Genomic DNA, 72089 nt, shown 5'->3' on the forward strand with positions numbered 1-72089 from the left:
GAATTGGGCTAAAAATCCATCCCTGAAAATAAATATTCTCTGAGTAGTGTGGAAATGCTGATCCTTACCCTGCCTGGGTTGTCCACTGAGCATTTCCCTGAACTCTACCTGAAGTTCTCTGGGCATGGGATTTTGACATGTTCCCCAAACCAAAAGGAATGAGTGGGAAACAATCAAGACAACAGATAGAAGCACTTGCATTTGAATGAGTTTCAAGCATGCTTGGGTACTCGTGTGATCTGAGTGACTCAGTTTTGGAATACAACTGTCGCGTGGTGCATCATGACCTCAAGGCACCCCGGAGTTTCTGAAAAAAAATTTTCTGCAATTTTCACGAAACCACTTTTCTTCAACTTGAATTGGGCTAAAAATCCATCCCTGAAAATAAATATTCTCTCAGTAGTGTGGAAATGCTGATCCTTACCCTACCTGGGGTGTCCACTGAGCATTTCCGCGAACTCTACCTGAAGTTCTCTGGGCATGGGATTTTGACATGTTCCCCAAACCAAAAGGAATGAGTGGGAAACAATCAAGACAACAGATAGAAGCACCTGCATTTGAATGAGTTTCAAGCATGCTTGGGTACTCGTGTGATCTGAGTGACTCAGTTTTGGAATACAACTGTCGCGTGGTGCACCGCGACCTCCAGGCACCCCGGAGTTTCTGAAAAAAAATTTTCTGCGATTTTCACGAAACCACTTTTCTTCAACTTGAATTGGGCTAAAAATCCATCCCTGAAAATAAATATTCTCTCAGTAGTGTGGAAATGCTGATCCTTACCCTACCTGGGGTGTCCACTGAGCATTTCCCCGAACTCTACCTGAAGTTCTCTGGGCATGGGATTTTGACATGTTCCCCAAACCAAAAGGAATGAGTGGGAAACAATCAAGACAACAGATAGAAGCACTTGCATTTGAATGAGTTTCAAGCATGCTTGGGTACTCGTGTGATCTGAGTGACTCAGTTTTGGAATACCACTGTCGCGTGGTGCATCATGACCTCAAGGCACCCCGGAGTTTCTGAAAAAAAAATTTCTGCAATTTTCACGAAACCACTTTTCTTCAACTTGAATTGGGCTAAAAATCCATCCCTGAAAATAAATATTCTCTGAGTAGTGTGGAAATGCTGATCCTTACCCTACCTGGGGTGTCCACTGAGCATTTCCGCGAACTCTACTTGAAGTTCTCTGGGCATGGGATTTTGACCTGTTACCCAAACCAAAAGGAATGAGTGGGAAAAAATCAAGACAACAGATAGAAGCACTTGCATTTGAATGAGTTTCAACCATGCTTGGGTACTCGTGTGATCTGAGTGACTCAGTTTTGGAATACAACTGTCGCGTGGTGCACCGCGACCTCAAGGCACCCCGGAGTTTCTGAAAAAAAATTTTCTGCGATTTTCACGAAACCACTTTTCATCAACTTGAATTGGGCTAAAATTCCATCCCTGAAAATAAATATTCTCTGAGTAGTGTGGAAATGCTAATCCTTACCCTACCTGGGGTGTCCACTGAGTATTTCCGCGAACTCTGCTTGAAGTTCTCTGGGCATGGGATTTTGACATGTTCCCCAAACCAAAAGGAATGAGTGGGAAACAATCAAGACAACAGATAGAAGCACTTGCATTTGAATGAGTTTCAAGCATGCTTGGGTACTCGTGTGATTTGAGTGACTCAGTTTTGGAATACAACTGTCGCGTGGTGCATCGCGACCTCAAGGCACCCCGGAGTTTCTGAAAAAAAATTTTCTGCAATTTTCACGAAACCACTTTTCATCAACTTGAATTGGGCTAAAAATCCATCCCTGAAAATAAATATTCTCTCAGTAGTGTGGAAATGCTGATCCTTACCCTACCTGGGGTGTCCACTGAGCATTTCCGCGAACTCTACCTGAAGTTCTCTGGGCATGGGATTTTGACATGTTCCCCAAACCAAAAGGAATGAGTGGGAAACAATCAAGAAAAGAGATAGAGGCACTTGCATTTGAATGAGTTTCAAGCATGCTTGGGTACTCGTGTGATCTGAGTGATTCAGTTTTGGAATACAACTGTCGCGTGGTGCATCGCGACCTCAAGGCACCCCGGAGTTTCTGAAAATAAATTTTCTGCGATTTTCACGAAACCACTTTTCATCAACTTGAATTGGGCTAAAAATCCATCCCTGAAAATAAATATTCTCTGAGTAGTGTGGAAATGCTGATCCTTACCCTACCTGGGGTGTCCACTGAGCATTTCCGCGAACTCTACTTGAAGTTCTCTGGGCATGGGATTTTGACCTGTTACCCAAACCAAAAGGAATGAGTGGGAAACAATCAAGACAACAGATAGAAGCACTTGCATTTGAATAAGTTTCAACCATGCTTGGGTACTCGTGTGATCTGAGTGACTCAGTTTTGGAATACAACTGTCGCGTGGTGCACCGCGACCTCCAGGCACCCCGGAGTTTCTGAAAAAAAATTTTCTGCGATTTTCACGAAACCACTTTTCATCAACTTGAATTGGGCTAAAAATCCATCCCTGAAAATAAATATTCTCTGAGTAGTGTGGAAATGCTAATCCTTACCCTACCTGGGGTGTCCACTGAGTATTTCCGCGAACTCTACTTGAAGTTCTCTGGGCATGGGATTTTGACATGTTCCCCAAACCAAAAGGAATGAGTGGGAAACAATCAAGACAACAGATAGAAGCACTTGCATTTGAATGAGTTTCAAGCATGCTTGGGTACTCGTGTGATCTGAGTGACTCAGTTTTGGAATACAACTGTCGCGTGGTGCATCATGACTTCAAGGCACCCCGGAGTTTCTGAAAAAAAATTTTCTGCAATTTTCACGAAACCACTTTTCTTCAACTTGAATTGGGCTAAAAATCCATCCCTGAAAATAAATATTCTCTGAGTAGTGTGGAAATGCTGATCCTTACCCTGCCTGGGTTGTCCACTGAGCATTTCCGCGAACTCTACCTGAAGTTCTCTGGGCATGGGATTTTGACATGTTCCCCAAACCAAAAGGAATGAGTGGGAAACAATCAAGAAAAGAGATAGAGGCACTTGCATTTGAATGAGTTTCAAGCATGCTTGGGTACTCGTGTGATCTGAGTGACTCAGTTTTGGAATACAACTGTCGCGTGGTGCATCGTGACCTCAAGGCACCCTGGAGTTTCTGAAAAAACATTTTCTGCAATTTTCACGAAACCATTTTTCATCAACTTGAATTGGGCTAAAAATCCATCCCTGAAAATAAATATTCTCTGAGTAGTGTGGAAATGCTGATCCTTACCCTGCCTGGGTTGTCCACTGAGCATTTCCGCGAGCTCTACCTGAAGATCTCTGGGCATGGGATTTTGACATGTTCCCCAAACCAAAAGGAATGAGTGGGAAACAATCAAGAAAAGAGATAGAGGCACTTGCATTTGAATGAGTTTCAAGCATGCTTGGGTACTCGTGTGATCTGAGTGACTCAGTTTTGGAATACAACTGTAGCGTGGTGCACCGCGACTTCCAGGCACCCCGGAGTTTCTGAAAAAAAATTTTCTGCGATTTTCACGAAACCACTTTTCTTCAACTTGAATTGGGCTAAAAATCCATCCCTGAAAATAAAAATTCTCTGAGTAGTGGGTAAATGCTGATCCTTACCCTGCCTGGGTTGTCCACTGAGCATTTCCCCGAACTCTACCTAAAGTTCTCTGGGCATGGGATTTTGACATGTTCCCCAAACCAAAAGGAATGAGTGGGAAACAATCAAGACAACAGATAGAAGCACCTGCATTTGAATGAGTTTCAAGCATGCTTGGGTACTCGTGTGATCTGAGTGACTCAGTTTTCGAATACTACTGTCGCGTGGTGCACCGCGACCTCCAGGCACCCCGGAGTTTCTGAAAAAAAATTTTCTGCGATTTTCACTAAACCACTTTTCTTCAACTTGAATTGGGCTAAAAATCCATCACTGAAAATAAAAATTCTCTGAGTAGTGTGGAAATACTGATCCTTACCCTGCCTGGGTTGTCCACTGAGCATTTCCGCGAGCTCTACCTGAAGTTCTCTGGGCATGGGATTTTGACATGTTCCCCAAACCAAAAGGAATGAGTGGGAAACAATCAAGACAACAGATAGAAGCACTTGCATTTGAATGAGTTTCAAGCATGCTTGGGTAATCGTGTGATCTGAGTGACTCAGTTTTCGAATACAACTGTCGCGCGGTGCACCGCGACCTCCAGGCACCCCGGAGTTTCTGAAAAAAAATTTTCTGCGATTTTCACGAAACCACTTTTCTTCAACTTGAATTGGGCTAAAAAACCATTGTGAAAATAAAAATTCACTGAGTAGGGTGTAAATGCTGATCCTTACCCTGCCTGGGTTGTCCACTGAGCATTTCCCCGAACTCTACCTGAAGTTCTCTGGGCATGGGATTTTGACATGTTCCCCAAACCAAAAGGAATGAGTGGGAAACAATCAAGACAACAGATAGAAGCACTTGCATTTGAATGAGTTTCAAGCATGCTTGGGTACTCGTGTGATCTGAGTGACTCAGTTTTGGAATACAACTGTCGCGTGGTGCATCATGACCTCAAGGCACCCCGGAGTTTCTGAAAAAAAATTTTCTGCAATTTTCACGAAACCACTTTTCTTCAACTTGAATTGGGCTAAAAATCCATCCCTGAAAATAAATATTCTCTGAGTAGTGTGGAAATGCTGATCCTTACCCTGCCTGGGTTGTCCACTGAGCATTTCCCCGAACTCTACCTGAAGTTCTCTGGGCATGGGATTTTGACATGTTCCCCAAACCAAAAGGAATGAGTGGGAAACAATCAAGACAACAGATAGAAGCACTTGCATTTGAATGAGTTTCAAGCATGCTTGGGTACTCGTGTGATCTGAGTGACTCAGTTTTGGAATACAACTGTCGCGTGGTGCATCATGACCTCAAGGCACCCCGGAGTTTCTGAAAAAAAATTTTCTGCAATTTTCACGAAACCACTTTTCTTCAACTTGAATTGGGCTAAAAATCCATCCCTGAAAATAAATATTCTCTCAGTAGTGTGGAAATGCTGATCCTTACCCTACCTGGGGTGTCCACTGAGCATTTCCGCGAACTCTACCTGAAGTTCTCTGGGCATGGGATTTTGACATGTTCCCCAAACCAAAAGGAATGAGTGGGAAACAATCAAGACAACAGATAGAAGCACCTGCATTTGAATGAGTTTCAAGCATGCTTGGGTACTCGTGTGATCTGAGTGACTCAGTTTTGGAATACAACTGTCGCGTGGTGCACCGCGACCTCCAGGCACCCCGGAGTTTCTGAAAAAAAATTTTCTGCGATTTTCACGAAACCACTTTTCTTCAACTTGAATTGGGCTAAAAATCCATCCCTGAAAATAAATATTCTCTCAGTAGTGTGGAAATGCTGATCCTTACCCTACCTGGGGTGTCCACTGAGCATTTCCCCGAACTCTACCTGAAGTTCTCTGGGCATGGGATTTTGACATGTTCCCCAAACCAAAAGGAATGAGTGGGAAACAATCAAGACAACAGATAGAAGCACTTGCATTTGAATGAGTTTCAAGCATGCTTGGGTACTCGTGTGATCTGAGTGACTCAGTTTTGGAATACCACTGTCGCGTGGTGCATCATGACCTCAAGGCACCCCGGAGTTTCTGAAAAAAAAATTTCTGCAATTTTCACGAAACCACTTTTCTTCAACTTGAATTGGGCTAAAAATCCATCCCTGAAAATAAATATTCTCTGAGTAGTGTGGAAATGCTGATCCTTACCCTACCTGGGGTGTCCACTGAGCATTTCCGCGAACTCTACTTGAAGTTCTCTGGGCATGGGATTTTGACCTGTTACCCAAACCAAAAGGAATGAGTGGGAAAAAATCAAGACAACAGATAGAAGCACTTGCATTTGAATGAGTTTCAACCATGCTTGGGTACTCGTGTGATCTGAGTGACTCAGTTTTGGAATACAACTGTCGCGTGGTGCACCGCGACCTCAAGGCACCCCGGAGTTTCTGAAAAAAAATTTTCTGCGATTTTCACGAAACCACTTTTCATCAACTTGAATTGGGCTAAAATTCCATCCCTGAAAATAAATATTCTCTGAGTAGTGTGGAAATGCTAATCCTTACCCTACCTGGGGTGTCCACTGAGTATTTCCGCGAACTCTGCTTGAAGTTCTCTGGGCATGGGATTTTGACATGTTCCCCAAACCAAAAGGAATGAGTGGGAAACAATCAAGACAACAGATAGAAGCACTTGCATTTGAATGAGTTTCAAGCATGCTTGGGTACTCGTGTGATTTGAGTGACTCAGTTTTGGAATACAACTGTCGCGTGGTGCATCGCGACCTCAAGGCACCCCGGAGTTTCTGAAAAAAAATTTTCTGCAATTTTCACGAAACCACTTTTCATCAACTTGAATTGGGCTAAAAATCCATCCCTGAAAATAAATATTCTCTCAGTAGTGTGGAAATGCTGATCCTTACCCTACCTGGGGTGTCCACTGAGCATTTCCGCGAACTCTACCTGAAGTTCTCTGGGCATGGGATTTTGACATGTTCCCCAAACCAAAAGGAATGAGTGGGAAACAATCAAGAAAAGAGATAGAGGCACTTGCATTTGAATGAGTTTCAAGCATGCTTGGGTACTCGTGTGATCTGAGTGATTCAGTTTTGGAATACAACTGTCGCGTGGTGCATCGCGACCTCAAGGCACCCCGGAGTTTCTGAAAATAAATTTTCTGCGATTTTCACGAAACCACTTTTCATCAACTTGAATTGGGCTAAAAATCCATCCCTGAAAATAAATATTCTCTGAGTAGTGTGGAAATGCTGATCCTTACCCTACCTGGGGTGTCCACTGAGCATTTCCGCGAACTCTACTTGAAGTTCTCTGGGCATGGGATTTTGACCTGTTACCCAAACCAAAAGGAATGAGTGGGAAACAATCAAGACAACAGATAGAAGCACTTGCATTTGAATAAGTTTCAACCATGCTTGGGTACTCGTGTGATCTGAGTGACTCAGTTTTGGAATACAACTGTCGCGTGGTGCACCGCGACCTCCAGGCACCCCGGAGTTTCTGAAAAAAAATTTTCTGCGATTTTCACGAAACCACTTTTCATCAACTTGAATTGGGCTAAAAATCCATCCCTGAAAATAAATATTCTCTGAGTAGTGTGGAAATGCTAATCCTTACCCTACCTGGGGTGTCCACTGAGTATTTCCGCGAACTCTACTTGAAGTTCTCTGGGCATGGGATTTTGACATGTTCCCCAAACCAAAAGGAATGAGTGGGAAACAATCAAGACAACAGATAGAAGCACTTGCATTTGAATGAGTTTCAAGCATGCTTGGGTACTCGTGTGATCTGAGTGACTCAGTTTTGGAATACAACTGTCGCGTGGTGCATCATGACTTCAAGGCACCCCGGAGTTTCTGAAAAAAAATTTTCTGCAATTTTCACGAAACCACTTTTCTTCAACTTGAATTGGGCTAAAAATCCATCCCTGAAAATAAATATTCTCTGAGTAGTGTGGAAATGCTGATCCTTACCCTGCCTGGGTTGTCCACTGAGCATTTCCGCGAACTCTACCTGAAGTTCTCTGGGCATGGGATTTTGACATGTTCCCCAAACCAAAAGGAATGAGTGGGAAACAATCAAGAAAAGAGATAGAGGCACTTGCATTTGAATGAGTTTCAAGCATGCTTGGGTACTCGTGTGATCTGAGTGACTCAGTTTTGGAATACAACTGTCGCGTGGTGCATCGTGACCTCAAGGCACCCTGGAGTTTCTGAAAAAACATTTTCTGCAATTTTCACGAAACCATTTTTCATCAACTTGAATTGGGCTAAAAATCCATCCCTGAAAATAAATATTCTCTGAGTAGTGTGGAAATGCTGATCCTTACCCTGCCTGGGTTGTCCACTGAGCATTTCCGCGAGCTCTACCTGAAGATCTCTGGGCATGGGATTTTGACATGTTCCCCAAACCAAAAGGAATGAGTGGGAAACAATCAAGAAAAGAGATAGAGGCACTTGCATTTGAATGAGTTTCAAGCATGCTTGGGTACTCGTGTGATCTGAGTGACTCAGTTTTGGAATACAACTGTAGCGTGGTGCACCGCGACTTCCAGGCACCCCGGAGTTTCTGAAAAAAAATTTTCTGCGATTTTCACGAAACCACTTTTCTTCAACTTGAATTGGGCTAAAAATCCATCCCTGAAAATAAAAATTCTCTGAGTAGTGGGTAAATGCTGATCCTTACCCTGCCTGGGTTGTCCACTGAGCATTTCCCCGAACTCTACCTAAAGTTCTCTGGGCATGGGATTTTGACATGTTCCCCAAACCAAAAGGAATGAGTGGGAAACAATCAAGACAACAGATAGAAGCACCTGCATTTGAATGAGTTTCAAGCATGCTTGGGTACTCGTGTGATCTGAGTGACTCAGTTTTCGAATACTACTGTCGCGTGGTGCACCGCGACCTCCAGGCACCCCGGAGTTTCTGAAAAAAAATTTTCTGCGATTTTCACTAAACCACTTTTCTTCAACTTGAATTGGGCTAAAAATCCATCACTGAAAATAAAAATTCTCTGAGTAGTGTGGAAATACTGATCCTTACCCTGCCTGGGTTGTCCACTGAGCATTTCCGCGAGCTCTACCTGAAGTTCTCTGGGCATGGGATTTTGACATGTTCCCCAAACCAAAAGGAATGAGTGGGAAACAATCAAGACAACAGATAGAAGCACTTGCATTTGAATGAGTTTCAAGCATGCTTGGGTAATCGTGTGATCTGAGTGACTCAGTTTTCGAATACAACTGTCGCGCGGTGCACCGCGACCTTCAAGGCACCCCGGAGTTTCTGAAAAAAAATTTTCTGCGATTTTCACGAAACCACTTTTCTTCAACTTGAATAGGGCTAAAAAACCATTGTGAAAATAAAAATTCACTGAGTAGGGTGTAAATGCTGATCCTTACCCTGCCTGGGTTGTCCACTGAGCATTTCCCCGAACTCTACCTGAAGTTCTCTGGGCATGGGATTTTGACATGTTCCCCAAACCAAAAGGAATGAGTGGGAAACAATCAAGACAACAGATAGAAGCACTTGCATTTGAATGAGTTTCAAGCATGCTTGGGTACTCGTGTGATCTGAGTGACTCAGTTTTGGAATACAACTGTCGCGTGGTGCATCATGACCTCAAGGCACCCCGGAGTTTCTGAAAAAAAATTTTCTGCAATTTTCACGAAACCACTTTTCTTCAACTTGAATTGGGCTAAAAATCCATCCCTGAAAATAAATATTCTCTGAGTAGTGTGGAAATGCTGATCCTTACCCTGCCTGGGTTGTCCACTGAGCATTTCCCCGAACTCTACCTGAAGTTCTCTGGGCATGGGATTTTGACATGTTCCCCAAACCAAAAGGAATGAGTGGGAAACAATCAAGACAACAGATAGAAGCACTTGCATTTGAATGAGTTTCAAGCATGCTTGGGTACTCGTGTGATCTGAGTGACTCAGTTTTGGAATACAACTGTCGCGTGGTGCATCATGACCTCAAGGCACCCCGGAGTTTCTGAAAAAAAATTTTCTGCAATTTTCACGAAACCACTTTTCTTCAACTTGAATTGGGCTAAAAATCCATCCCTGAAAATAAATATTCTCTCAGTAGTGTGGAAATGCTGATCCTTACCCTACCTGGGGTGTCCACTGAGCATTTCCGCGAACTCTACCTGAAGTTCTCTGGGCATGGGATTTTGACATGTTCCCCAAACCAAAAGGAATGAGTGGGAAACAATCAAGACAACAGATAGAAGCACCTGCATTTGAATGAGTTTCAAGCATGCTTGGGTACTCGTGTGATCTGAGTGACTCAGTTTTCGAATACTACTGTCGCGTGGTGCACCGCGACCTCCAGGCACCCCGGAGTTTCTGAAAAAAAATTTTCTGCGATTTTCACTAAACCACTTTTCTTCAACTTGAATTGGGCTAAAAATCCATCACTGAAAATAAAAATTCTCTGAGTAGTGTGGAAATACTGATCCTCACCCTGCCTGGGTTGTCCACTGAGCATTTCCGCGAGCTCTACCTGAAGTTCTCTGGGCATGGGATTTTGACATGTTCCCCAAACCAAAAGGAATGAGTGGGAAACAATCAAGACAACAGATAGAAGCACTTGCATTTGAATGAGTTTCAAGCATGCTTGGGTAATCGTGTGATCTGAGTGACTCAGTTTTCGAATACAACTGTCGCGCGGTGCACCGCGACCTCCAGGCACCCCGGAGTTTCTGAAAAAAAATTTTCTGCGATTTTCACGAAACCACTTTTCTTCAACTTGAATTGGGCTAAAAAACCATTGTGAAAATAAAAATTCACTGAGTAGGGTGTAAATGCTGATCCTTACCCTGCCTGGGTTGTCCACTGAGCATTTCCCCGAACTCTACCTGAAGTTCTCTGGGCATGGGATTTTGACATGTTCCCCAAACCAAAAGGAATGAGTGGGAAACAATCAAGACAACAGATAGAAGCACTTGCATTTGAATGAGTTTCAAGCATGCTTGGGTACTCGTGTGATCTGAGTGACTCAGTTTTGGAATACAACTGTCGCGTGGTGCATCATGACCTCAAGGCACCCCGGAGTTTCTGAAAAAAAATTTTCTGCAATTTTCACGAAACCACTTTTCTTCAACTTGAATTGGGCTAAAAATCCATCCCTGAAAATAAATATTCTCTCAGTAGTGTGGAAATGCTGATCCTTACCCTACCTGGGGTGTCCACTGAGCATTTCCGCGAACTCTACCTGAAGTTCTCTGGGCATGGGATTTTGACATGTTCCCCAAACCAAAAGGAATGAGTGGGAAACAATCAAGAAAAGAGATAGAGGCACTTGCATTTGAATGAGTTTCAAGCATGCTTGGGTACTCGTGTGATCTGAGTGACTCAGTTTTGGAATACAACTGTCGCGTGGTGCATCGCGACCTCAAGGCACCCCGGAGTTTCTGAAAAAAAATTTTCTGCAATTTTCACGAAACCACTTTTCATCAACTTGAATTGGGCTAAAAATCCATCCCTGAAAATAAAAATTTTCTGAGTAGTGTGGAAATACTGATCCTTACCCTGCCTGGGTTGTCCACTGAGCATTTCCGCGAGCTCTACCTGAAGTTCTCTGGGCATGGGATTTTGACATGTTCACCAAACCAAAAGGAATGAGTGGGAAACAATCAAGACAACAGATAGAAGCACTTGCATTTGAATGAGTTTCAAGCATACTTGGGTACTCGTGTGATCTGAGTGACTCAGTTTTGGAATACAACTGTCGCGTGGTGCATCATGACCTCAAGGCACCCCGGATTTTAGAAAAAAAATTTTCTGCAATTTTCACGAAACCACTTTTCTTCAACTTGAATTGGGCTAAAAATCCATCCCTGAAAATAAATATTCTCTCAGTAGTGTGGAAATGCTGATCCTTACCCTACCTGGTGTGTCCACTGAGCATTTCCGCGAACTCTACCTGAAGTTCTCTGGGCATGGGATTTTGACATGTTCCCCAAACCAAAAGGAATGAGTGGGAATCAATCAAGACAACAGATAGAAGCACTTGGATTTGAATGAGTTTCAAGCATGCTTGGGTATTTGTGTGATCTGAGTGACTCAGTTTTCGAATACAACTGTCGCGTGGTGCACCGCGACCTCCAGGCACCCCGGAGTTTCTGAAAAAAAATTTTCTGCGATTTTCACGAAACCACTTTTCTTCAACTTGAATTGGGCTAAAAATCCATCCCTGAAAATAAAAATTCTCTGAGTAGTGTGGAAATGCTAATCCTTACCCTACCTGGGGTGTCCACTGAGTATTTTGGCGAACTCTACTTGAAGTTCTCTGGGCATGGGATTTTGACATGTTCCCCAAACCAAAAGGAATGAGTGGGAAACAATCAAGACAACAGATAGAAGCACTTGCATTTGAATGAGTTTCAAGCATGCTTGGGTATTTGTGTGATCTGAGTGACTCAGTTTTCGAATACAACTGTCGCGTGGTGCACCGTGACCTCCAGGCACCCCGGAGTTTCTGAAAAAAAATTTTCTGCGATTTTCACGAAACCACTTTTCTTCAACTTGAATTGGGCTAAAAATCCATCCCTGAAAATAAATATTCTCTGAGTAGTGTGGAAATGCTGATTCTTACCCTACCTGGGATGTCCACTGAGCATTTCCGCGAACTCTACCTGAAGTTCTCTGGGCATGGGATTTTGACATGTTCCCCAAACCAAAAGGAATGAGTGGGAAACAATCAAGACAACAGATAGAAGCACTTGCATTTGAATGAGTTTCAAGCATGCTTGGGTACTCGTGTGATCTGAGTGACTCAGTTTTGGAATACAACTGTCGCGTGGTGCATCGCGACCTCAAGGCACCCCGGAGTTTCAAAAAAAAATTTTCTTCAATTTTCACGAAACCACTTTTCATCAACTTGAATTGGGCTAAAAATCCATCCCTGAAAATAAATATTCTCTGAGTAGTGTGGAAATGCTGATCCTTACCCTACCTGGGGTGTCCACTGAGCATTTCCGCGAACTCTACCTGAAGTTCTCTGGGCATGGGATTTTGACATGTTCCCCAAATCAAAAGGAATGAGTGGGAAACAATCAAGAAAAGAGATAGAGGCACTTGCATTTGAATGAGTTTCAAGAATGCTTGGGTACTCGTGTGATCTGAGTGACTCAGTTTTGGAATACAACTGTCGCGTGGTGCATCGCGACCTCAAGGCACCCTGGAGTTTCTGAAAAAAAATTTTCTGCAATTTTCACGAAACCACTTTTCATCAACTTGAATTTGGCTAAAAATCCATCCCTGAAAATAAATATTCTCTGAGTAGTGTGGAAATGCTAATCCTTACCCTACCTGGGGTGTCCACTGAGTATTTTTGCGAACTCTACTTGAAGTTCTCTGGGCATGGGATTTTGACATGTTCCCCAAACCAAAAGGAATGAGTGGGAAACAATCAAGAAAAGAGATAGAGGCACTTGCATTTGAATGAGTTTCAAGCATGCTTGGGTACTCGTGTGATCTGAGTGACTCAGTTTTGGAATACAACTGTCGCGTGGTGCACCGCGACCTCCAGGCACCCCGGAGTTTCTGAAAAAAAATTTTCTGCGATTTTCACGAAACCACTTTTCTTCAACTTGAATTGGGCTAAAAATCCATCCCTGAAAATAAAAATTCTCTGAGTAGTGTGTAAATGCTGATCCTTACCCTGCCTGGGTTGTCCACTGAGCATTTCCCCGAACTCTACCTGAAGTTCTCTGGGCATGGGATTTTGACATGTTCCCCAAACCAAAAGGAATGAGTGGGAAACAATCAAGACAACAGATAGAAGCACTTGCATTTGAATGAGTTTCAAGCATGCTTGGGTACTCGTGTGATCTGAGTGACTCAGTTTTGGAATACAAATGTCGCGTGGTGCATCATGACCTCAAGGCACCCCGGAGTTTCTGAAAAAAAATTTTCTGCAATTTTCACGAAACCACTTTTCTTCAACTTGAATTAGGCTAAAAATCCATCCCTGAAAATAAATATTCTCTCAGTAGTGTGGAAATGCTGATCCTTACCCTACCTGGGGTGTCCACTGAGCATTTCCGCGAACTCTACCTGAAGTTCTCTGGGCATGGGATTTTGACATGTTCCCCAAACCAAAAGGAATGAGTGGGAAACAATCAAGACAACAGATAGAAGCACCTGCATTTGAATGAGTTTCAAGCATGCTTGGGTACTCGTGTGATCTGAGTGACTCAGTTTTGGAATACAACTGTCGCGTGGTGCACCGCGACCTCCAGGCACCCCGGAGTTTCTGAAAAAAAATTTTCTGCGATTTTCACGAAACCACTTTTCTTCAACTTGAATTGGGCTAAAAATCCATCCCTGAAAATAAATATTCTCTCAGTAGTGTGGAAATGCTGATCCTTACCCTACCTGGGGTGTCCACTGAGCATTTCCGCGAACTCTACCTGAAGTTCTCTGGGCATGGGATTTTGACATGTTCCCCAAACCAAAAGGAATGAGTGGGAAACAATCAAGAAAAGAGATAGAGGCACTTGCATTTGAATGAGTTTCAAGCATGCTTGGGTACTCGTGTGATCTGAGTGACTCAGTTTTGGAATACAACTGTCGCGTGGTGCATCGCGACCTCAAGGCACCCCGGAGTTTCTGAAAAAAAATTTTCTGCAATTTTCACGAAACCACTTTTCATCAACTTGAATTGGGCTAAAAATCCATCCCTGAAAATAAAAATTTTCTGAGTAGTGTGGAAATACTGATCCTTACCCTGCCTGGGTTGTCCACTGAGCATTTCCGCGAGCTCTACCTGAAGTTCTCTGGGCATGGGATTTTGACATGTTCACCAAACCAAAAGGAATGAGTGGGAAACAATCAAGACAACAGATAGAAGCACTTGCATTTGAATGAGTTTCAAGCATACTTGGGTACTCGTGTGATCTGAGTGACTCAGTTTTGGAATACAACTGTCGCGTGGTGCATCATGACCTCAAGGCACCCCGGAGTTTTGAAAAAAAATTTTCTGCAATTTTCACGAAACCACTTTTCTTCAACTTGAATTGGGCTAAAAATCCATCCCTGAAAATAAATATTCTCTCAGTAGTGTGGAAATGCTGATCCTTACCCTACCTGGTGTGTCCACTGAGCATTTCCGCGAACTCTACCTGAAGTTCTCTGGGCATGGGATTTTGACATGTTCCCCAAACCAAAAGGAATGAGTGGGAAACAATCAAGACAACAGATAGAAGCACTTGCATTTGAATGAGTTTCAAGCATGCTTGGGTACTCGTGTGATCTGAGTGACTCAGTTTTGGAATACAACTGTCGCGTGGTGCATCGCGACCTCAAGGCACCCCGGAGTTTCAAAAAAAAATTTTCTTCAATTTTCACGAAACCACTTTTCATCAACTTGAATTGGGCTAAAAATCCATCCCTGAAAATAAATATTCTCTGAGTAGTGTGGAAATGCTGATCCTTACCCTACCTGGGGTGTCCACTGAGCATTTCCGCGAACTCTACCTGAAGTTCTCTGGGCATGGGATTTTGACATGTTCCCCAAATCAAAAGGAATGAGTGGGAAACAATCAAGAAAAGAGATAGAGGCACTTGCATTTGAATGAGTTTCAAGAATGCTTGGGTACTCGTGTGATCTGAGTGACTCAGTTTTGGAATACAACTGTCGCGTGGTGCATCGCGACCTCAAGGCACCCTGGAGTTTCTGAAAAAAAATTTTCTGCAATTTTCACGAAACCACTTTTCATCAACTTGAATTTGGCTAAAAATCCATCCCTGAAAATAAATATTCTCTGAGTAGTGTGGAAATGCTGATCCTTACCCTACCTGGGGTGTCCACTTAGCATTTCCGCGAACTCTACTTGAAGTTCTCTGGGCATGGGATTTTGACCTGTTACCCAAACCAAAAGGAATGAGTGGGAAACAATCAAGACAACAGATAGAAGCACTTGCATTTGAATGAGTTTCAAGAATGCTTGGGTACTCGTGTGATCTGAGTGACACAGATTTGGAATACAACTGTCGCGTGGTGCACCGCGACCTCCAGGCACCCCGGAGTTTCTGAAAAAAAATTTTCTGCGATTTTCACGAAACCACTTTTCTTCAACTTGAATTGGGCTAAAAATCCATCCGTGAAAATAATTATTCTCTGAGTAGTGTGTAAATGCTGATCCTTACCCTGCCTGGGTTGTCCACTGAGCATTTCCCCGAACTCTACCTGAAGTTCTCTGGGCATGGGATTTTGACATGTTCCCCAAACCAAAAGGAATGAGTGGGAAACAATCAAGACAACAGATAGAAGCACTTGCATTTGAATGAGTTTCAAGCATGCTTGGGTACTCGTGTGATCTGAGTGACTCAGTTTTGGAATACAACTGTCCCGTGGTGCATCATGACCTCAAGGCACCCCGGAGTTTCTGAAAAAAAATTTTCTTCAATTTTCACGAAACCACTTTTCTTCAACTTGAATTGGGCTAAAAATCCATCCCTGAAAGTAAAAATTCTCTGAGTAGTGTGGAAATGCTAATCCTTACCCTACCTGGGGTGTCCACTGAGTATTTTTGCGAACTCTACTTGAAGTTCTCTGGGCATGGGATTTTGACATGTTCCCCAAACCAAAAGGAATGAGTGGGAAACAATCAAGAAAAGAGATAGAGGCACTTGCATTTGAATGAGTTTCAAGCATGCTTGGGTACTCGTGTGATCTGAGTGACTCAGTTTTGGAATACAACTGTCGCGTGGTGCACCGCGACCTCCAGGCACCCCGGAGTTTCTGAAAAAAAATTTTCTGCGATTTTCACGAAACCACTTTTCTTCAACTTGAATTGGGCTAAAAATCCATCCCTGAAAATAAAAATTCTCTGAGTAGTGTGTAAATGCTGATCCTTACCCTGCCTGGGTTGTCCACTGAGCATTTCCCCGAACTCTACCTGAAGTTCTCTGGGCATGGGATTTTGACATGTTCCCCAAACCAAAAGGAATGAGTGGGAAACAATCAAGACAACAGATAGAAGCACTTGCATTTGAATGAGTTTCAAGCATGCTTGGGTACTCGTGTGATCTGAGTGACTCAGTTTTGGAATACAAATGTCGCGTGGTGCATCATGACCTCAAGGCACCCCGGAGTTTCTGAAAAAAAATTTTCTGCAATTTTCACGAAACCACTTTTCTTCAACTTGAATTAGGCTAAAAATCCATCCCTGAAAATAAATATTCTCTCAGTAGTGTGGAAATGCTGATCCTTACCCTACCTGGGGTTTCCACTGAGCATTTCCGCGAACTCTACCTGAAGTTCTCTGGGCATGGGATTTTGACATGTTCCCCAAACCAAAAGGAATGAGTGGGAAACAATCAAGAAAAGAGATAGAGGGACTTGCATTTGAATGAGTTTCAAGCATGCTTGGGTACTCGTGTGATCTGAGTGACTCAGTTTTGGAATACAACTGTCGCGTGGTGCATCGCGACCTCAAGGCACCTCAAGTTTCTGAAAAAAAATTTTCTGCAATTTTCACGAAACCACTTTTCATCAACTTGAATTGGGCTAAAAATCCATCCCTGAAAATAAATATTCTCTGAGTAGTGTGGAAATGCTGATCCTTACCCTACCTGGGGTGTCCACTGAGCATTTCCGCGAACTCTACTTGAAGTTCTCTGGGCATGGGATTTTGACCTGTTACCCAAACCAAAAGGAATGAGTGGGAAACAATCAAGACAACAGATAGAAGCACTTGCATTTGAATGAGTTTCAAGAATGCTTGGGTACTCGTGTGATCTGAGTGACTCAGTTTTGAAATACAACTGTCTCGTGGTGCACCGCGACCTTCAGGCACCCCGGAGTTTCTGAAAAAAATTTTTCTGCGATTTTCACGAAACCACTTTTCTTCAACTTGAATTGGGCTAAAAATCCATCCGTGAAAATAAATATTCTCTGAGTAGTGTGTAAATGCTGATCCTTACCCTGCCTGGGTTGTCCACTGAGCATTTCCCCGAACTCTACGTGAAGTTCTCTTGGCATGGGATTTTGACATGTTCCCCAAACCAAAAGGAATGAGTGGGAAACAATCAAGAAAAGAGATAGAGGCACTTGCATTTGAATGAGTTTCAAGCATGCTTGGGTACTCGTGTGATCTGAGTGACTCAGTTTTGGAATACAACTGTCGCGTGGTGCATCGCGACCTCAAGGCACCCCGGAGTTTCTGAAAAAACATTTTCTGCAATTTTCACGAAACCACTTTTCATCAACTTGAATTGGGTTAAAAATCCATCCCTGAAAATAAATATTCTCTGAGTAGTGTGGAAATGCTGATCCTTACCCTACCTGGGGTGTCCACTGAGCATTTCCGCGAACTCTACTTGACGTTCTCTGGGCATGGGATTTTGACCTGTTACCCAAACCAAAAGGAATGAGTGGGAAACAATCAAGACAACAGATAGAAGCACTTGCATTTGAATGAGTTTCAAGCATGCTTGGGTACTCGTGTGATCTGAGTGACTCAGTTTTCGAATACTACTGTCGCGTGGTGCACCGCGACCTCCAGGCACCCCGGAGTTTCTGAAAAAAAATTTTCTGCGATTTTCACAAAACCACTTTTCTTCAACTTGAATTGGGCTAAAAATCCATCACTGAAAATAAAAATTCTCTGAGTAGTGTGGAAATACTGATCCTTACCCTGCCTGGGTTGTCCACTGAGCATTTCCGCGAGCTCTACCTGAAGTTCTCTGGGCATGGGATTTTGTCATGTTCCCCAAACCAAAAGGAATGAGTGGGAAACAATCAAGACAACAGATAGAAGCACTTGCATTTGAATGAGTTTCAAGCATGCTTGGGTACTCGTGTGATCTGAGTGACTCAGTTTTGGAACACAACTGTCGCGTGGTGCATCATGACCTCAAGGCACCCCGGAGTTTCTGAAAAAAAATTTTCTGCAATTTTCACGAAACCACTTTTCTTCAACTTGAATTGGGCTAAAAATCCATCCCTGAAAATAAATATTCTCTCAGTAGTGTGGAAATGCTGATCCTTACCCTACCTGGGGTGTCCACTGAGCATTTCCGCGAACTCTACCTGAAGTTCTCTGGGCATGGGATTTTGACATTTTCCCCAAACCAAAAGGAATGAGTGGGAAACAATCAAGAAAAGAGATAGAGGCACTTGCATTTGAATGAGTTTCAAGCATGCTTGGGTACTCGTGTGATCTGAGTGACTCAGTTTTGGAATACAACTGTCGCGTGGTGCATCGCGACCTCAAGGCACCCCGGAGTTTCTGAAAAAACATTTTCTGCAATTTTCACGAAACCACTTTTCATCAACTTGAATTGGGCTAAAAATCCATCCCTGAAAATTAATATTCTCTGAGTAGTGTGGAAATGCTGATCCTTACCGTACCTGGGGTGTCCACTGAGCATTTCCGCGAACTCTACTTGACGTTCTCTGGGCATGGGATTTTGACCTGTTACCCAAACCAAAAGGAATGAGTGGGAAACAATCAAGACAACAGATAGAAGCACTTGCATTTGAATGAGTTTCAAGCATGCTTGGGTACTCGTGTGATCTGAGTGACTCAGTTTTCGAATACTACTGTCGCGTGGTGCACCGCGACCTCCAGGCACCCCGGAGTTTCTGAAAAAAAATTTTCTGCGATTTTCACAAAACCACTTTTCTTCAACTTGAATTGGGCTAAAAATCCATCACTGAAAATAAAAATTCTCTGAGTAGTGTGGAAATAGTTATCCTTACCCTGCAAGGGTTGTCCACTGAGCATTTCCGCGAGCTCTACCTGAAGTTCTCTGGGCATGGGATTTTGACATGTTCCCCAAACCAAAAGGAATGAGTGGGAAACAATCAAGACAACAGATAGAAGCACTTGCATTTGAATGAGTTTCAAGCATGCTTGGGTACTCGTGTGATCTGAGTGACTCAGTTTTCGAATACAACTGTCGCGTGGTGCACCGCGACCTCCAGGCACCTCGGAGTTTCTGAAAAAAAATTTTCTGCGATTTTCACGAAACCACTTTTCTTCAACTTGAATTGGGCTAAAAATCGATCCCTGAAAATAAAAATTCTCTGAGTAGTGTGTAAATGCTGATCCTTACCCTGCCTGGGTTGTCCACTGAGCATTTCCCCGAACTCTACCTAAAGTTCTTTGGGCATGGGATTTTGACATGTTCCCCAAACCAAAAGGAATGAGTGGGAAACAATCAAGACAACAGATAGAAGCACTTGCATTTGAATGAGTTTCAAGCATGCTTGGGTACTCGTGTGATCTGAGTGACTCAGTTTTGGAACACAACTGTCGCGTGGTGCATCATGACCTCAAGGCACCCCGGAGTTTCTGAAAAAAAATTTTCTGCAATTTTCACGAAACCACTTTTCTTCAACTTGAATTGGGCTAAAAATCCATCCCTGAAAATAAATATTCTCTCAGTAGTGTGGAAATGCTGATCCTTACCCTACCTGGGGTGTCCACTGAGCATTTCCGCGAACTCTACCTGAAGTTCTCTGGGCATGGGATTTTGACATGTTCCCCAAACCAAAAGGAATGAGTGGGAAACAATCAAGAAAAGAGATAGAGGCACTTGCATTTGAATGAGTTTCAAGCATGCTTGGGTACTCGTGTGATCTGAGTGACTCAGTTTTGGAATACAACTGTCGCGTGGTGCATCGCGACCTCAAGGCACCCCGGAGTTTCAAAAAAAAATTTTCTGCAATTTTCACGAAACCACTTTTCATCAACTTGAATTGGGCTAAAAATCCATCCCTGAAAATAAATATTCTCTGAGTAGTGTGGAAATGCTGATCCTTACCCTACCTGGGGTGTCCACTGAGCATTTCCGCGAACTCTACTTGAAGTTCTCTGGGCATGGGATTTTGACCTGTTACCCAAACCAAAAGGAATGAGTGGGAAACAATCAAGACAACAGATAGAAGCACTTGCATTTGAATGAGTTTCAAGAATGCTTGGATACTCGTGTGATCTGAGTGACTCAGGTTTGGAATACAACTGTCGCGTGGTGCACCGCGACCTCCAGGCACCCCGGAGTTTCTGAAAAAAAATGTTCTGCGATTTTCACGAAACCACTTTTCGTCAACTTGAATTGGGCTAAAAATCCATCCCTGAAAATAAAAATTCTCTGAGTAGTGTGTAAATGCTGATCCTTACCCTGCCTGGGTTGTCCACTGAGCATTTCCCCGAACTCTACCTGAAGTTCTCTGGGCATGGGATTTTGACATGTTCCCCAAACCAAAAGGAATGAGTGGGAAACAATCAAGACAACAGATAGAAGCACTTGCATTTGAATGAGTTTCAAGCATGCTTCGGTACTCGTGTGATCGAAGTGACTCAGTTTTGGAATACAAATGTCGCGTGGTGCATCATGACCTCAAGGCACCCCGGAGTTTCTGAAAAAAAATTTTCTGCAATTTTCACGAAACCACTTTTCTTCAACTTGAATTAGGCTAAAAATCCATCCCTGAAAATAAATATTCTCTCAGTAGTGTGGAAATGCTGATCCTTACCCTACCTGGGGTTTCCACTGAGCATTTCCGCGAACTCTACCTGAAGTTCTCTGGGCATGGGATTTTGACATGTTCCCCAAACCAAAAGGAATGAGTGGGAAACAATCAAGAAAAGAGATAGAGGGACTTGCATTTGAATGAGTTTCAAGCATGCTTGGGTACTCGTGTGATCTGAGTGACTCAGTTTTGGAATACAACTGTCGCGTGGTGCATCGCGACCTCAAGGCACCTCAAGTTTCTGAAAAAAAATTTTCTGCAATTTTCACGAAACCACTTTTCATCAACTTGAATTGGGCTAAAAATCCATCCCTGAAAATAAATATTCTCTGAGTAGTGTGGAAATGCTGATCCTTACCCTACCTGGGGTGTCCACTGAGCATTTCCGCGAACTCTACTTGAAGTTCTCTGGGCATGGGATTTTGACCTGTTACCCAAACCAAAAGGAATGAGTGGGAAACAATCAAGACAACAGATAGAAGCACTTGCATTTGAATGAGTTTCAAGAATGCTTGGGTACTCGTGTGATCTGAGTGACTCAGTTTTGAAATACAACTGTCTCGTGGTGCACCGCGACCTTCAGGCACCCCGGAGTTTCTGAAAAAAAATTTTCTGCGATTTTCACGAAACCACTTTTCTTCAACTTGAATTGGGCTAAAAATCCATCCGTGAAAATAAATATTCTCTGAGTAGTGTGTAAATGCTGATCCTTACCCTGCCTGGGTTGTCCACTGAGCATTTCCCCGAACTCTACGTGAAGTTCTCTTGGCATGGGATTTTGACATGTTCCCCAAACCAAAAGGAATGAGTGGGAAACAATCAAGAAAAGAGATAGAGGCACTTGCATTTGAATGAGTTTCAAGCATGCTTGGGTACTCGTGTGATCTGAGTGACTCAGTTTTGGAATACAACTGTCGCGTGGTGCATCGCGACCTCAAGGCACCCCGGAGTTTCTGAAAAAACATTTTCTGCAATTTTCACGAAACCACTTTTCATCAACTTGAATTGGGTTAAAAATCCATCCCTGAAAATAAATATTCTCTGAGTAGTGTGGAAATGCTGATCCTTACCCTACCTGGGGTGTCCACTGAGCATTTCCGCGAACTCTACTTGACGTTCTCTGGGCATGGGATTTTGACCTGTTACCCAAACCAAAAGGAATGAGTGGGAAACAATCAAGACAACAGATAGAAGCACTTGCATTTGAATGAGTTTCAAGCATGCTTGGGTACTCGTGTGATCTGAGTGACTCAGTTTTCGAATACTACTGTCGCGTGGTGCACCGCGACCTCCAGGCACCCCGGAGTTTCTGAAAAAAAATTTTCTGCGATTTTCACAAAACCACTTTTCTTCAACTTGAATTGGGCTAAAAATCCATCACTGAAAATAAAAATTCTCTGAGTAGTGTGGAAATAGTGATCCTTACCCTGCCTGGGTTGTCCACTGAGCATTTCCGCGAGCTCTACCTGAAGTTCTCTGGGCATGGGATTTTGACATGTTCCCCAAACCAAAAGGAATGAGTGGGAAACAATCAAGACAACAGATAGAAGCACTTGCATTTGAATGAGTTTCAAGCATGCTTGGGTACTCGTGTGATCTGAGTGACTCAGTTTTCGAATACTACTGTCGCGTGGTGCACCGCGACCTCCAGGCACCCCGGAGTTTCTGAAAAAAAATTTTCTGCGATTTTCACAAAACCACTTTTCTTCAACTTGAATTGGGCTAAAAATCCATCACTGAAAATAAAAATTCTCTGAGTAGTGTGGAAATAGTGATCCTTACCCTGCAAGGGTTGTCCACTGAGCATTTCCGCGAGCTCTACCTGAAGTTCTCTGGGCATGGGATTTTGACATGTTCCCCAAACCAAAAGGAATGAGTGGGAAACAATCAAGACAACAGATAGAAGCACTTGCATTTGAATGAGTTTCAAGCATGCTTGGGTACTCGTGTGATCTGAGTGACTCAGTTTTCGAATACAACTGTCGCGTGGTGCACCGCGACCTCCAGGCACCTCGGAGTTTCTGAAAAAAAATTTTCTGCGATTTTCACGAAACCACTTTTCTTCAACTTGAATTGGGCTAAAAATCGATCCCTGAAAATAAAAATTCTCTGAGTAGTGTGTAAATGCTGATCCTTACCCTGCCTGGGTTGTCCACTGAGCATTTCCCCGAACTCTACCTAAAGTTCTTTGGGCATGGGATTTTGACATGTTCCCCAAACCAAAAGGAATGAGTGGGAAACAATCAAGACAACAGATAGAAGCACTTGCATTTGAATGAGTTTCAAGCATGCTTGGGTACTCGTGTGATCTGAGTGACTCAGTTTTGGAACACAACTGTCGCGTGGTGCATCATGACCTCAAGGCACCCCGGAGTTTCTGAAAAAAAATTTTCTGCAATTTTCACGAAACCACTTTTCTTCAACTTGAATTGGGCTAAAAATCCATCCCTGAAAATAAATATTCTCTCAGTAGTGTGGAAATGCTGATCCTTACCCTACCTGGGGTGTCCACTGAGCATTTCCGCGAACTCTACCTGAAGTTCTCTGGGCATGGGATTTTGACATGTTCCCCAAACCAAAAGGAATGAGTGGGAAACAATCAAGAAAAGAGATAGAGGCACTTGCATTTGAATGAGTTTCAAGCATGCTTGGGTACTCGTGTGATCTGAGTGACTCAGTTTTGGAATACAACTGTCGCGTGGTGCATCGCGACCTCAAGGCACCCCGGAGTTTCAAAAAAAAATTTTCTGCAATTTTCACGAAACCACTTTTCATCAACTTGAATTGGGCTAAAAATCCATCCCTGAAAATAAATATTCTCTGAGTAGTGTGGAAATGCTGATCCTTACCCTACCTGGGGTGTCCACTGAGCATTTCCGCGAACTCTACTTGAAGTTCTCTGGGCATGGGATTTTGACCTGTTACCCAAACCAAAAGGAATGAGTGGGAAACAATCAAGACAACAGATAGAAGCACTTGCATTTGAATGAGTTTCAAGAATGCTTGGATACTCGTGTGATCTGAGTGACTCAGGTTTGGAATACAACTGTCGCGTGGTGCACCGCGACCTCCAGGCACCCCGGAGTTTCTGAAAAAAAATGTTCTGCGATTTTCACGAAACCACTTTTCGTCAACTTGAATTGGGCTAAAAATCCATCCCTGAAAATAAAAATTCTCTGAGTAGTGTGTAAATGCTGATCCTTACCCTGCCTGGGTTGTCCACTGAGCATTTCCCCGAACTCTACCTGAAGTTCTCTGGGCATGGGATTTTGACATGTTCCCCAAACCAAAAGGAATGAGTGGGAAACAATCAAGACAACAGATAGAAGCACTTGCATTTGAATGAGTTTCAAGCATGCTTCGGTACTCGTGTGATCGAAGTGACTCAGTTTTGGAATACAACTGTCGCGTGGTGCATCATGACCTCAAGGCACCCCGGAGTTTCTGAAAAAAAATTTTCTGCAATTTTCACGAAACCACTTTTCTTCAACTTGAATTGGGCTAAAAATCCATCCCTGAAAATAAAAATTCTCTGAGTAGTGTGGAAATAGTGATCCTTACCCTGCCTGGGTTGTCCACTGAGCATTTCCGCAAGCTCTACCTGAAGTTCTCTGGGCATGGGATTTTGACATGTTCCCCAAACCAAAAGGAATGAGTGGGAAACAATCAAGGCAACAGATAGAAGCACTTGCATTTGAATGAGTTTCAAGCATGCTTGGGTACTCGTGTGATCTGAGTGACTCAGTTTTCGAATACTACTGTCGCGTGGTGCACCACGACCTCCAGGCACCCCGGAGTTTCTGAAAAAAAATTTTCTGCGATTTTCACGAAACCACTTTTCTTCAACTTGAATTGGGCTAAAAATCCATCCCTGAAAATAAATATTCTCTCAGTAGTGTGGAAATGCTGATCCTTACCCTACCTGGGGTGTCCACTGAGCATTTCCGCGAACTCTACCTGAAGTTCTCTGGGCATGGGATTTTGACATGTTCCCCAAACCAAAAGGAATGAGTGGGAAACAATCAAGAAAAGAGATAGAGGCACTTGCATTTGAATGAGTTTCAAGCATGCTTGGGTACTCGTGTGATCTGAGTGACTCAGTTTTGGAATACAACTGTCGCGTGGTGCATCGCGACCTCAAGGCACCCCGGAGTTTCTGAAAAAAAATTTTCTGCAATTTTCACGAAACCACTTTTCATCAACTTGAATTGGGCTAAAAATCCATCCCTGAAAATAAAAATTTTCTGAGTAGTGTGGAAATACTGATCCTTACCCTGCCTGGGTTGTCCACTGAGCATTTCCGCGAGCTCTACCTGAAGTTCTCTGGGCATGGGATTTTGACATGTTCACCAAACCAAAAGGAATGAGTGGGAAACAATCAAGACAACAGATAGAAGCACTTGCATTTGAATGAGTTTCAAGCATACTTGGGTACTCGTGTGATCTGAGTGACTCAGTTTTGGAATACAACTGTCGCGTGGTGCATCATGACCTCAAGGCACCCCGGAGTTTTGAAAAAAAATTTTCTGCAATTTTCACGAAACCACTTTTCTTCAACTTGAATTGGGCTAAAAATCCATCCCTGAAAATAAATATTCTCTCAGTAGTGTGGAAATGCTGATCCTTACCCTACCTGGTGTGTCCACTGAGCATTTCCGCGAACTCTACCTGAAGTTCTCTGGGCATGGGATTTTGACATGTTCCCCAAACCAAAAGGAATGAGTGGGAAACAATCAAGACAACAGATAGAAGCACTTGCATTTGAATGAGTTTCAAGCATGCTTGGGTACTCGTGTGATCTGAGTGACTCAGTTTTGGAATACAACTGTCGCGTGGTGCATCGCGACCTCAAGGCACCCCGGAGTTTCAAAAAAAAATTTTCTTCAATTTTCACGAAACCACTTTTCATCAACTTGAATTGGGCTAAAAATCCATCCCTGAAAATAAATATTCTCTGAGTAGTGTGGAAATGCTGATCCTTACCCTACCTGGGGTGTCCACTGAGCATTTCCGCGAACTCTACCTGAAGTTCTCTGGGCATGGGATTTTGACATGTTCCCCAAATCAAAAGGAATGAGTGGGAAACAATCAAGAAAAGAGATAGAAGCACTTGCATTTGAATGAGTTTCAAGAATGCTTGGGTACTCGTGTGATCTGAGTGACACAGATTTGGAATACAACTGTCGCGTGGTGCACCGCGACCTCCAGGCACCCCGGAGTTTCTGAAAAAAAATTTTCTGCGATTTTCACGAAACCACTTTTCTTCAACTTGAATTGGGCTAAAAATCCATCCGTGAAAATAATTATTCTCTGAGTAGTGTGTAAATGCTGATCCTTACCCTGCCTGGGTTGTCCACTGAGCATTTCCCCGAACTCTACCTGAAGTTCTCTGGGCATGGGATTTTGACATGTTCCCCAAACCAAAAGGAATGAGTGGGAAACAATCAAGACAACAGATAGAAGCACTTGCATTTGAATGAGTTTCAAGCATGCTTGGGTACTCGTGTGATCTGAGTGACTCAGTTTTGGAATACAACTGTCCCGTGGTGCATCATGACCTCAAGGCACCCCGGAGTTTCTGAAAAAAAATTTTCTTCAATTTTCACGAAACCACTTTTCTTCAACTTGAATTGGGCTAAAAATCCATCCCTGAAAGTAAAAATTCTCTGAGTAGTGTGGAAATGCTAATCCTTACCCTACCTGGGGTGTCCACTGAGTATTTTTGCGAACTCTACTTGAAGTTCTCTGGGCATGGGATTTTGACATGTTCCCCAAACCAAAAGGAATGAGTGGGAAACAATCAAGAAAAGAGATAGAGGCACTTGCATTTGAATGAGTTTCAAGCATGCTTGGGTACTCGTGTGATCTGAGTGACTCAGTTTTGGAATACAACTGTCGCGTGGTGCACCGCGACCTCCAGGCACCCCGGAGTTTCTGAAAAAAAATTTTCTGCGATTTTCACGAAACCACTTTTCTTCAACTTGAATTGGGCTAAAAATCCATCCCTGAAAATAAAAATTCTCTGAGTAGTGTGTAAATGCTGATCCTTACCCTGCCTGGGTTGTCCACTGAGCATTTCCCCGAACTCTACCTGAAGTTCTCTGGGCATGGGATTTTGACATGTTCCCCAAACCAAAAGGAATGAGTGGGAAACAATCAAGACAACAGATAGAAGCACTTGCATTTGAATGAGTTTCAAGCATGCTTGGGTACTCGTGTGATCTGAGTGACTCAGTTTTGGAATACAAATGTCGCGTGGTGCATCATGACCTCAAGGCACCCCGGAGTTTCTGAAAAAAAATTTTCTGCAATTTTCACGAAACCACTTTTCTTCAACTTGAATTAGGCTAAAAATCCATCCCTGAAAATAAATATTCTCTCAGTAGTGTGGAAATGCTGATCCTTACCCTACCTGGGGTTTCCACTGAGCATTTCCGCGAACTCTACCTGAAGTTCTCTGGGCATGGGATTTTGACATGTTCCCCAAACCAAAAGGAATGAGTGGGAAACAATCAAGAAAAGAGATAGAGGGACTTGCATTTGAATGAGTTTCAAGCATGCTTGGGTACTCGTGTGATCTGAGTGACTCAGTTTTGGAATACAACTGTCGCGTGGTGCATCGCGACCTCAAGGCACCTCAAGTTTCTGAAAAAAAATTTTCTGCAATTTTCACGAAACCACTTTTCATCAACTTGAATTGGGCTAAAAATCCATCCCTGAAAATAAATATTCTCTGAGTAGTGTGGAAATGCTGATCCTTACCCTACCTGGGGTGTCCACTGAGCATTTCCGCGAACTCTACTTGAAGTTCTCTGGGCATGGGATTTTGACCTGTTACCCAAACCAAAAGGAATGAGTGGGAAACAATCAAGACAACAGATAGAAGCACTTGCATTTGAATGAGTTTCAAGAATGCTTGGGTACTAGTGTGATCTGAGTGACTCAGTTTTGAAATACAACTGTCTCGTGGTGCACCGCGACCTTCAGGCACCCCGGAGTTTCTGAAAAAAATTTTTCTGCGATTTTCACGAAACCACTTTTCTTCAACTTGAATTGGGCTAAAAATCCATCCGTGAAAATAAATATTCTCTGAGTAGTGTGTAAATGCTGATCCTTACCCTGCCTGGGTTGTCCACTGAGCATTTCCCCGAACTCTACGTGAAGTTCTCTTGGCATGGGATTTTGACATGTTCCCCAAACCAAAAGGAATGAGTGGGAAACAATCAAGAAAAGAGATAGAGGCACTTGCATTTGAATGAGTTTCAAGCATGCTTGGGTACTCGTGTGATCTGAGTGACTCAGTTTTGGAATACAACTGTCGCGTGGTGCATCGCGACCTCAAGGCACCCCGGAGTTTCTGAAAAAACATTTTCTGCAATTTTCACGAAACCACTTTTCATCAACTTGAATTGGGTTAAAAATCCATCCCTGAAAATAAATATTCTCTGAGTAGTGTGGAAATGCTGATCCTTACCCTACCTGGGGTGTCCACTGAGCATTTCCGCGAACTCTACTTGACGTTCTCTGGGCATGGGATTTTGACCTGTTACCCAAACCAAAAGGAATGAGTGGGAAACAATCAAGACAACAGATAGAAGCACTTGCATTTGAATGAGTTTCAAGCATGCTTGGGTACTCGTGTGATCTGAGTGACTCAGTTTTCGAATACTACTGTCGCGTGGTGCACCGCGACCTCCAGGCACCCCGGAGTTTCTGAAAAAAAATTTTCTGCGATTTTCACAAAACCACTTTTCTTCAACTTGAATTGGGCTAAAAATCCATCACTGAAAATAAAAATTCTCTGAGTAGTGTGGAAATACTGATCCTTACCCTGCCTGGGTTGTCCACTGAGCATTTCCGCGAGCTCTACCTGAAGTTCTCTGGGCATGGGATTTTGACATGTTCCCCAAACCAAAAGGAATGAGTGGGAAACAATCAAGACAACAGATAGAAGCACTTGCATTTGAATGAGTTTCAAGCATGCTTGGGTACTCGTGTGATCTGAGTGACTCAGTTTTGGAACACAACTGTCGCGTGGTGCATCATGACCTCAAGGCACCCCGGAGTTTCTGAAAAAAAATTTTCTGCAATTTTCACGAAACCACTTTTCTTCAACTTGAATTGGGCTAAAAATCCATCCCTGAAAATAAATATTCTCTCAGTAGTGTGGAAATGCTGATCCTTACCCTACCTGGGGTGTCCACTGAGCATTTCCGCGAACTCTACCTGAAGTTCTCTGGGCATGGGATTTTGACATTTTCCCCAAACCAAAAGGAATGAGTGGGAAACAATCAAGAAAAGAGATAGAGGCACTTGCATTTGAATGAGTTTCAAGCATGCTTGGGTACTCGTGTGATCTGAGTGACTCAGTTTTGGAATACAACTGTCGCGTGGTGCATCGCGACCTCAAGGCACCCCGGAGTTTCTGAAAAAACATTTTCTGCAATTTTCACGAAACCACTTTTCATCAACTTGAATTGGGCTAAAAATCCATCCCTGAAAATTAATATTCTCTGAGTAGTGTGGAAATGCTGATCCTTACCGTACCTGGGGTGTCCACTGAGCATTTCCGCGAACTCTACTTGACGTTCTCTGGGCATGGGATTTTGACCTGTTACCCAAACCAAAAGGAATGAGTGGGAAACAATCAAGACAACAGATAGAAGCACTTGCATTTGAATGAGTTTCAAGCATGCTTGGGTACTCGTGTGATCTGAGTGACTCAGTTTTCGAATACTACTGTCGCGTGGTGCACCGCGACCTCCAGGCACCCCGGAGTTTCTGAAAAAAAATTTTCTGCGATTTTCACAAAACCACTTTTCTTCAACTTGAATTGGGCTAAAAATCCATCACTGAAAATAAAAATTCTCTGAGTAGTGTGGAAATAGTGATCCTTACCCTGCAAGGGTTGTCCACTGAGCATTTCCGCGAGCTCTACCTGAAGTTCTCTGGGCATGGGATTTTGACATGTTCCCCAAACCAAAAGGAATGAGTGGGAAACAATCAAGACAACAGATAGAAGCACTTGCATTTGAATGAGTTTCAAGCATGCTTGGGTACTCGTGTGATCTGAGTGACTCAGTTTTCGAATACAACTGTCGCGTGGTGCACCGCGACCTCCAGGCACCTCGGAGTTTCTGAAAAAAAATTTTCTGCGATTTTCACGAAACCACTTTTCTTCAACTTGAATTGGGCTAAAAATCGATCCCTGAAAATAAAAATTCTCTGAGTAGTGTGTAAATGCTGATCCTTACCCTGCCTGGGTTGTCCACTGAGCATTTCCCCGAACTCTACCTAAAGTTCTTTGGGCATGGGATTTTGACATGTTCCCCAAACCAAAAGGAATGAGTGGGAAACAATCAAGACAACAGATAGAAGCACTTGCATTTGAATGAGTTTCAAGCATGCTTGGGTACTCGTGTGATCTGAGTGACTCAGTTTTGGAACACAACTGTCGCGTGGTGCATCATGACCTCAAGGCACCCCGGAGTTTCTGAAAAAAAATTTTCTGCAATTTTCACGAAACCACTTTTCTTCAACTTGAATTGGGCTAAAAATCCATCCCTGAAAATAAATATTCTCTCAGTAGTGTGGAAATGCTGATCCTTACCCTACCTGGGGTGTCCACTGAGCATTTCCGCGAACTCTACCTGAAGTTCTCTGGGCATGGGATTTTGACATGTTCCCCAAACCAAAAGGAATGAGTGGGAAACAATCAAGAAAAGAGATAGAGGCACTTGCATTTGAATGAGTTTCAAGCATGCTTGGGTACTCGTGTGATCTGAGTGACTCAGTTTTGGAATACAACTGTCGCGTGGTGCATCGCGACCTCAAGGCACCCCGGAGTTTCAAAAAAAAATTTTCTGCAATTTTCACGAAACCACTTTTCATCAACTTGAATTGGGCTAAAAATCCATCCCTGAAAATAAATATTCTCTGAGTAGTGTGGAAATGCTGATCCTTACCCTACCTGGGGTGTCCACTGAGCATTTCCGCGAACTCTACTTGAAGTTCTCTGGGCATGGGATTTTGACCTGTTACCCAAACCAAAAGGAATGAGTGGGAAACAATCAAGACAACAGATAGAAGCACTTGCATTTGAATGAGTTTCAAGAATGCTTGGATACTCGTGTGATCTGAGTGACTCAGGTTTGGAATACAACTGTCGCGTGGTGCACCGCGACCTCCAGGCACCCCGGAGTTTCTGAAAAAAAATGTTCTGCGATTTTCACGAAACCACTTTTCGTCAACTTGAATTGGGCTAAAAATCCATCCCTGAAAATAAAAATTCTCTGAGTAGTGTGTAAATGCTGATCCTTACCCTGCCTGGGTTGTCCACTGAGCATTTCCCCGAACTCTACCTGAAGTTCTCTGGGCATGGGATTTTGACATGTTCCCCAAACCAAAAGGAATGAGTGGGAAACAATCAAGACAACAGATAGAAGCACTTGCATTTGAATGAGTTTCAAGCATGCTTCGGTACTCGTGTGATCGAAGTGACTCAGTTTTGGAATACAAATGTCGCGTGGTGCATCATGACCTCAAGGCACCCCGGAGTTTCTGAAAAAAAATTTTCTGCAATTTTCACGAAACCACTTTTCTTCAACTTGAATTAGGCTAAAAATCCATCCCTGAAAATAAATATTCTCTCAGTAGTGTGGAAATGCTGATCCTTACCCTACCTGGGGTTTCCACTGAGCATTTCCGCGAACTCTACCTGAAGTTCTCTGGGCATGGGATTTTGACATGTTCCCCAAACCAAAAGGAATGAGTGGGAAACAATCAAGAAAAGAGATAGAGGGACTTGCATTTGAATGAGTTTCAAGCATGCTTGGGTACTCGTGTGATCTGAGTGACTCAGTTTTGGAATACAACTGTCGCGTGGTGCATCGCGACCTCAAGGCACCTCAAGTTTCTGAAAAAAAATTTTCTGCAATTTTCACGAAACCACTTTTCATCAACTTGAATTGGGCTAAAAATCCATCCCTGAAAATAAATATTCTCTGAGTAGTGTGGAAATGCTGATCCTTACCCTACCTGGGGTGTCCACTGAGCATTTCCGCGAACTCTACTTGAAGTTCTCTGGGCATGGGATTTTGACCTGTTACCCAAACCAAAAGGAATGAGTGGGAAACAATCAAGACAACAGATAGAAGCACTTGCATTTGAATGAGTTTCAAGAATGCTTGGGTACTCGTGTGATCTGAGTGACTCAGTTTTGAAATACAACTGTCTCGTGGTGCACCGCGACCTTCAGGCACCCCGGAGTTTCTGAAAAAAAATTTTCTGCGATTTTCACGAAACCACTTTTCTTCAACTTGAATTGGGCTAAAAATCCATCCGTGAAAATAAATATTCTCTGAGTAGTGTGTAAATGCTGATCCTTACCCTGCCTGGGTTGTCCACTGAGCATTTCCCCGAACTCTACGTGAAGTTCTCTTGGCATGGGATTTTGACATGTTCCCCAAACCAAAAGGAATGAGTGGGAAACAATCAAGAAAAGAGATAGAGGCACTTGCATTTGAATGAGTTTCAAGCATGCTTGGGTACTCGTGTGATCTGAGTGACTCAGTTTTGGAATACAACTGTCGCGTGGTGCATCGCGACCTCAAGGCACCCCGGAGTTTCTGAAAAAACATTTTCTGCAATTTTCACGAAACCACTTTTCATCAACTTGAATTGGGTTAAAAATCCATCCCTGAAAATAAATATTCTCTGAGTAGTGTGGAAATGCTGATCCTTACCCTACCTGGGGTGTCCACTGAGCATTTCCGCGAACTCTACTTGACGTTCTCTGGGCATGGGATTTTGACCTGTTACCCAAACCAAAAGGAATGAGTGGGAAACAATCAAGACAACAGATAGAAGCACTTGCATTTGAATGAGTTTCAAGCATGCTTGGGTACTCGTGTGATCTGAGTGACTCAGTTTTCGAATACTACTGTCGCGTGGTGCACCGCGACCTCCAGGCACCCCGGAGTTTCTGAAAAAAAATTTTCTGCAATTTTCACAAAACCACTTTTCTTCAACTTGAATTGGGCTAAAAATCCATCACTGAAAATAAAAATTCTCTGAGTAGTGTGGAAATAGTGATCCTTACCCTGCCTGGGTTGTCCACTGAGCATTTCCGCGAGCTCTACCTGAAGTTCTCTGGGCATGGGATTTTGACATGTTCCCCAAACCAAAAGGAATGAGTGGGAAACAATCAAGACAACAGATAGAAGCACTTGCATTTGAATGAGTTTCAAGCATGCTTGGGTACTCGTGTGATCTGAGTGACTCAGTTTTCGAATACTACTGTCGCGTGGTGCACCGCGACCTCCAGGCACCCCGGAGTTTCTGAAAAAAAATTTTCTGCGATTTTCACAAAACCACTTTTCTTCAACTTGAATTGGGCTAAAAATCCATCACTGAAAATAAAAATTCTCTGAGTAGTGTGGAAATAGTGATCCTTACCCTGCAAGGGTTGTCCACTGAGCATTTCCGCGAGCTCTACCTGAAGTTCTCTGGGCATGGGATTTTGACATGTTCCCCAAACCAAAAGGAATGAGTGGGAAACAATCAAGACAACAGATAGAAGCACTTGCATTTGAATGAGTTTCAAGCATGCTTGGGTACTCGTGTGATCTGAGTGACTCAGTTTTCGAATACAACTGTCGCGTGGTGCACCGCGACCTCCAGGCACCTCGGAGTTTCTGAAAAAAAATTTTCTGCGATTTTCACGAAACCACTTTTCTTCAACTTGAATTGGGCTAAAAATCGATCCCTGAAAATAAAAATTCTCTGAGTAGTGTGTAAATGCTGATCCTTACCCTGCCTGGGTTGTCCACTGAGCATTTCCCCGAACTCTACCTAAAGTTCTTTGGGCATGGGATTTTGACATGTTCCCCAAACCAAAAGGAATGAGTGGGAAACAATCAAGACAACAGATAGAAGCACTTGCATTTGAATGAGTTTCAAGCATGCTTGGGTACTCGTGTGATCTGAGTGACTCAGTTTTGGAACACAACTGTCGCGTGGTGCATCATGACCTCAAGGCACCCCGGAGTTTCTGAAAAAAAATTTTCTGCAATTTTCACGAAACCACTTTTCTTCAACTTGAATTGGGCTAAAAATCCATCCCTGAAAATAAATATTCTCTCAGTAGTGTGGAAATGCTGATCCTTACCCTACCTGGGGTGTCCACTGAGCATTTCCGCGAACTCTACCTGAAGTTCTCTGGGCATGGGATTTTGACATGTTCCCCAAACCAAAAGGAATGAGTGGGAAACAATCAAGAAAAGAGATAGAGGCACTTGCATTTGAATGAGTTTCAAGCATGCTTGGGTACTCGTGTGATCTGAGTGACTCAGTTTTGGAATACAACTGTCGCGTGGTGCATCGCGACCTCAAGGCACCCCGGAGTTTCAAAAAAAAATTTTCTGCAATTTTCACGAAACCACTTTTCATCAACTTGAATTGGGCTAAAAATCCATCCCTGAAAATAAATATTCTCTGAGTAGTGTGGAAATGCTGATCCTTACCCTACCTGGGGTGTCCACTGAGCATTTCCGCGAACTCTACTTGAAGTTCTCTGGGCATGGGATTTTGACCTGTTACCCAAACCAAAAGGAATGAGTGGGAAACAATCAAGACAACAGATAGAAGCACTTGCATTTGAATGAGTTTCAAGAATGCTTGGATACTCGTGTGATCTGAGTGACTCAGGTTTGGAATACAACTGTCGCGTGGTGCACCGCGACCTCCAGGCACCCCGGAGTTTCTGAAAAAAAATGTTCTGCGATTTTCACGAAACCACTTTTCGTCAACTTGAATTGGGCTAAAAATCCATCCCTGAAAATAAAAATTCTCTGAGTAGTGTGTAAATGCTGATCCTTACCCTGCCTGGGTTGTCCACTGAGCATTTCCCCGAACTCTACCTGAAGTTCTCTGGGCATGGGATTTTGACATGTTCCCCAAACCAAAAGGAATGAGTGGGAAACAATCAAGACAACAGATAGAAGCACTTGCATTTGAATGAGTTTCAAGCATGCTTCGGTACTCGTGTGATCGAAGTGACTCAGTTTTGGAATACAACTGTCGCGTGGTGCATCATGACCTCAAGGCACCCCGGAGTTTCTGAAAAAAAATTTTCTGCAATTTTCACGAAACCACTTTTCTTCAACTTGAATTGGGCTAAAAATCCATCCCTGAAAATAAAAATTCTCTGAGTAGTGTGGAAATAGTGATCCTTACCCTGCCTGGGTTGTCCACTGAGCATTTCCGCAAGCTCTACCTGAAGTTCTCTGGGCATGGGATTTTGACATGTTCCCCAAACCAAAAGGAATGAGTGGGAAACAATCAAGGCAACAGATAGAAGCACTTGCATTTGAATGAGTTTCAAGCATGCTTGGGTACTCGTGTGATCTGAGTGACTCAGTTTTCGAATACTACTGTCGCGTGGTGCACCACGACCTCCAGGCACCCCGGAGTTTCTGAAAAAAAATTTTCTGCGATTTTCACTAAACCACTTTTCTTCAACTTGAATTGGGCTAAAAATCCATCACTGAAAATAAAAATTCTCTGAGTAGTGTGGAAATACTGATCCTTACCCTGCCTGGGTTGTCCACTGAGCATTTCCGCGAGCTCTACCTGAAGTTCTCTGGGCATGGGATTTTGACATGTTCCCCAAACCAAAAGGAATGAGTGGGAAACAATCAAGACAACAGATAGAAGCACTTGCATTTGAATGAGTTTCAAGCATGCTTGGGTACTCGTGTGATCTGAGTGACTCAGTTTTGGAATACAACTGTCGCGTGGTGAATCGCGACCTCAATGCACCCCGGAGTTTCTGAAAAAAAATTTTCTGCAATTTTCACGAAACCACTTTTCATCAACTTGAATTGGGCTAAAAATCCATCCCTGAAAATAAATATTCTCTGAGTAGTGTGGAAATGCTGATCCTTACCCTACCTGGGGTGTCCACTGAGCATTTCCGCGAACTCTACTTGAAGTTCTCTGGGCATGGGATTTTGACCTGTTACCCAAACCAAAAGGAATGAGTGGGAAACAATCAAGACAACAGATAGAAGCACTTGCATTTGAATGAGATTCAAGCATGCTTGGGTACTCGTGTGATCTGAGTGACTCAGTTTTCGAATACTACTGTCGCGTGGTGCACCGCGACCTCCAGGCACCCCGGAGTTTCTGAAAAAAAATTTTCTGCGATTTTCACTAAACCACTTTTCTTCAACTTGAATTGGGCTAAAAATCCATCCCTGAAAATAAATATTCTCTCAGTAGTGTGGAAAAGCTGATCCTTACCCTACCTGGGGTGTCCACTGAGCATTTCCGCGAACTCTACCTGAAGTTCTCTGGGCATGGGATTTTGACATGTTCCCCAAACCAAAAGGAATGAGTGGGAAACAATCAAGACAACAGATAGAAGAACTTGCATTTGAATGAGTTTCAAGCATGCTTGGGTACTCGTGTGATCTGAGTGACTCAGTTTTCGAATACTACTGTCGCGTGGTGCACCTCGACCTCCAGGCACCCCGCAGTTTCTGAAAAAAAATTTTCTGCGATTTTCACAAAACCACTTTTCTTCAACTTGAATTGGGCTAAAAATCCATCACTGAAAATAAAAATTCTCTGAGTAGTGTGGAAATAGTGATCCTTACCCTGCCTGGGTTGTCCACTGAGCATTTCCGCGAGCTCTACCTGAAGTTCTCTGGGCATGGGATTTTGACATGTTCCCCAAACCAAAAGGAATGAGTGGGAAACAATCAAGACAACAGATAGAAGCACTTGCATTTGAATGAGTTTCAAGCATGCTTGGGTACTCGTGTGATCTGAGTGACTCAGTTTTCGAATACTACTGTCGCGTGGTGCACCGCGACTCCAGGCACCCCGGAGTTTCTGAAAAAAAATTTTCTGCGATTTTCACAAAACCACTTTTCTTCAACTTGAATTGGGCTAAAAATCCATCACTGAAAATAAATATTCTCTGAGTAGTGTGGAAATACTGATCCTTACCCTGCCTGGGTTGTCCACTGAGCATTTCCGCGAGCTCTACCTGAAGTTCTCTGGGCATGGGATTTTGACATGTTCCCCAAACCAAAAGGAATGAGTGGGAAACAATCAAGACAACAGATAGAAGCACTTGCATTTGAATGAGTTTCAAGCATGCTTGGGTACTCGTGTGATCTGAGTGACTCAGTTTTGGAATACAACTGTCGCGTGGTGCATCGCGACCTCAATGCACCCCGGAGTTTCTGAAAAAAAATTTTCTGCAATTTTCACGAAACCACTTTTCATCAACTTGAATTGGGCTAAAAATCCATCCCTGAAAATAAATATTCTCTGAGTAGTGTGGAAATGCTGATCCTTACCCTACCTGGGGTGTCCACTGAGCATTTCCGCGAACTCTACTTGAAGTTCTCTGGGCATGGGATTTTGACCTGTTACCCAAACCAAAAGGAATGAGTGGGAAACAATCAAGACAACAGATAGAGGCACTTGCATTTGAATGAGTTTCAAGCATGCTTGGGTACTCGTGTGATCTGAGTGACTCAGTTTTTGAATACTACTGTCGCGTGGTGCACCGCGACCTCCAGGCACCCCGGAGTTTCTGAAAAAAAATTTTCTGCGATTTTCACTAAACCACTTTTCTTCAACTTGAATTGGGCTAAAAATCCATCCCTGAAAATAAATATTCTCTCAGTAGTGTGGAAATGCTGATCCTTACCCTACCTGGGGTGTCCACTGAGCATTTCCGCGAACTCTACCTGAAGTTCTCTGGGCATGGGATTTTGACATGTTCCCCAAACCAAAAGGAATGAGTGGGAAACAATCAAGACAACAGATAGAAGCACTTGCATTTGAATGAGTTTCAAGCATGCTTGGGTACTCGTGTGATCTGAGTGACTCAGTTTTGGAATACAACTGTCGCGTGGTGCATCATGACCTCAAGGCACCCCGGAGTTTCTGAAAAAAAATTTTCTGCAATTTTCACGAAACCACTTTTCTTCAACTTGAATTGGGCTAAAAATCCATCCCTGAAAATAAATATTCTCTCAGTAGTGTGGAAATGCTGATCCTTACCCTACCTGGGGTGTCCACTGAGCATTTCCGCGAACTCTACCTGAAGTTCTCTGGGCATGGGATTTTGACCTGTTACCCAAACCAAAAGGAATGAGTGGGAAACAATCAAGACAACAGATAGAAGCACTTGCATTTGAATGAGTTTCAAGAATGCTTGGGTACTTGTGTGATCTGAGTGACTCAGTTTTGAAATACAACTGTCTCGTGGTGCACCGCGACCTCCAGGCACCCCGGAGTTTCTGAAAAAAAATTTTCTGCGATTTTCACGAAACCACTTTTCTTCAACTTGAATTGGGCTAAAAATCCATCCCTGAAAATAAATATTCTCTGAGTAGTGTGGAAATGCTGATCCTTACCCTACCTGGGGTGTCCACTGAGCATTTCCGCGAACTCTACTTGACGTTCTCTGGGCATGGGATTTTGACCTGTTACCCAAACCAAAAGGAATGAGTGGGAAACAATCAAGACAACAGATAGAAGCACTTGCATTTGAATGAGTTTCAAGCATGCTTGGGTACTCGTGTGATCTGAGTGACTCAGTTTTCGAATACTACTGTCGCGTGGTGCACCGCGACCTCCAAGCACCCCGCAGTTTCTGAAAAAAAATTTTCTGCGTTTTTCACAAAACCACTTTTCTTCAACTTGAATTGGGCTAAAAATCCATCACTGAAAATAAAAATTCTCTGAGTAGTGTGGAAATAGTGATCCTTACCCTGCCTGGGTTGTCCACTGAGCATTTCCGCAAGCTCTACCTGAAGTTCTCTGGGCATGGGATTTTGACATGTTCCCCAAACCAAAAGGAATGAGTGGGAAACAATCAAGGCAACAGATAGAAGCACTTGCATTTGAATGAGTTTCAAGCATGCTTGGGTACTCGTGTGATCTGAGTGACTCAGTTTTCGAATACTACTGTCGCGTGGTGCACCACGACCTCCAGGCACCCCGGAGTTTCTGAAAAAAAATTTTCTGCGATTTTCACTAAACCACTTTTCTTCAACTTGAATTGGGCTAAAAATCCATCACTGAAAATAAAAATTCTCTGAGTAGTGTGGAAATGCTGATCCTTACCCTACCTGGGGTGTCCACTGAGCATTTCCGCGAACTCTACTTGAAGTTCTCTGGGCATGGGATTTTGACCTGTTACCCAAACCAAAAGGAATGAGTGGGAAACAATCAAGACAACAGATAGAAGCACTTGCATTTGAATGAGTTTCAAGAATGCTTGGGTACTCGTGTGATCTGAGTGACTCAGGTTTGGAATACAACTGTCGCGTGGTGCACCGCGACCTCCAGGCACCCCGGAGTTTCTGAAAAAAAATTTTCTGATATTTTCACGAAACCACTTTTCTTCAACTTGAATTGGGCTAAAAATCCATCCCTGAAAATAAATATTCTCTGAGTAGTGTGGAAATGCTGATCCTTACCCTACCTGGGGTGTCCACTGAGCATTTCCGCGAACTCTACTTGAAGTTCTCTGGGCATGGGATTTTGACCTGTTACCCAAACCAAAAGGAATGAGTGGGAAACAATCAAGACAACAGATAGAAGCACTATCATTTGAATGAGTTTCAAAAATGCTTGGGTACTTGTGTGAACTGAGTGACTCAGTTTTGAAATACAACTGTCTCGTGGTGCACCGCGACCTCCAGGCACCCCGGAGTTTCTGAAAAAAAATTTTCTGCGATTTTCACGAAACCACTTTTCTTCAACTTGAATTGGGCTAAAAATCCATCCGTGAAAATAAATATTCTCTGAGTAGTGTGTAAATGCTGATCCTTACCCTGCCTGGGTTGTCCACTGAGCATTTCCCCGAACTCTACCTGAAGTTCTCTGGGCATGGGATTTTGACATGTTCCCCAAACCAAAAGGAATGAGTGGGAAACAATCAAGAAAAGAGATAGAGGCACTTGCATTTGAATGAGTTTCAAGCATGCTTGGGTACTCGTGTGATCTGAGTGACTCAGTTTTGGAATACAACTGTCGCGTGGTGCATCGCGACCTCAAGGCACCCCGGAGTTTCTGAAAAAACATTTTCTGCAATTTTCACGAAACCACTTTTCATCAACTTGAATTGGGCTAAAAATCCATCCCTGAAAATAAATATTCTCTGAGTAGTGTGGAAATGCTGATCCTTACCCTACCTGGGGTGTGCACTGAGCATTTCCGCGAACTCTACTTGACGTTCTCTGGGCATGGGATTTTGACCTGTTACCCAAACCAAAAGGAATGAGTGGGAAACAATCAAGACAACAGATAGAAGCACTTGCATTTGAATGAGTTTCAAGCATGCTTGGGTACTCGTGTGATCTGAGTGACTCAGTTTTGGAATACAACTGTCGCGTGGTGCATCGCGACCTCAATGCACCCCGGAGTTTCTGAAAAAAAATTTTCTGCAATTTTCACGAAACCACTTTTCATCAACTTGAATTGGGCTAAAAATCCATCCCTGAAAATAAATATTCTCTGACTAGTGTGGAAATGCTGATCCTTACCCTACCTGGGGTGTCCACTGAGCATTTCCGCGAACTCTACTTGAAGTTCTCTGGGCATGGGATTTTGACCTGTTACCCAAACCAAAAGGAATGAGTGGGAAACAATCAAGACAACAGATAGAAGCACTTGCATTTGAATGAGTTTCAAGAATTCTTGGGTACTCGTGTGATCTGAGTGACTCAGTTTTGGAATACAACTGTCGCGTGGTGCACCGCGACCTCCAGGCACCCCGGAGTTTCTGAAAAAAAATTTTCTGCGATTTTCACGAAACCACTTTTCTTCAACTTGAATTGGGCTAAAAATCCATCACTGAAAATAAAAATTCTCTGAGTAGTGTGGAAATACTGATCCTTACCCTGCCTGGGTTGTCCACTGAGCATTTCCGCGAGCTCTACCTGAAGTTCTCAGGGCATGGGATTTTGACATGTTCCCCAAACCAAAAGGAATGAGTGGGAAACAATCAAGACAACAGATAGAAGCACTTTCATTTGAATGAGTTTCAACCATGCTTGGGTACTCGTGTGATCTGAGTGACTCAGTTTTGGAATACAACTGTCGCGTGGTGCACCGCGACCTCCAGGCACCCCGGAGTTTCTGAAAAAAAAATTTCTGCGATTTTCACGAAACCACTTTTCTTGAACTTGAATTGAGCTAAAAATCCATCCCTGAAAATAAAAATTCTCTGAGTAGTGTGTAAATGCTGATCCTTACCCTGCCTGGGTTGTCCACTGAGCATTTCCCCGAACTCTACCTGAAGTTCTCTGGGCATGAGATTTTGACATGTTCCCCAAACCAAAAGGAATGAGTGGGAAACAATCAAGACAACAGATAGAAGCACTTGCATTTGAATGAGTTTCAAGCATGCTTGGGTACTCGTGTGATCTGAGTGACTCAGTTTTGGAATACAACTGTCGCGTGGTGCATCGCGACCTCAATGCACCCCGGAGTTTCTGAAAAAAAATTTTCTGCAATTTTCACGAAACCACTTTTCATCAACTTGAATTGGGCTAAAAATCCATCCCTGAAAATAAATATTCTCTGAGTAGTGTGGAAATGCTGATCCTTACCCTACCTGGGGTGTCCACTGAGCATTTCCGCGAACTCTACTTGAAGTTCTCTGGGCATGGGATTTTGACCTGTTACCCAAACCAAAAGGAATGAGTGGGAAACAATCAAGACAACAGATAGAAGCACTTGCATTTGAATGAGTTTCAAGAATTCTTGGGTACTCGTGTGATCTGAGTGACTCAGTTTTGGAATACAACTGTCGCGTGGTGCACCGCGACCTCCAGGCACCCCGGAGTTTCTGAAAAAAAATTTTCTGCGATTTTCACGAAACCACTTTTCTTCAACTTGAATTGGGCTAAAAATCCATCACTGAAAATAAAAATTCTCTGAGTAGTGTGGAAATACTGATCCTTACCCTGCCTGGGTTGTCCACTGAGCATTTCCGCGAGCTCTACCTGAAGTTCTCTGGGCATGGGATTTTGACATGTTCCCCAAACCAAAAGGAATGAGTGGGAAACAATCAAGACAACAGATAGAAGCACTTGCATTTGAATGAGTTTCAAGCATGCTTGGGTACTCGTGTGATCTGAGTGACTCAGTTTTGGAATACAACTGTCGCGTGGTGCATCGCGACCTCAATGCACCCCGGAGTTTCTGAAAAAAAATTTTCTGCAATTTTCACGAAACCACTTTTCATCAACTTGAATTGGGCTAAAAATCCATCCCTGAACATAAATATTCTCTGAGTAGTGTGGAAATGCTGATCCTTACCCTACCTGGGGTGTCCACTGAGCATTTCCGCGAACTCTACTTGAAGTTCTCTGGGCATGGGATTTTGACCTGTTACCCAAACCAAAAGGAATGAGTGGGAAACAATCAAGACAACAGATAGAAGCACTTGCATTTGAATGAGTTTCAAGCATGCTTGGGTACTCGTGTGATCTGAGTGACTCAGTTTTCGAATACTACTGTCGCGTGGTGCACCGCGACCTCCAGGCACCCCGGAGTTTCTGAAAAAAAATTTTCTGCGATTTTCACTAAACCACTTTTCTTCAACTTGAATTGGGCTAAAAATCCATCCCTGAAAATAAATATTCTCTCAGTAGTGTGGAAATGCTGATCCTTACCCTACCTGGGGTGTCCACTGAGCATTTCCGCGAACTCTACTTGAAGTTCTCTGGGCATGGGATTTTGACCTGTTACCCAAACCAAAAGGAGTGAGTGGGAAACAATCAAGACAACAGATAGAAGCACTTGCATTTGAATGAGTTTCTAGAATGCTTGGGTACTTGTGTGATCTGAGTGACTCAGTTTTGAAATACAACTGTCTCGTGGTGCACCGCGACCTCCAGGCACCCCGGAGTTTCTGAAAAAAAATTTTCTGCGATTTTCACGAAACCACTTTTCTTCAACTTGAATTGGGCTAAAAATCCATCCGTGAAAATAAATATTCTCTGAGTAGTGTGTAAATGCTGATCCTTACCCTGCCTGGGTTGTCCACTGAGCATTTCCGCGAGCTCTACCTGAAGTTCTCTGGGCATGGGATTTTGACATGTTCCCCAAACCAAAAGGAATGAGTGGGAAACAATCAAGACAACAGATAGAAGCACTTTCATTTGAATGAGTTTCAACCATGCTTGGGTACTCGTGTGATCTGAGTGACTCAGTTTTGGAATACAACTGTCGCGTGGTGCACCGCGACCTCTAGGCACCGCGGAGTTTCTAAAAAAAAATTTCTGCGATTTTCACGAAACCACTTTTCTTCAACTTGAATTGGGCTAAAAATCCATACCTGAAAATAAATATTCTCTGAGTAGTGTGGAAATGCTAATCCTTACCCTACCTGGGGTGTCCACTGAGTATTTCCGCGAACTCTACTTGAAGTTCTCTGGGCATGGGATTTTGACATGTTCCCCAAACCAAAAGGAATGAGTGGGAAACAATCAAGACAACAGATAGAAGCACTTGTATTTGAATGAGTTTCAAGAATGCTTGGGTACTCGAGTGATCTGAGTGACTCAGTTTTGGAATACAACTGTCGCGTGGTGCACCACGACCTCCAGGCACCCCGGAGTTTCTGAAAAAAAAATTTCTGCGATTTTCACGAAACCACTTTTCTTCAACTTGAATTGGGCTAAATATCCATCACTGAAAATAAAAATTCTCTGAGTAGTGTGGAAATACTGATCCTTACCCTGCCTGGGTTGTCCACTGAGCATTTCCGCGAGCTCTACCTGAAGTTCTCTGGGCATGGGATTTTGACATGTTCCCCAAACCAAAAGGAATGAGTGGGAAACAATCAAGACAACAGATAGAAGCACTTTCATTTGAATGAGTTTCAACCATGCTTGGGTACTCGTGTGATCTGAGTGACTCAGTTTTGGAATACAACTGTCGCGTGGTGCACCGCGACCTCCAGGCACCCCGGAGTTTCTGAAAAAAAATTTTCTGCGATTTTCACGAAACCACTTTTCTTCAACTTGAATTGGGCTAAAAATCCATCACTGAAAATAAAAATTCTCTGAGTAGTGTGGAAATACTGATCCTTACCCTGCCTGGGTTGTCCACTGAGCATTTCCGCGAGCTCTACCTGAAGTTCTCTGGGCATGGGATTTTGACATGTTCCCCAAACCAAAAGGAATGAGTGGGAAACAATCAAGACAACAGATAGAAGAACTTGCATTTGAATGAGTTTCAAGCATGCTTGGGTACTCGTGTGATCTGAATGACTCAGTTTTGGAATACAACTGTCGCGTGGTGCATAGTGACCTCAAGGCACCCCGGAGTTTCTGAAAAAAAAATTTCTGCAATTTTCACGAAACCACTTTTCATCAACTTGAATTGGGCTAAAAATCCATCCCTGAAAATAAATATTCTCTGAGTAGTGTGGAAATGCTGATCCTTACCCTACCTGGGGTGTCCACTGAGCATTTCCGCGAACTCTACTTGAAGTTCTCTGGGCATGGGATTTTGACATGTTCCCCAAACCAAAAGGAATGAGTGGGAAACAATCAAGACAACAGATAGAAGCACTTGCATTTGAATGAGTTTCAAGCATGCTTGGGTACTCGTGTGATCTGAGTGACTCAGTTTTAGAATACAACTGTCGCGTGGTGCATCGCGACCTCAAGGCACCCCGGAGTTTCTGAAAAAAAATTTTCTGCAATGTTCACGAAACCACTTTTAATCAACTTGAATTGGGCTGAAAATCCATCCCTGAAAATAAATATTCTCTGAGTAGTGTGGAAATGCTGATCCTTACCCTACCTGGGGTGTCCACTGAGCAATTCCGCAAACTCTACTTGAAGTTCTCTGGGCATGGGATTTTGACATGTTACCCTAACCAAAAGGAATGAGTGGGAAACAATCAAGACAACAGATAGAAGCACTTGCATTTGAATGAGTTTCAAGCATGCTTGGGTACTCGTGTGATCTGAGTGACTCAGTTTTCGAATACAACTGTCGCGTGGTGCACCGCGACCTCTAGGCACCGCGGAGTTTCTAAAAAAAAATTTCTGCGATTTTCACGAAACCACTTTTCTTCAACTTGAATTGGGCTAAAAATCCATACCTGAAAATAAATATTCTCTGAGTAGTGTGGAAATGCTAATCCTTACCCTACCTGGGGTGTCCACTGAGTATTTCCGCGAACTCTACTTGAAGTTCTCTGGGCATGGGATTTTGACATGTTCCCCAAACCAAAAGGAATGAGTGGGAAACAATCAAGACAACAGATAGAAGCACTTGTATTTGAATGAGTTTCAAGAATGCTTGGGTACTCGAGTGATCTGAGTGACTCAGTTTTGGAATACAACTGTCGCGTGGTGCACCACGACCTCCAGGCACCCCGGAGTTTCTGAAAAAAAAATTTCTGCGATTTTCACGAAACCACTTTTCTTCAACTTGAATTGGGCTAAATATCCATCACTGAAAATAAAAATTCTCTGAGTAGTGTGGAAATACTGATCCTTACCCTGCCTGGGTTGTCCACTGAGCATTTCCGCGAGCTCTACCTGAAGTTCTCTGGGCATGGGATTTTGACATGTTCCCCAAACCAAAAGGAATGAGTGGGAAACAATCAAGACAACAGATAGAAGCACTTTCATTTGAATGAGTTTCAACCATGCTTGGGTACTCGTGTGATCTGAGTGACTCAGTTTTGGAATACAACTGTCGCGTGGTGCACCGCGACCTCCAGGCACCCCGGAGTTTCTGAAAAAAAATTTTCTGCGATTTTCACGAAACCACTTTTCTTCAACTTGAATTGGGCTAAAAATCCATCACTGAAAATAAAAATTCTCTGAGTAGTGTGGAAATACTGATCCTTACCCTGCCTGGGTTGTCCACTGAGCATTTCCGCGAGCTCTACCTGAAGTTCTCTGGGCATGGGATTTTGACATGTTCCCCAAACCAAAAGGAATGAGTGGGAAACAATCAAGACAACAGATAGAAGAACTTGCATTTGAATGAGTTTCAAGCATGCTTGGGTACTCGTGTGATCTGAATGACTCAGTTTTGGAATACAACTGTCGCGTGGTGCATCGTGACCTCAAGGCACCCCGGAGTTTCTGAAAAAAAAATTTCTGCAATTTTCACGAAACCACTTTTCATCAACTTGAATTGGGCTAAAAATCCATCCCTGAAAATAAATATTCTCTGAGTAGTGTGGAAATGCTGATCCTTACCCTACCTGGGGTGTCCACTGAGCATTTCCGCGAACTCTACTTGAAGTTCTCTGGGCATGGGATTTTGACATGTTCCCCAAACCAAAAGGAATGAGTGGGAAACAATCAAGACAACAGATAGAAGCACTTGCATTTGAATGAGTTTCAAGCATGCTTGGGTACTCGTGTGATCTGAGTGACTCAGTTTTAGAATACAACTGTCGCGTGGTGCATCGCGACCTCAAGGCACCCCGGAGTTTCTGAAAAAAAATTTTCTGCAATTTTCACGAAACCACTTTTAATCAACTTGAATTGGGCTGAAAATCCATCCCTGAAAATAAATATTCTCTGAGTAGTGTGGAAATGCTGATCCTTACCCTACCTGGGGTGTCCACTGAGCAATTCCGCAAACTCTACTTGAAGTTCTCTGGGCATGGGATTTTGACATGTTACCCTAACCAAAAGGAATGAGTGGGAAACAATCAAGACAACAGATAGAAGCACTTGCATTTGAATGAGTTTCAAGCATGCTTGGGTACTCGTGTGATCTGAGTGACTCAGTTTTCGAATACAACTGTCGCGTGGTGCACCGCGACCTCCAGGCACCCCAGAGTTTCTGAAAAAAAATTTTCTGCGATTTTCACGAAACCACTTTTCTTCAACTTGAATTGGGCTAAAAATCCATCCCTGAAAATAAAAATTCTCTGAGTAGTGTGGAAATGCTAATCCTTACCCTACCTGGGGTGTCCACTGAGTATTTCCGCGAACTCTACTTGAAGTTCTCTGGGCATGGGATTTTGACATGTTCCCCAAACCAAAAGGAATGAGTGGGAAACAATCAAGACAACAGATAGAAGCACTTGCATTTGAATGAGTTTCAAGCATGCTTGGGTACTCGTGTGATCTGAATGACTGAGTTTTGGAATACAACTCTCGCGTGGTGCATCATGACCTCAAGGCACCCCGGAGTTTCTGAAAAAAAATTTTCTGCAATTTTCACGAAACCACTTTTCTTCAACTTGAATTGGGCTAAAAATCCATCCGTGAAAATAAATATTCTCTCAGTAGTGTGGAAATGCTGATCCTTACCCTACCTGGGGTGTCCACTGAGCATTTCCGCGAACTCTACCTGAAGTTCTCTGGGCATGGGATTTTGACATGTTCCCCAAACCAAAAGGAATGAGAGGGAAACAATCAAGAAAAGAGATAGAGGCACTTGCATTTGAATGAGTTTCAAGCATGCTTGGGTACTCGTGTGATCTGAGTGACTCAGTTTTGGAATACAACTGTCGCGTGGTGCATCGCGACCTCAAGGCACCCCTGAGTTTTTGAAAAAAAATGTTCTGCAATTTTCACGAAAACACTTTTCATCAACTTGAATTGGGCTAAAAATCCATCCCTGAAAATAAATATTCTCTGAGTAGTGTGGAAATGCTGATCCTTACCCTACCTGGGGTGTCCACTGAGCATTTCCGCGAACTCTACTTGAAGTTCTCTGGGCATGGGATTTTGACCTGTTACCCAAACCAAAAGGAATGAGTGGGAAACAATCAAGACAACAGATAGAATCACTTGCATTTGAATGAGTTTCAAGAATGCTTGGGTACTCGTGTGATCTGAGTGACTCAGTTTTGGAATACAACTGTCGCGTGGTGCATCGCGACCTCAAGGCACCCCGGAGTTTCTGAAAAAACTTTTTCTGCAATTTTCAAGAAACCACTTTTCTTCAACTTGAATTGGGCTGAAAATCCATCCCTGAAAATAAATATTCTCTGAGTAGTGTGGAAATGCTGATCCTTACCCTACCTGGGGTGTCCACTGAGCATTTCCGCAAAGTCTACTTGAAGTTCTCAGGGCATGGGATTTTGACATGTTACCCAAACCAAAAGGAATGAGTGGGAAACAATCAAGACAACAGATAGAAGCACTTGCATTTGAATGAGTTTCAAGAATGCTTGGGTACTCGAGTGATCTGAGTGACTCAGTTTTGGAATACAACTGTCGCGTGGTGCACCACGACCTCCAGGCACCCCGGAGTTTCTGAAAAAAAATTTTCTGCGATTTTCACGAAACCACTTTTCTTCAACTTGAATTGGGCTAAAAATCCATCACTGAAAATAAAAATTCTCTGAGTAGTGTGGAAATACTGATCCTTACCCTGCCTGGGTTGTCCACTGAGCATTTCCGCGAGCTCTACCTGAAGTTCTCTGGGCATGGGATTTTGACATGTTCCCCAAACCAAAAGGAATGAGTGGGAAACAATCAAGACAACAGATAGAAGCACTTTCATTTGAATGAGTTTCAACCATGCTTGGGTACTCGTGTGATCTGAGTGACTCAGTTTTGGAATACAACTGTCGCGTGGTGCACCGCGACCTCTAGGCACCGCGGAGTTTCTAAAAAAAAATTTCTGCGATTTTCACGAAACCACTTTTCTTCAACTTGAATTGGGCTAAAAATCCATACCTGAAAATAAATATTCTCTGAGTAGTGTGGAAATGCTAATCCTTACCCTACCTGGGGTGTCCACTGAGTATTTCCGCGAACTCTACTTGAAGTTCTCTGGGCATGGGATTTTGACATGTTCCCCAAACCAAAAGGAATGAGTGGGAAACAATCAAGACAACAGATAGAAGCACTTGTATTTGAATGAGTTTCAAGAATGCTTGGGTACTCGAGTGATCTGAGTGACTCAGTTTTGGAATACAACTGTCGCGTGGTGCACCACGACCTCCAGGCACCCTGGAGTTTCTGAAAAAAAAATTTCTGCGATTTTCACGAAACCACTTTTCTTCAACTTGAATTGGGCTAAATATCCATCACTGAAAATAAAAATTCTCTGAGTAGTGTGGAAATACTGATCCTTACCCTGCCTGGGTTGTCCACTGAGCATTTCCGCGAGCTCTACCTGAAGTTCTCTGGGCATGGGATTTTGACATGTTCCCCAAACCAAAAGGAATGAGTGGGAAACAATCAAGACAACAGATAGAAGCACTTTCATTTGAATGAGTTTCAACCATGCTTGGGTACTCGTGTGATCTGAGTGACTCAGTTTTGGAATACAACTGTCGCGTGGTGCACCGCGACCTCCAGGCACCCCGGAGTTTCTGAAAAAAAATTTTCTGCGATTTTCACGAAACCACTTTTCTTCAACTTGAATTGGGCTAAAAATCCATCACTGAAAATAAAAATTCTCTGAGTAGTGTGGAAATACTGATCCTTACCCTGCCTGGGTTGTCCACTGAGCATTTCCGCGAGCTCTACCTGAAGTTCTCTGGGCATGGGATTTTGACATGTTCCCCAAACCAAAAGGAATGAGTGGGAAACAATCAAGACAACAGATAGAAGAACTTGCATTTGAATGAGTTTCAAGCATGCTTGGGTACTCGTGTGATCTGAGTGACTCAGTTTTGGAATACAACTGTCGCGTGGTGCATCGCGACCTCAAGGCACCCCGGAGTTTCTGAAAAAAAAATTTCTGCAATTTTCACGAAACCACTTTTCATCAACTTGAATTGGGCTAAAAATCCATCCCTGAAAATAAATATTCTCTGAGTAGTGTGGAAATGCTGATCCTTACCCTACCTGGGGTGTCCACTGAGCATTTCCGCGAACTCTACTTGAAGTTCTCTGGGCATGGGATTTTGACATGTTCCCCAAACCAAAAGGAATGAGTGGGAAACAATCAAGACAACAGATAGAAGCACTTGCATTTGAATGAGTTTCAAGCATGCTTGGGTACTCGTGTGATCTGAGTGACTCAGTTTTAGAATACAACTGTCGCGTGGTGCATCGCGACCTCAAGGCACCCCGGAGTTTCTGAAAAAAAATTTTCTGCAATTTTCACGAAACCACTTTTAATCAACTTGAATTGGGCTGAAAATCCATCCCTGAAAATAAATATTCTCTGAGTAGTGTGGAAATGCTGATCCTTACCCTACCTGGGGTGTCCACTGAGCATTTCCGCAAAGTCTACTTGAAGTTCTCAGGGCATGGGATTTTGACATGTTACCCAAACCAAAAGGAATGAGTGGGAAACAATCAAGACAACAGATAGAAGCACTTGCATTTGAATGAGTTTCAAGAATGCTTGGGTACTCGAGTGATCTGAGTGACTCAGTTTTGGAATACAACTGTCGCGTGGTGCACCGCGACCTCCAGGCACCCCGGAGTTTCTGAAAAAAAATTTTCTGCGATTTTCACTAAACCACTTTTCTTCAACTTGAATTGGGCTAATAATCCATCACTGAAAATAAAAATTCTCTGAGTAGTGTGGAAATACTGATCCTTACCCTGCCTGGGTTGTCCACTGAGCATTTCCGCGAGCTCTACCTGAAGTTCTCTGGGCATGGGATTTTGACATGTTCCCCAAACCAAAAGGAATGAGTGGGAAACAATCAAGACAACAGATAGAAGCACTTTCATTTGAATGAGTTTCAACCATGCTTGGGTACTCGTGTGATCTGAGTGACTCAGTTTTGGAATACAACTGTCGCGTGGTGCACCGCGACCTCTAGGCACCGCGGAGTTTCTAAAAAAAAATTTCTGCGATTTTCACGAAACCACTTTTCTTCAACTTGAATTGGGCTAAAAATCCATACCTGAAAATAAATATTCTCTGAGTAGTGTGGAAATGCTAATCCTTACCCTACCTGGGGTGTCCACTGAGTATTTCCGCGAACTCTACTTGAAGTTCTCTGGGCATGGGATTTTGACATGTTCCCCAAACCAAAAGGAATGAGTGGGAAACAATCAAGACAACAGATAGAAGCACTTGTATTTGAATGAGTTTCAAGAATGCTTGGGTACTCGAGTGATCTGAGTGACTCAGTTTTGGAATACAACTGTCGCGTGGTGCACCACGACCTCCAGGCACCCTGGAGTTTCTGAAAAAAAAATTTCTGCGATTTTCACGTAACCACTTTTCTTCAACTTGAATTGGGCTAAATATCCATCACTGAAAATAAAAATTCTCTGAGTAGTGTGGAAATACTGATCCTTACCCTGCCTGGGTTGTCCACTGAGCATTTCCGCGAGCTCTACCTGAAGTTCTCTGGGCATGGGATTTTGACATGTTCCCCAAACCAAAAGGAATGAGTGGGAAACAATCAAGACAACAGATAGAAGCACTTTCATTTGAATGAGTTTCAACCATGCTTGGGTACTCGTGTGATCTGAGTGACTCAGTTTTGGAATACAACTGTCGCGTGGTGCACCGCGACCTCCAGGCACCCCGGAGTTTCTGAAAAAAAATTTTCTGCGATTTTCACGAAACCACTTTTCTTCAACTTGAATTGGGCTAAAAATCCATCACTGAAAATAAAAATTCTCTGAGTAGTGTGGAAATACTGATCCTTACCCTGCCTGGGTTGTCCACTGAGCATTTCCGCGAGCTCTACCTGAAGTTCTCTGGGCATGGGATTTTGACATGTTCCCCAAACCAAAAGGAATGAGTGGGAAACAATCAAGACAACAGATAGAAGAACTTGCATTTGAATGAGTTTCAAGCATGCTTGGGTACTCGTGTGATCTGAGTGACTCAGTTTTGGAATACAACTGTCGCGTGGTGCATCGCGACCTCAAGGCACCCCGGAGTTTCTGAAAAAAAAATTTCTGCAATTTTCACGAAACCACTTTTCATCAACTTGAATTGGGCTAAAAATCCATCCCTGAAAATAAATATTCTCTGAGTAGTGTGGAAATGCTGATCCTTACCCTACCTGGGGTGTCCACTGAGCATTTCCGCGAACTCTACTTGAAGTTCTCTGGGCATGGGATTTTGACATGTTCCCCAAACCAAAAGGAATGAGTGGGAAACAATCAAGACAACAGATAGAAGCACTTGCATTTGAATGAGTTTCAAGCATGCTTGGGTACTCGTTTGATCTGAGTGACTCAGTTTTAGAATACAACTGTCGCGTGGTGCATCGCGACCTCAAGGCACCCCGGAGTTTCTGAAAAAAAATTTTCTGCAATTTTCACGAAACCACTTTTAATCAACTTGAATTGGGCTGAAAATCCATCCCTGAAAATAAATATTCTCTGAGTAGTGTGGAAATGCTGATCCTTACCCTACCTGGGGTGTCCACTGAGCAATTCCGCAAACTCTACTTGAAGTTCTCTGGGCATGGGATTTTGACATGTTACCCTAACCAAAAGGAATGAGTGGGAAACAATCAAGACAACAGATAGAAGCACTTGCATTTGAATGAGTTTCAAGCATGCTTGGGTACTCGTGTGATCTGAGTGACTCAGTTTTGGAATACAACTGTCGCGTGGTGCATCGCGACCTCAAGGCACCCCTGAGTTTTTGAAAAAAAATGTTCTGCAATTTTCACGAAAACACTTTTCATCAACTTGAATTGGGCTAAAAATCCATCCCTGAAAATAAATATTCTCTGAGTAGTGTGGAAATGCTGATCCTTACCCTACCTGGGGTGTCCACTGAGCATTTCCGCGAACTCTACTTGAAGTTCTCTGGGCATGGGATTTTGACCTGTTACCCAAACCAAAAGGAATGAGTGGGAAACAATCAAGACAACAGATAGAATCACTTGCATTTGAATGAGTTTCAAGAATGCTTGGGTACTCGTGTGATCTGAGTGACTCAGTTTTGGAATACAACTGTCGCGTGGTGCATCGCGACCTCAAGGCACCCCGGAGTTTCTGAAAAAACTTTTTCTGCAATTTTCAAGAAACCACTTTTCTTCAACTTGAATTGGGCTGAAAATCCATCCCTGAAAATAAATATTCTCTGAGTAGTGTGGAAATGCTGATCCTTACCCTACCTGGGGTGTCCACTGAGCATTTCCGCAAAGTCTACTTGAAGTTCTCAGGGCATGGGATTTTGACATGTTACCCAAACCAAAAGGAATGAGTGGGAAACAATCAAGACAACAGATAGAAGCACTTGCATTTGAATGAGTTTCAAGAATGCTTGGGTACTCGAGTGATCTGAGTGACTCAGTTTTGGAATACAACTGTCGCGTGGTGCACCACGACCTCCAGGCACCCTGGAGTTTCTGAAAAAAAAATTTCTGCGATTTTCACGAAACCACTTTTCTTCAACTTGAATTGGGCTAAATATCCATCACTGAAAATAAAAATTCTCTGAGTAGTGTGGAAATACTGATCCTTACCCTGCCTGGGTTGTCCACTGAGCATTTCCGCGAGCTCTACCTGAAGTTCTCTGGGCATGGGATTTTGACATGTTCCCCAAACCAAAAGGAATGAGTGGGAAACAATCAAGACAACAGATAGAAGAACTTGCATTTGAATGAGTTTCAAGCATGCTTGGGTACTCGTGTGATCTGAGTGACTCAGTTTTGGAATACAACTGTCGCGTGGTGCATCGCGACCTCAAGGCACCCCGGAGTTTCTGAAAAAAAAATTTCTGCAATTTTCACGAAACCACTTTTCATCAACTTGAATTGGGCTAAAAATCCATCCCTGAAAATAAATATTCTCTGAGTAGTGTGGAAATGCTGATCCTTACCCTACCTGGGGTGTCCACTGAGCATTTCCGCGAACTCTACTTGAAGTTCTCTGGGCATGGGATTTTGACATGTTCCCCAAACCAAAAGGAATGAGTGGGAAACAATCAAGACAACAGATAGAAGCACTTGCATTTGAATGAGTTTCAAGCATGCTTGGGTACTCGTGTGATCTGAGTGACTCAGTTTTAGAATACAACTGTCGCGTGGTGCATCGCGACCTCAAGGCACCCCGGAGTTTCTGAAAAAAAATTTTCTGCAATTTTCACGAAACCACTTTTAATCAACTTGAATTGGGCTGAAAATCCATCCCTGAAAATAAATATTCTCTGAGTAGTGTGGAAATGCTGATCCTTACCCTACCTGGGGTGTCCACTGAGCATTTCCGCAAAGTCTACTTGAAGTTCTCAGGGCATGGGATTTTGACATGTTACCCAAACCAAAAGGAATGAGTGGGAAACAATCAAGACAACAGATAGAAGCACTTGCATTTGAATGAGTTTCAAGAATGCTTGGGTACTCGAGTGATCTGAGTGACTCAGTTTTGGAATACAACTGTCGCGTGGTGCACCACGACCTCCAGGCACCCCGGAGTTTCTGAAAAAAAATTTTCTGCGATTTTCACGAAACCACTTTTCTTCAACTTGAATTGGGCTAAAAATCCATCACTGAAAATAAAAATTCTCTGAGTAGTGTGGAAATACTGATCCTTACCCTGCCTGGGTTGTCCACTGAGCATTTCCGCGAGCTCTACCTGAAGTTCTCTGGCCATGGGATTTTGACATGTTCCCCAAACCAAAAGGAATGAGTGGGAAATAATCAAGACAACAGATAGAAGCACTTGCATTTGAATGAGTTTCAAGCATGCTTGGGTACTCGTGTGATCTGAGTGACTCAGTTTTCGAATACTACTGTCGCGTGGTGCACCGCGACCTCCAGGCACCCCGGAGTTTCTGAAAAAAAATTTTCTGCGATTTTCACTAAACCACTTTTCTTCAACTTGAATTGGGCTAATAATCCATCACTGAAAATAAAAATTCTCTGAGTAGTGTGGAAATACTGATCCTTACCCTGCCTGGGTTGTCCACTGAGCATTTCCGCGAGCTCTACCTGAAGTTCTCTGGGCATGGGATTTTGACATGTTCCCCAAACCAAAAGGAATGAGTGGGAAACAATCAAGACAACAGATAGAAGCACTTTCATTTGAATGAGTTTCAACCATGCTTGGGTACTCGTGTGATCTGAGTGACTCAGTTTTGGAATACAACTGTCGCGTGGTGCACCGCGACCTCTAGGCACCGCGGAGTTTCTAAAAAAAAATTTCTGCGATTTTCACGAAACCACTTTTCTTCAACTTGAATTGGGCTAAAAATCCATACCTGAAAATAAATATTCTCTGAGTAGTGTGGAAATGCTAATCCTTACCCTACCTGGGGTGTCCACTGAGTATTTCCGCGAACTCTACTTGAAGTTCTCTGGGCATGGGATTTTGACATGTTCCCCAAACCAAAAGGAATGAGTGGGAAACAATCAAGACAACAGATAGAAGCACTTGTATTTGAATGAGTTTCAAGAATGCTTGGGTACTCGAGTGATCTGAGTGACTCAGTTTTGGAATACAACTGTCGCGTGGTGCACCACGACCTCCAGGCACCCTGGAGTTTCTGAAAAAAAAATTTCGGCGATTTTCACGTAACCACTTTTCTTCAACTTGAATTGGGCTAAATATCCATCACTGAAAATAAAAATTCTCTGAGTAGTGTGGAAATACTGATCCTTACCCTGCCTGGGTTGTCCACTGAGTATTTCCGCGAGCTCTACCTGAAGTTCTCTGGGCATGGGATTTTGACATGTTCCCCAAACCAAAAGGAATGAGTGGGAAACAATCAAGACAACAGATAGAAGCACTTTCATTTGAATGAGTTTCAACCATGCTTGGGTACTCGTGTGATCTGAGTGACTCAGTTTTGGAATACAACTGTCGCGTGGTGCACCGCGACCTCCAGGCACCCCGGAGTTTCTGAAAAAAAATTTTCTGCGATTTTCACGAAACCACTTTTCTTCAACTTGAATTGGGCTAAAAATCCATCACTGAAAATAAAAATTCTCTGAGTAGTGTGGAAATACTGATCCTTACCCTGCCTGGGTTGTCCACTGAGCATTTCCGCGAGCTCTACCTGAAGTTCTCTGGGCATGGGATTTTGACATGTTCCCCAAACCAAAAGGAATGAGTGGGAAACAATCAAGACAACAGATAGAAGAACTTGCATTTGAATGAGTTTCAAGCATGCTTGGGTACTCGTGTGATCTGAGTGACTCAGTTTTGGAATACAACTGTCGCGTGGTGCATCGCGACCTCAAGGCACCCCGGAGTTTCTGAAAAAAAAATTTCTGCAATTTTCACGAAACCACTTTTCATCAACTTGAATTGGGCTAAAAATCCATCCCTGAAAATAAATATTCTCTGAGTAGTGTGGAAATGCTGATCCTTACCCTACCTGGGGTGTCCACTGAGCATTTCCGCGAACTCTACTTGAAGTTCTCTGGGCATGGGATTTTGACATGTTCCCCAAACCAAAAGGAATGAGTGGGAAACAATCAAGACAACAGATAGAAGCACTTGCATTTGAATGAGTTTCAAGCATGCTTGGGTACTCGTGTGATCTGAGTGACTCAGTTTTAGAATACAACTGTCGCGTGGTGCATCGCGACCTCAAGGCACCCCGGAGTTTCTGAAAAAAAATTTTCTGCAATTTTCACGAAACCACTTTTAATCAACTTGAATTGGGCTGAAAATCCATCCCTGAAAATAAATATTCTCTGAGTAGTGTGGAAATGCTGATCCTTACCCTACCTGGGGTGTCCACTGAGCAATTCCGCAAACTCTACTTGAAGTTCTCTGGGCATGGGATTTTGACATGTTACCCTAACCAAAAGGAATGAGTGGGAAACAATCAAGACAACAGATAGAAGCACTTGCATTTGAATGAGTTTCAAGCATGCTTGGGTACTCGTGTGATCTGAGTGACTCAGTTTTGGAATACAACTGTCGCGTGGTGCATCGCGACCTCAAGGCACCCCGGAGTTTTTGAAAAAACTTTTTCTGCAATTTTCACGAAAACACTTTTCATCAACTTGAATTGGGCTAAAAATCCATCCCTGAAAATAAATATTCTCTGAGTAAAGTGGAAATGCTGATCCTTACCCTACCTGGGGTGTCCACTGAGCATTTCCGCGAACTCTACTTGAAGTTCTCTGGGCATGGGATTTTGACCTGTTACCCAAACCAAAAGGAATGAGTGGGAAACAATCAAGACAACAGATAGAATCACTTGCATTTGAATGAGTTTCAAGAATGCTTGGGTACTCGTGTGATCTGAGTGACTCAGTTTTGGAATACAACTGTCGCGTGGTGCATCGCGACCTCAAGGCACCCCGGAGTTTCTGAAAAAACTTTTTCTGCAATTTTCAAGAAACCACTTTTCTTCAACTTGAATTGGGCTGAAAATCCATCCCTGAAAATAAATATTCTCTGAGTAGTGTGGAAATGCTGATCCTTACCCTACCTGGGGTGTCCACTGAGCATTTCCGCAAAGTCTACTTGAAGTTCTCAGGGCATGGGATTTTGACATGTTACCCAAACCAAAAGGAATGAGTGGGAAACAATCAAGACAACAGATAGAAACACTTGCATTTGAATGAGTTTCAAGCATGCTTGGGTACTCGTGTGATCTGAGTGACTCAGTTTTCGAATACAACTGTCGCGTGGTGCACCGCGACCTCCAGGCACCACGGAGTTTCTGAAAAAAAAATTTCTGCGATTTTCACGAAACCACTTTTCTTCAACTTGAATTGGGCTAAAATCCATCCCTGAAAATAAATATTCTCTCAGTAGTGTGGAAATGCTGATCCTTACCCTACCTGGGGTGTCAACTGAGCATTTCCGCGAACTCTACCTGAAGTTCTCTGGGCATGGGATTTTGACATGTTCCCCAAACCAAAAGGAATGAGTGGGAAACAATCAAGAAAAGAGATAGAGGCACTTGCATTTGAATGAGTTTCAAGCATGCTTGGGTACTCGTGTGATCTGAGTGACTCAGTTTTGGAATACAACTGTCGCGTGGTGCACCGCGACCTCCAGGCACCCCGGAGTTTCTGAAAAAAAATTTTCTGCGATTTTCACGAAACCACTTTTCTTCAACTTGAATTGGGCTAAAAATCCATCCCTGAAAATAAAAATTCTCTGAGTAGTGTCTAAATGCTGATCCTTACCCTGCCTGGGTTGTCCACTGAGCATTTTCCCGAACTCTACTTGAAGTTCTCTGGGCATGGGATTTTGACATGTTCCCCAAACCAAAAGGAATGAGTGGGAAACAATCAAGACAACAGATAGAAGCACTTTCATTTGAATGAGTTTCAACCATGCTTGGGTACTCGTGTGATCTGAGTGACTCAGTTTTGGAATACAACTGTCGCGTGGTGCACCGCGACCTCCAGGCACCCCGGAGTTTCTGAAAAAAAATTTTCTGCGATTTTCACGAAACCACTTTTCTTCAACTTGAATTGGGCTAAAAATCCATCCCTGAAAATAAATATTCTCTGAGTAGTGTGGAAATGCTAATCCTTACCCTACCTGGGGTGTCCACTGAGTATTTCCGCGAACGCTACTTGAAGTTCTCTGGGCATGGGATTTTGACATGTTCCCCAAACCAAAAGGAATGAGTGGGAAACAATCAAGACAACAGATAGAAGCACTTGTATTTGAATGAGTTTCAAGCATGCTTGGGTACTCGTGTGATCTGAGTGACTCAGTTTTGGAATACAACTGTTGCGTGGTGCATCGCGACCTCAAGGCACCCCGGAGTTTCTGAAAAAAAAATTTCTGCAATTTTCACGAAACCACTTTTCATCAACTTGAATTGGGCTAAAAATCCATCCCTGAAAATAAATATTCTCTGAGTAGTGTGGAAATGCTGATCCTTACCCTACCTGGGGTGTCCACTATGCATTTCCGCGAACTCTACTTGAAGTTCTCTGGGCATGGGATTTTGACATATTACCCAAACCAAAAGGAATGAGTGGGAAACAATCAAGACAACAGATAGAAGCACTTGCATTTGAATGAGTTTCAAGCATGCTTGGGTACTCGTGTGATCTGAGTGACTCAGTTTTGGAATACAACTGTCGCGTGGTGCATCGCGACCTCAAGGCACCCCGGAGTTTCTGAAAAAAATTTTTCTGCAATTTTCAAGAAACCACTTTTCATCAACTTGAATTGGGCTAAAAATCCATCGTTGAAAATAAATATTCTCTGAGTAGTGTGGAAATGCTGATCCTTACCCTACCTGGGGTGTCCACTGAGCATTTCCGCGAACTCTACTTGAAGTTCTCTGGGCATGGGATTTTGACATGTTCCCCAAACCAAAAGGAATGAGTGGGAAACAATCAAGACAACAGATAGAAGCACTTGCATTTGAATGAGTTTCAAGCATGCTTGGGTACTCGTGTGATCTGAGTGACTCAGTTTTAGAATACAACTGTCGCGTGGTGCATCGCGACCTCAAGGCACCCCGGAGTTTCTGAAAAAAAATTTTCTGCAATTTTCACGAAACCACTTTTAATCAACTTGAATTGGGCTGAAAATCCATCCCTGAAAATAAATATTCTCTGAGTAGTGTGGAAATGCTGATCCTTACCCTACCTGGGGTGTCCACTGAGCATTTCCGTGAACTCTACTTGAAGTTCTCTGGGCATGGGATTTTGACATGTTACCCAAACCAAAAGGAATGAGAGGGAAACAATCAAGAAAAGAGATAGAGGCACTTGCATTTGAATGAGTTTCAAGCATGCTTGGGTACTCGTGTGATCTGAGTGACTCAGTTTTGGAATACAACTGTCGCGTGGTGCATCGCGACCTCAAGGCACCCCGGAGTTTCTGAAAAAACTTTTTCTGCAATTTTCAAGAAACCACTTTTCTTCAACTTGAATTGGGCTGAAAATCCATCCCTGAAAATAAATATTCTCTGAGTAGTGTGGAAATGCTGATCCTTACCCTACCTGGGGTGTCCACTGAGCATTTCCGCAAAGTCTACTTGAAGTTCTCAGGGCATGGGATTTTGACATGTTACCCAAACCAAAAGGAATGAGTGGGAAACAATCAAGACAACAGATAGAAACACTTGCATTTGAATGAGTTTCAAGCATGCTTGGGTACTCGTGTGATCTGAGTGACTCAGTTTTCGAATACAACTGTCGCGTGGTGCACCGCGACCTCCAGGCACCACGGAGTTTCTGAAAAAAAATTTTCTGCGATTTTCACGAAACCACTTTTCTTCAACTTGAATTGGGCTAAAAATCCATCCCTGAAAATAAAAATTCTCTGAGTAGTGTGGAAATGCTAATCCTTACCCTACCTGGGGTGTCCACTGAGTATTTCCGCGAACTCTACTTGAAGTTCTCTGGGCATGGGATTTTGACATGTTCCCCAAACCAAAAGGAATGAGTGGGAAACAATCAAGACAACAGATAGAAGCACTTGCATTTGAATGAGTTTCATGCATGCTTGGGTAATCGTGTGATCTGAGTGACTGAGTTTTGGAATACAACTGTCGCGTGGTGCATCATGACCTCAAGGCACCCCGGAGTTTCTGAAAAAAAATTTTCTGCAATTTTCACGAAACCACTTTTCTTCAACTTGAATTGGGCTAAAAATCCATCCCTGAAAATAAATATTCTCTGAGTAGTGTGGAAATGCTGATCCTTACCCTACCTGGGGTGTCCACTGAGCATTTCCGCGAACTCTACTTGAAGTTCTCTGGGCATGGGATTTTGACATGTTACCCGAACCAAAAGGAATGAGTGGGAAACAATCAAGACAACAGATAGAAGCACTTCCATTTGAATGAGTTTCAAGCATGCTTGGGTACTTGTGTGATCTGAGTGACTCAGTTTTGGAATACAACTGTCGCGTGGTGCATCGCGACCTCAAGGCACCCCGGAGTTTCTGAAAAAAATTTTTCTGCAATTTTCAAGAAACCACTTTTCATCAACTTGAATTGGGCTAAAAATCCATCCCTGAAAATAAATATTCTCTGAGTAGTGTGGAAATGCTGATCCTTACCCTACCTGGGGTGTCCACTGAGCATTTCCACGAACTCTACTTGAAGTTCTCTGGGCATGGGATTTTGACATGTTCCCCAAACCAAAAGGAATGAGTGGGAAACAATCAAGACAACAGATAGAAGCACTTGCATCTGAATGAGTTTCAAGCATGCTTGGGTACTCGTGTGATCTGAGTGACTCAGTTTTGGAATACAACTGTCGCGTGGTGCATCGCGACCTCAAGGCACCCCGGAGTTTCTGAAAAAAAATTTTCTGCAATTTTCACGAAACCACTTTTAATCAACTTGAATTGGGCTGAAAATCCATCCCTGAAAACAAATATTCTCTGAGTACTGTGGAAATGCTGATCCTTACCCTACCTGGGGTGTCCACTGAGCATTTCCGCAAACTCTACTTGAAGTTCTCTGGGCATGGGATTTTGATATGTTACCCAAACCAAAAGGAATGAGTGGGAAACAATCAAGACAACAGATAGAAACACTTGCATTTGAATGAGTTTCAAGCATGCTTGGGTACTCGTGTGATCTGAGTGACTCAGTTTTCGAATACAACTGTCGCGTGGTGCACCGCGACCTCCAGGCACCACGGAGTTTCTGAAAAAAAATTTTCTGCGATTTTCACGAAACCACTTTTCTTCAACTTGAATTGGGCTAAAAATCCATCCCTGAAAATAAAAATTCTCTGAGTAGTGTGGAAATGCTAATCCTTACCCTACCTGGGGTGTCCACTGAGTATTTCCGCGAACTCTACTTGAAGTTCTCTGGGCATGGGATTTTGACATGTTCCCCAAACCAAAAGGAATGAGTGGGAAACAATCAAGACAACAGATAGAAGCACTTGCATTTGAATGAGTTTCAAGCATGCTTGGGTAATCGTGTGATCTGAGTGACTGAGTTTTGGAATACAACTGTCGCGTGGTGCATCATGACCTCAAGGCACCCCGGAGTTTCTGAAAAAAAATTTTCTGCAATTTTCACGAAACCACTTTTCTTCAACTTGAATTGGGCTAAAAATCCATCCCTGAAAATAAATATTCTCTCAGTAGTGTGGAAATGCTGATCCTTACCCTACCTGGGGTGTCCACTGAGCATTTCCGCGAACTCTACCTGAAGTTCTCTGGGCATGGGATTTTGACATGTTCCCCAAACCAAAAGGAATGAGTGGGAAACAATCAAGAAAAGAGATAGAGGCACTTGCATTTGAATGAGTTTCAAGCATGCTTGGGTACTCGTGTGATCTGAGTGACTCAGTTTTGGAATACAACTGTCGCGTGGTGCACCGCGACCTCCAGGCACCCCGGAGTTTCTGAAAAAAAAATTTCTGCGATTTTCACGAAACCACTTTTCTTCAACTTGAATTGGGCTAAAAATCCATCACTGAAAATAAAAATTCTCTGAGTAGTGTGGAAATACTGATCCTTACCCTGCCTGGGTTGTCCACTGAGCATTTCCGCGAGCTCTACCTGAAGTTCTCTGGGCATGGGATTTTGACATGTTCCCCAAACCAAAAGGAATGAGTGGGAAACAATCAAGACAACAGATAGAAGCACTTTCATTTGAATGAGTTTCAACCATGCTTGGGTACTCGTGTGATCTGAGTGACTCAGTTTTGGAATACAACTGTCGCGTGGTGCACCGCGACCTCCAGGCACCCCGGAGTTTCTGAAAAAAAATTTTCTGCGATTTTCACGAAACCACTTTTCTTCAACTTGAATTGGGCTAAAAATCCATCCGTGAAAATAAATATTCTCTGAGTAGTGTGGAAATGCTAATCCTTACCCTACCTGGGGTGTCCACTGAGTATTTCCGCGAACTCTACTTGAAGTTCTCTGGGCATGGGATTTTGACATGTTCCCCAAACCAAAAGGAATGAGTGGGAAACAATCAAGACAACAGATAGAAGCACTTGCATTTGAATGAGTTTCAAGCATGCTTGGGTACTCGTGTGATCTGAGTGACTCAGTTTTGGAATACAACTGTCGCGTGGTGCACCGCGACCTCAAGGCACCCCGGAGTTTCTGAAAAAAAATTTTCTGCGATTTTCACGAAACCACTTTTCTTCAACTTGAATTGGGCTAAAAATCCATCACTGAAAATAAAAATTCTCTGAGTAGTGTGGAAATAGTGATCCTTACCCTGCCTGGGTTGTCCACTGAGCATTTCCGCGAGCTCTACCTGAAGTTCTCTGGGCATGGGATTTTGACATGTTCCCCAAACCAAAAGGAATGAGTGGGAAACAATCAAGACAACAGATAGAAGCACTTGTATTTGAATGAGTTTTAAGCATGCTAGGGTACTCGTGTGATCTGAGTGACTCAGTTTTGGAATACAACTGTCGCTTGGTGCACCGCGACCTCCAGGCACCCCGGAGTTACTGAAAAAAAATTTTCTGCGATTTTCACGAAACCACTTTTCTTCAACTTGAATTGGGCTAAAAATCCATCCCTGAAAATAAAAATTCTCTGAGTAGTGTGTAAATGCTGATCCTTACCCTGCCTGGGTTGTCCACTGAGCATTTCCCCGAACTCTACTTGAAGTTCTCTGGGCATGGGATTTTGACATGTTCCCCAAACCAAAAGGAATGAGTGGGAAACAATCAAGACAACAGGTAGAAGCACTTGCATTTGAATGAGTTTCAAGCATGCTTGGGTACTCGTGTGATCTGAGTGACTCAGTTTTGGAATACAACTGTCGCGTGGTGCATCATGACCTCAAGGCACCCCGGAGTTTCTGAAAAAAAATTTTCTGCAATTTTCACGAAACCACTTTTCTTCAACTTGAATTGGGCTAAAAATCCATCCCTGAAAATAAATATTCTCTCAGTAGTGTGGAAATGCTGATCCTTACCCTACCTGGGGTGTCCACTGAGCATTTCCGCGAACTCTACCTGAAGTTCTCTGGGCATGGGATTTTGACATGTTCCCCAAACCAAAAGGAATGAGTGGGAAACAATCAAGAAAAGAGATAGAGGCACTTGCATTTGAATGAGTTTCAAGCATGCTTGGGTACTCGTGTGATCTGAGTGACTCAGTTTTGGAATACAACTGTCGCGTGGTGCATCGTGACCTCAAGGCACCCCGGAGTTTCTGAAAAAACATTTTCTGCAATTTTCACGAAACCACTTTTCATCAACTTGAATTGGGCTAAAAATCCATCCCTGAAAATAAATATTCTCTGAGTAGTGTGGAAATGCTGATCCTTACCCTACCTGGGGTGTCCACTGAGCATTTCCGCGAACACTACTTGAAGTTCTCTGGGCATGGGATTTTGACCTGTTACCCAAACCAAAAGGAATGAGTGGGAAACAATCAAGACAACAGATAGAAGCACTTGCCTTTGAATGAGATTCAAGCATGCTTGGGTATTTGTGTGATCTGAGTGACTCAGTTTTGGAACACAACTGTCGCGTGGTGCACCGCGACCTCCAGGCACCCCGGAGTTTCTGAAAAAAAAATTTCTGCGATTTTCACGAAAACACTTTTCATCAACTTGAATTGGGCTAAAAATCCATCCCTGAAAATAAATATTCTCTGAGTAGTGTGGAAATGCTGATCCTTACCCTACCTGGGGTGTCCACTGAGCATTTCCGCGAACTCTACTTGAAGTTCTCTGGGCATGGGATTTTGACATGTTACCCGAACCAAAAGGAGTGAGTGGGAAACAATCAAGACAACAGATAGAAGCACTTCCATTTGAATGAGTTTCAAGCATGCTTGGGTACTTGTGTGATCTGAGTGACTCAGTTTTGGAATACAACTGTCGCGTGGTGCATCGCGACCTCAAGGCACCCCGGAGTTTCTGAAAAAAATTTTTCTGCAATTTTCAAGAAACCACTTTTCATCAACTTAAATTGGGCTAAAAATCCATCCCTGAAAATAAATATTCTCTGAGTAGTGTGGAAATGCTGATCCTTACCCTACCTGGGGTGTCCACTGAGCATTTCCACGAACGCTACTTGAAGTTCTCTGGGCATGGGATTTTGACATGTTCCCCAAACCAAAAGGAATGAGTGGGAAACAATCAAGACAACAGATAGAAGCACTTGCATCTGAATGAGTTTCAAGCATGCTTGGGTACTCGTGTGATCTGAGTGACTCAGTTTTGGAATACAACTGTCGCGTGGTGCATCGCGACCTCAAGGCACCCCGGAGTTTCTGAAAAAAAATTTTCTGCAATTTTCACGAAACCACTTTTAATCAACTTGAATTGGGCTGAAAATCCATCCCTGAAAATAAATATTCTCTGAGTACTGTGGAAATGCTGATCCTTACCCTACCTGGGGTGTCCACTGAGCATTTCCGCAAACTCTACTTGAAGTTCTCTGGGCATGGGATTTTGACATGTTCCCCAAACCAAAAGGAATGAGTGGGAAACAATCAAGACAACAGATAGAAGCACTTGCCTTTGAATGAGATTCAAGCATGCTTGGGTATTTGTGTGATCTGAGTGACTCAGTTTTGGAACACAACTGTCGCGTGGTGCACCGCGACCTCCAGGCACCCCGGAGTTTCTGAAAAAAAAATTTCTGCGATTTTCACGAAAACACTTTTCATCAACTTGAATTGGGCTAAAAATCCATCCCTGAAAATAAATATTCTCTGAGTAGTGTGGAAATGCTGATCCTTACCCTACCTGGGGTGTCCACTGAGCATTTCCGCGAACTCTACTTGAAGTTCTCTGGGCATGGGATTTTGACATGTTACCCGAACCAAAAGGAGTGAGTGGGAAACAATCAAGACAACAGATAGAAGCACTTCCATTTGAATGAGTTTCAAGCATGCTTGGGTACTTGTGTGATCTGAGTGACTCAGTTTTGGAATACAACTGTCGCGTGGTGCATCGCGACCTCAAGGCACCCCGGAGTTTCTGAAAAAAATTTTTCTGCAATTTTCAAGAAACCACTTTTCATCAACTTAAATTGGGCTAAAAATCCATCCCTGAAAATAAATATTCTCTGAGTAGTGTGGAAATGCTGATCCTTACCCTACCTGGGGTGTCCACTGAGCATTTCCACGAACGCTACTTGAAGTTCTCTGGGCATGGGATTTTGACATGTTCCCCAAACCAAAAGGAATGAGTGGGAAACAATCAAGACAACAGATAGAAGCACTTGCATCTGAATGAGTTTCAAGCATGCTTGGGTACTCGTGTGATCTGAGTGACTCAGTTTTGGAATACAACTGTCGCGTGGTGCATCGCGACCTCAAGGCACCCCGGAGTTTCTGAAAAAAAATTTTCTGCAATTTTCACGAAACCACTTTTAATCAACTTGAATTGGGCTGAAAATCCATCCCTGAAAATAAATATTCTCTGAGTACTGTGGAAATGCTGATCCTTACCCTACCTGGGGTGTCCACTGAGCATTTCCGCAAACTCTACTTGAAGTTCTCTGGGCATGGGATTTTGATATGTTACCCAAACCAAAAGGAATGAGTGGGAAACAATCAAGACAACAGATAGAAGCACTTGCATTTGAATGAGTTTCAAGCATGCTTGGGTACTCGTGTGATCTGAGTGACTCAGTTTTCGAATACAACTGTCGCGTGGTGCACCGCGACCTCAAGGCACCCCGGAGTTTCTGAAAAAAAATTTTCTGCGATTTTCACGAAACCACTTTTCTTCAACTTGAATTGGGCTAAAAATCCATCCCTGAAAATAAATATTCTCTGAGTAGTGTGGAAATGCTGATCCTTACCCTTCCTGGGGTGTCCACTGAGCATTTCCGCGAACTCTACCTGAAGTTCTCTGGGCATGGGATTTTGACATGTTACCCAAACCAAAAGGAATGAGTGGGAAACAATCAATACAACAGATAGAAGCACTTGCATTTGAATGAGATTCAAGCATGCTTGGGTACTCGTGTGATCTGAGTGACTCAGTTTTGGAATACAACTGTCGCGTGGTGCATCGCGACCTCAAGGCACCCCGGAGTTTCTGAAAAAAAATTTTCTGCAATTTTCACGAAACCACTTTTAATCAACTTGAATTGGGCTGAAAATCCATCCCTGAAAATAAATATTCTCTGAGTAGTGTGGAAATGCTGATCCTTACCCTACCTGGGGTGTCCACTGAGCATTTCCGCAAACTCTACTTGAAGTTCTCTGGGCATGGGATTTTGACATGTTACCCAAACCAAAAGGAATGAGTGGGAAACAATCAAGACAACAGATAGAAGCACTTGCATTTGAATGAGTTTCAAGCATGCTTGGGTACTCGTGTGATCTGAGTGACTCAGTTTTCGAATACAACTGTCGCGTGGTGCACCGCGACCTCCAGGCACCCCGGAGTTTCTGAAAAAAAATTTTCTGCGATTTTCACGAAACCACTTTTCTGCAACTTGAATTGGGCTAAAAATCCATCCCTGAAAATAAATATTCTCTGAGTAGTGTGGAAATACTGATTCTTACCCTGCCTGGGTTGTCCACTGAGCATTTCCGCGAGCTCTACCTGAAGTTCTCTGGGCATGGGATTTTGACATGTTCCCCAAACCAAAAGGAATGAGTGGGAAACAATAATGTCAACAGATAGAAGCACTTGCATTTGAATGAGTTTCAAGCATGCTTGGGTACTCGTGTGATCTGAGTGACTCAGTTTTTGAATACTACTGTCGCGTGGTGCACCGCGACCTCCAGGCACCCCGGAGTTTCTGAAAAAAAATTTTCTGCGATTTTCACTAAACCACTTTTCTTCAACTTGAATTGGGCTAAAAATCCATCACTGTAAATAAAAATTCTCTGAGTAGTGTGGAAATACTGATCCTTACCCTGCCTGGGTTGTCCACAGAGCATTTCCGCGAGCTCTACCTGAAGTTCTCTGGGCATGGGATTTTGACATGTTCCCCAAACCAAAAGAAATGAGTGGAAAAGAATCAAGACAACAGATAGAAGCACTTTCATTTGAATGAGTTTCAACCATGCTTGGGTATTTGTGTGATCTGAGTGACTCAGTTTTGGAATACAACTGTCGCGTGGTGCACCGCGACCTCCAGGCACCCCGGAGTTTCTGAAAAAAAATTTTTTGCGATTTTCACGAAACCACTTTTCTTCAACTTGAATTGGGCTAAAAATCCATCCGTGAAAATAAATATTCTCTGAGTAGTGTGGAAATGCTAATCCTTACCCTACCTGGGGTGTCCACTGAGTATTTCCGCGAACTCTACTTGAAGTTCTCTGGGCATGGGATTTTGACATGTTCCCCAAACCAAAAGGAATGAGTGGGAAACAATCAAGACAACAGATAGAAGCACTTGCATTTGAATGAGTTTCAAGCATGCTTGGGTACTCGTGTGATCTGAGTGACTCAGTTTTGGAATACAACTGTCGCGTGGTGCACCGCGACCTCAAGGCACCCCGGAGTTTCTGAAAAAAAATTTTCTGCGATTTTCACGAAACCACTTTTCTTCAACTTGAATTGGGCTAAAAATCCATCACTGAAAATAAAAATTCTCTGAGTAGTGTGGAAATAGTGATCCTTACCCTGCCTGGGTTGTCCACTGAGCATTTCCGCGAGCTCTACCTGAAGTTCTCTGGGCATGGGATTTTGACATGTTCCCCAAACCAAAAGGAATGAGTGGGAAACAATCAAGACAACAGATAGAAGCACTTGTATTTGAATGAGTTTTAAGCATGCTAGGGTACTCGTGTGATCTGAGTGACTCAGTTTTGGAATACAACTGTCGCTTGGTGCACCGCGACCTCCAGGCACCCCGGAGTTACTGAAAAAAAATTTTCTGCGATTTTCACGAAACCACTTTTCTTCAACTTGAATTGGGCTAAAAATCCATCCCTGAAAATAAAAATTCTCTGAGTAGTGTGTAAATGCTGATCCTTACCCTGCCTGGGTTGTCCACTGAGCATTTCCCCGAACTCTACTTGAAGTTCTCTGGGCATGGGATTTTGACATGTTCCCCAAACCAAAAGGAATGAGTGGGAAACAATCAAGACAACAGATAGAAGCACTTGCATTTGAATGAGTTTCAAGCATGCTTGGGTACTCGTGTGATCTGAGTGACTCAGTTTTGGAATACAACTGTCGCGTGGTGCATCATGACCTCAAGGCACCCCGGAGTTTCTGAAAAAAAATTTTCTGCAATTTTCACGAAACCACTTTTCTTCAACTTGAATTGGGCTAAAAATCCATCCCTGAAAATAAATATTCTCTCAGTAGTGTGGAAATGCTGATCCTTACCCTACCTGGAGTGTCCACTGAGCATTTCCGCGAACTCTACCTGAAGTTCTCTGGGCATGGGATTTTGACATGTTCCCCAAACCAAAAGGAATGAGTGGGAAACAATCAAGAAAAGAGATAGAGGCACTTGCATTTGAATGAGTTTCAAGCATGCTTGGGTACTCGTGTGATCTGAGTGACTCAGTTTTGGAATACAACTGTCGCGTGGTGCATCGTGACCTCAAGGCACCCCGGAGTTTCTGAAAAAACATTTTCTGCAATTTTCACGAAACCACTTTTCATCAACTTGAATTGGGCTAAAAATCCATCCCTGAAAATAAATATTCTCTGAGTAGTGTGGAAATGCTGATCCTTACCCTACCTGGGGTGTCCACTGAGCATTTCCGCGAACACTACTTGAAGTTCTCTGGGCATGGGATTTTGACCTGTTACCCAAACCAAAAGGAATGAGTGGGAAACAATCAAGACAACAGATAGAAGCACTTGCATTTGAATGAGTTTCAAGCATGCTTGGGTACTCGTGTGATCTAAGTGACTCATTTTTGGAATACAACTGTCGCGTGGTGCACCGCGACCTCCAGGCACCCCGGAGTTTCTGAAAAAAAATTTTCTGCGATTTTCACGAAACCACTTTTCTTCAACTTGAAATGGGCTAAAAATCCATCACTGAAAATAAAAATTCTCTGAGTAGTGTGGAAATACTGATCCTTACCCTGCCTGGGTTGTCCACTGAGCATTTCCGCGAGCTCTACCTGAAGTTCTCTGTGCATGGGATTTTGACATGTTACCCGAACCAAAAGGAGTGAGTGGGAAACAATCAAGACAACAGATAGAAGCACTTCCATTTGAATGAGTTTCAAGCATGCTTGGGTACTTGTGTGATCTGAGTGACTCAGTTTTGGAATACAACTGTCGCGTGGTGCATCGCGACCTCAAGGCACCCCGGAGTTTCTGAAAAAAATTTTTCTGCAATTTTCAAGAAACCACTTTTCATCAACTTAAATTGGGCTAAAAATCCATCCCTGAAAATAAATATTCTCTGAGTAGTGTGGAAATGCTGATCCTTACCCTACCTGGGGTGTCCACTGAGCATTTCCACGAACGCTACTTGAAGTTCTCTGGGCATGGGATTTTGACATGTTCCCCAAACCAAAAGGAATGAGTGGGAAACAATCAAGACAACAGATAGAAGCACTTGCATCTGAATGAGTTTCAAGCATGCTTGGGTACTCGTGTGATCTGAGTGACTCAGTTTTGGAATACAACTGTCGCGTGGTGCATCGCGACCTCAAGGCACCCCGGAGTTTCTGAAAAAAAATTTTCTGCAATTTTCACGAAACCACTTTTAATCAACTTGAATTGGGCTGAAAATCCATCCCTGAAAATAAATATTCTCTGAGTACTGTGGAAATGCTGATCCTTACCCTACCTGGGGTGTCCACTGAGCATTTCCGCAAACTCTACTTGATGTTCTCTGGGCATGGGATTTTGATATGTTACCCAAACCAAAAGGAATGAGTGGGAAACAATCAAGACAACAGATAGAAGCACTTGCATTTGAATGAGTTTCAAGCATGCTTGGGTACTCGTGTGATCTGAGTGACTCAGTTTTCGAATACAACTGTCGCGTGGTGCACCGCGACCTCAAGGCACCCCGGAGTTTCTGAAAAAAAATTTTCTGCGATTTTCACGAAACCACTTTTCTTCAACTTGAATTGGGCTAAAAATCCATCCCTGAAAATAAAAATTCTCTGAGTAGTGTGGAAATACTGATCCTTACCCTGCCTGGGTTGTCCACTTAGCATTTCCGCAACCTCTACCTGAAGTTCTCTGGGCATGGGATTTTGACATATTCCCCTAACCAAAAGGAATGAGTGGGAAACAATCAAGACAACAGATAGAAGCACTTGCATTTGAATGAGTTTCAAGCATGCTTGGGTACTCGTGTGATCTGAGTGACTCAGTTTTCGAATACAACTGTCGCGTGGTGCACCGCGACCTCCAGGCACCCCGGAGTTTCTGAAAAAAAATTTCTGCGATTTTCACGAAACCACTTTTCTTCAACTTGAATTGGGCTAAAAATCCATCCCTGAAAATAAATATTCTCTGAGTAGTGTGGAAATGCTGATCCTTACCCTTCCTGGGGTGTCCACTGAGCATTTCCGCGAACTCTACCTGAAGTTCTCTGGGCATGGGATTTTGACATGTTACCCAAACCAAAAGGAATGAGTGGGAAACAATCAATACAACAGATAGAAGCACTTGCATTTGAATGAGATTCAAGCATGCTTGGGTACTCGTGTGATCTGAGTGACTCAGTTTTGGAATACAACTGTCGCGTGGTGCATCGCGACCTCAAGGCACCCCGGAGTTTCTGAAAAAAAATTTTCTGCAATTTTCACGAAACCACTTTTAATCAACTTGAATTGGGCTGAAAATCCATCCCTGAAAATAAATATTCTCTGAGTAGTGTGGAAATGCTGATCCTTACCCTACCTGGGGTGTCCACTGAGCATTTCCGCAAACTCTACTTGAAGTTCTCTGGGCATGGGATTTTGACATGTTACCCAAACCAAAAGGAATGAGTGGGAAACAATCAAGACAACAGATAGAAGCACTTGCATTTGAATGAGTTTCAAGCATGCTTGGGTACTCGTGTGATCTGAGTGACTCAGTTTTCGAATACAACTGTCGCGTGGTGCACCGCGACCTCCAGGCACCCCGGAGTTTCTGAAAAAAAATTTTCTGCGATTTTCACGAAACCACTTTTCTGCAACTTGAATTGGGCTAAAAATCCATCCCTGAAAATAAATATTCTCTGAGTAGTGTGGAAATACTGATTCTTACCCTGCCTGGGTTGTCCACTGAGCATTTCCGCGAGCTCTACCTGAAGTTCTCTGGGCATGGGATTTTGACATGTTCCCCAAACCAAAAGGAATGAGTGGGAAACAATAATGTCAACAGATAGAAGCACTTGCAT

The sequence above is a fragment of the Atractosteus spatula genome, chromosome 1 (genome assembly GCF_055471065.1).
Source record: "Atractosteus spatula isolate fAtrSpa1 chromosome 1, fAtrSpa1.hap1, whole genome shotgun sequence".
Classification (NCBI taxonomy): domain Eukaryota; kingdom Metazoa; phylum Chordata; class Actinopteri; order Semionotiformes; family Lepisosteidae; genus Atractosteus; species Atractosteus spatula.